This window comes from Zophobas morio, unplaced genomic scaffold, assembly GCF_036711695.1.
Source record: "Zophobas morio isolate AGI-343-1 ecotype UQ-CSIRO unplaced genomic scaffold, CSIRO_AGI_Zmor_V1 ptg000504l, whole genome shotgun sequence".
Lineage (NCBI taxonomy): Eukaryota > Metazoa > Arthropoda > Insecta > Coleoptera > Tenebrionidae > Zophobas > Zophobas morio.
Window position 1 is genome coordinate 4,165 of NW_026972607.1, and position 72,089 is coordinate 76,253.

The window sequence follows — 72,089 nt, forward strand, 5'->3', positions numbered from 1 at the left end:
AATATTCCTAAATAAAGAAAGGCCCAATGGCGAGACGGTACTTAACGCGAGGTTAATATGAAAGTACCTTTATATAATTAATACCTTCCCGACTAAGGATCTTTAAACTTAAAAAATATTTTTATGATCTAAAAAAAATTTGTTTCCCCTTTTAACAAATACATGCTTATAACCAAAGAAGGGAATATTCATACCTATTCTTAATCCTAGATAAAAAAAAGTAGTGAAGATAATATATATACTCCCCGTTAATTAATTTTCCCATTAAGTTATTTTATGTGTTTTAACGCTACTTTGCGTAACAATTGCGCATATTAAATATAATTATCATTATTTAAATTTAATGTAAATTTATTAATTTTTAATTTACTTTAGATATAGTTAAGCAATTTGTTTTTTTAAATGTTTAAAACTGTTATTTAAAATTAAATTTAAGCTTGTTTCTAATTTTAAAGTTAAATACTTACAAAAAAGTTTTATTAACAAAGTAAAAAATTATATAATTTTAGTACAATATCAATTTTTAGACAATAGCCATGGATAAAGAAGATGTTTGGGCGCCATTATTTAATAAGCTTGAGTGTGATACCACAATTGAATGCTCTTCTGACGTTATCGTTAATAATCAAGAATATTTAAGTTTACAAAACAACTCTTCTTTTAACATAAAAACTAATAGAAAGTCACAATTAATGAATGCTTTTCACGTTCCTAAAGTTGACTTCACATCAAATTTCACGCCAAGTCCGTCTTTGCATAAAACAATAGAACGGTTTAATGAATTAAAGCTGAGTAGTTCTCATGAGATCCTTACAGTGTTTAAACCTGATTATACGAAAGGACAAATTTGTGTTTCCGAGAAAAACTCTGCAAGAAAAGTGAATAGTATGAGAAAAGGATGCTTTCAGACTGCATACACCAGGACTTTTTCAAACGACGGTTTCAATTTTAATATAGATTACCCTGAAGATAGCTTCAGACCTTATTTTAAATATGAAAAGGCTCATGATTATTTTTGCTGTCCAACTGGCCATGATAACGGATTATATACCGATGATAGCAACTTAGAGGTTATCACAGGTCTTAAATCAGAGTCTCACTTCATCGATAAAGAAACCTCAGAAACATTAACTAAGCGATTCATTGATGAAACAAAAAGCTACCAGCCTTCTAGATTAGAGATCGGAAGTTTTAATTTTGATATTAACTTGCACAACTTGCATACATTGTATAAGTATACTATCTTCTTCCGTACTAAACTATGTAGTAACCCTATTTGTTTAGGTATAAAATTAATATTAATTTACAGAGCTAGAGTGATAACTTCACTCAATTATAGGCAGTGACCCTCAATGCTTAGGTGCACATGAGTTAAAAAATGTTCGGCGCACTCTCGATGTTCACCTAGAAAATGGGAAGATCAGCTTTGGCTACTATCCCCACAAGTGCGCAGATTACTTTTTTAACGGCTTTTGCATTCAGAGTAACAAGTGTCCTTTTTCACACAATTTTAACGAGGTTTATCTGTTAGCATACGCAGGGAGCGCATTATCAGAATTAACACATCATCTGTAGGTCAATTACCACCCTTTGAGGTTCAAAACCATGACTTGCCCGCAGAAAACCTTAAAACCTGAGGAGCGAAATTGTGGCCCACACTGCTATAAAGGTTTCAAGTTACAATACACGTGTGCCGATTTCATTCTTTTATTAAATGTTAAAAATGGTAACAGCACACTCCTCCGAGGAATTAAGGACCCAGGAGCTGGTATTAAAGCAACAAACAATGTATCTCTCAGAAAAGTTTGAGAACCGGAGCGACGACGCAGCATTTTACAAGCCCTTTGACAGCCTTAGTCCTTTGAAGACCCAACCTGTATTTGATGTGCGTCTTTATAAAACATTGGCCTGCTATAAAACCAGAGAACTTACTGGAAACAGAATTGGTACCGAAAGAAATATTTTTTATTTTATACTTAATGTACTGTTACATCCTCATATTTTATCTTTTCTCAATAGATAGTCTATTCTGTCTTAAAAAAGCCTCAGTTAAACTTCTTAAAGGTTACCTCGGTTGCTCCCTTACAAAAGTGGCCTATTTACTTTGGTGTATTAGTTTCTTGTCCTTTTAAGACCAACTGTGATGGTTACCACGATGCAAAGGAAAGAAGACGTCATCCAGGTGAGACACAGTTCATATAAAAGTTTTCAAAGCAGTGAGCCCACCTTAAAATGTTAGACATATACGATTACACACCGGAGCCATGTCCCAACGTCTATTGTAAAAAACTAGCGAATTGGGGGCAACCTTCCGGTAGAAAAGTTCTTAAGAATTTAACTAAATATTTTACAGTTCCATGCGAAAAAGCATGCCCCAAAGGGGACGCGTGCCGCATGTCTCACACTCTTATGGAAGTGATGTACCATCGAGAAAAATATAAAACTAGGTACTTTTACGTGTTAGGAAAAAACTTCGAAATAATAGTCGCACCACCTTTATAGGGTTTGCGAGCGCTGGGCAAAACCCCCGCTCAGGTGCAACTGGAGCGAGCGGTGCGCCTATAAGCACGGTGACGAGAAGCTTGATGAAAGGTACCAGTAAAATATTATTGCTCCCGTTTAGTAAAAACCCTTACGAGTTTTTATTTATTAGTGCGTATAACTTTCACCGTAAGTATTACTAATGTTCTGTTATGTACTCAGCTACACGTCTAAACCTTTAAGTTTGCTGGAAAAACGGATTTTAATAGAAGGTGCTCCCCGTTATCTCTTTGGTCATAGTATTATTAAAGCTTACCTTTATAAAAAAGAGAAGAAAATAAGAAAAAAACTGTTTAACAAAGAGAAATACAGAAATGACGACACCCAAAACATGACTACTTTGAACGCCGCACAAATTTGTAGCAGCTGCAACGTGCATCTGCGCAACCGAGCTTTGCCATGTGGCCACGTGAGTTTATGTGTTGTTATAGTATGAAACAGAAAGTTATTTGCTTTAGATTTTTTGTGAGTTTTGCGTGAATCCGGAAGACCGGCCGAACGACTCATACTGCCCTCAGTGTGAGCGGGTGTATATTACAACTTTTCCTGCTTGTTTACAAGTAATAAGCAATTTTCTTTTTTAGTTTTTTCCAAGAACTTCGGCTTATCTCGTGGATATTTAATTTAAATATACTTTAAAATTTTATTGGAAAATTAATTATTATAATAAAGAATAAATTTTTTATTTGTATTCTCATTATGCCTCTATTAAAAGATATTTAACTTTTCTCGACTTTTTTTTAAACTTTTTTTATTTCTTTCTGGTAAAAGTTTTTTACTGACTACTATTTTCTTAATTTGAAAAAAAAAATTATCGTAAAGTCTGTGGAGCCGCTTAAGTTTTTGTACATTTAAAAAAAAAAATAAGTAAAGTGATCTCGAATTTTATTATACAACTATATAATAAAAATTCAAGGAAAAGTTATAGAGTTCGAGTATTTATTAATTGTAATAAACTTAAAATAAGGGCAGCTTGGCGAATATACGAGATGAATTAAAAGAGGCCATCTTATAAGCTTTTAGCGTAAACTCTGTAAAGTTAGCCATGTTTGCGGGCCCACAGTTTATGTTATAGTAGAAATAAGGAATTCAATCTAAATATAATTGTAAAACGTTATAGCTCCTAAACTTTGTATTATTTACTTTAATTTCTTTACTCATATCTTTTAAAAGAAACTTCCATTTTTATTACAAAGAAAAATAATAAAAAGATCTATATAAAGACTATTAAAAAGGATATTATACAATTAAATCTAAAAATTAAATTAAGATGACTAAATAAGCAACCGACGATTTCATAAAAATAGTTACTCGCTGTATATATAAAAAATGCACAAAAAAAATTATTCAAACTCTTTTACTATTTTCAAAATTAGTAGTGTATTTATAAAAGAATTATTACTATGCTATGTATAAAAGCTACTAATAACTAATTTCGTAATCAAAGTGTCTAAAACGTCGAAAAGAATCTTTCTCTTGACTTTATAAGTTGCTTTATAACTGAAGTAAACATGCATTAAATTACTGTATAGCTGGTACGTAAAAATTGATTGTAGCCTCCATAAATCTTTAGTTTTAATAGCAGGTTGCGACTGACTTCACTTGTGCATTTATCGCTATACTTGTACGCAAGTTGTCAAAGAACAACTTCGGGTCTTCCACGCTGTAGAAGTCTAATATTTATCTGAAAAATTCATCCACTGGTCCCTAAGAGCAATTTTAAATTTAGGAGAAAGCAAGCTACACCTCTAAAGGGATACAAAAGCAAGGTTATAACCTAGTTTGATTTTTAGTAGAGCAAAGAATAAAAAGGGAAAAGATATGAGAAAACAACAACCACGCACGTTTTTTTTTTACTAGTCTAAATCTCTATTTTTCCTTTGGTTAGTTTACTTCTTCTACCGTGTAGATCGTAATCTATAGCGCTAAATTAATAAAAGTAAAAAAAGTAGAACAAGCTCATTAGACTGTCCCGCACCCTCTCCTAAATTTGAAGCTGCCTTTGGAGGGCGCATAATAGACGTGTATATACTGGCCTTAGAAAGACTTTTAATCTCTCACACTCCTTTGTATGGTAGCCTTTAATGATCTCACCAAACCATTGATAGGAGATGAATTCTTTAGATTTATTCCCGGTTACTCATTGAGGAATTTAATGAACCCCGTTGTTCCGGAGAATTCGGTTTTTAAAAATATTGTTAACATCTAACCTATCTCTCTATTAGTAACTATATTTGCCCATCTTCTATTACAGAGCTATAAAAATGGCGTTATAAACATTTGTAAAAATTATTATATTTCCCTACTTATCACTTGATCACGTGGATTTACTTATTAGATTCCCTGGTCCGCAAGCTTAACTTTTTACGTACTAACAGCAACAGCTTTATACGAATGAGGTGGTTTATTATTACTACCAGCTCTTCAAGATATTGACGCAAAATGAGTTTTTCTTGGCCAATGCAAAATTTTAGTTCGATAGCAAACTACTTTTTTTGCTTACAGATGTTCACCCCTTAGCAAATGGTGCCCCATCCTCCCCTGGGAGAAGTCCAGTAGCAAGGAATGACAGCATTTCTTTATGCTAGCATCATGAAATATAGTTGAAGGCGGAAAAAAAAAGGCGACACCCCTCCTCACTATACCGCTGACCATTCCTCGTTAATTTACGTAAACTTTCACTAATGTTCTCCACCAGCCGACTTTCCTTTAAACAAAGTTGGGTGAACCCCTCGCGCCGGCCTCTACAAGCGATAATAAGGCGATCATCAAGGCGGTGGCTAAGGGGAAAGGCATAGACCCGATAAACTTACCAACGAGATCCTAAATTGTATCATGATGACTATAGATACCTATGCAGCTTAGTTAATTCAGTTCAGTATCTTCTCAACGCATTGGGAAACGTGAGATCTGGAACACCACGATCCGCTTCTGCATCTAGATAATTGCGTCCCATCAAACTTTTATAAGCTGTTGGATGCCCTGCTAAAGGCCGTCTTTAAGGCACGCTATTGCATTACCCGAAGTTCCAGTTTATATTTCAGTTAAGGTCTCGAACGCAAATCTCTGCCATCCTAAAAAGAAGTAGCGAAATTTGACTTGCGTCAAGAAGGCGTTTAGTCAAGTGTGGCACTTGATACTGCTCCGCTGGCCGCGCGCCCTAAAACTATACCATCTGGCTTGGCTGAACCGCGTTTTAGCGAGGCAAAAGGCCATTGCTTCCGTGAAGCGGTTTGAGCGAAGTTTGTTGAAGGTGGAACATTAATTAATATATAAAATAAATGAAAAGCCTAAACTTTTGTTGACTTTAACTACAAACCCTAACTTCATAGTAATTATAATTAATATATCATAATAATACTTTGTAAAATATTAATAGCTTAAGAAATTTTTTTTGAGGTTTAAATAAATAAGCAAAAGCTTACCTTGAGGAAACAAGCCCCTTTTACCCTAACAAGTAGTAATAAATATACTTATTGTTTTCTTTTTAATAGTGAGGCTAATCTCCTTAAATCTACTTTAATAAATGGTCCCGTCACCTTTTTTTAAGAGAAGTAAAATGTTATTTTTTATTTCAGATAACTGAAGTGTAAGTATTTGTTATATTTATATCAATTAAATTAAGGAACTAAGAACCGCATCCTACTTTATTTTAATTAAATAACTTTGTATAAAATTGAATTTACTTATAAACTTTACTGCTGGTATATGCAGTTGTACTAACTTATATCTTCCACTACCTATTCCCCTTCAAGTGCTCTTAATAAAACATGTATGCATTTACAGACTAAAAGCATTATAAGTGACGAGCTCACAGCTTTTATTTAAACTAATTGGTAGTTCCTGTAAATTAGATTAATAAAAATTTAATTTTAATTTTTTATTAATAATTATAATATTCTACTATGCTACTTTATTCAGTCTATAAACTTGAAGGAGGCTTATTAAATTGCATCAGCTGAAAATAATTTTGTTTCAAAGTTATTATGGTCAAAACTAATAAAAGCCACTCCAGAGCTGGTTTAAAATTAGTTGCATAATTTTTGTTAACATTTTGAATAGAAAATATTAAGCAAATAAACAACTGTAGTTAACCAAAATACAAGAACAGAAGTAAGAAGACACAAGAAGTTCTGTTATAAAAATATTGGATGAATGCTCCGCAAGCTAACTTTTTTCCTGCAAACAGGACAAATCTGCTTTGCACGGATTGCAGCAACAATGCAGTTCTTGCAAAAAACATGGCCACATTTGGTGCTAGTCATTTGAACCATAACATCTAAGCAAACCTAAAAAATATCTTAAAAATTTTACCATTTCTAAAAAAAAAAATTAGGTACAGGGCAAATTTTACAATGTTCCTTGTTACATGACGAAAGTCCGAAAGAATTATTTCTGCGACAGCCAGTTTTATAAAGCTTGGGAGTAGCAATAACTTGAACTTCTACATCATCCGAGCTTTGGACTCCTTCTTTAATGCTACTACAATCAATGCTTCCTTCTAAAATACCAAAAAAAGGGTCGGAAAAAGTCGTTACTAAACTTATCTTAAGGTGATTTGCTAAAACTTATAATTGAGTACCCTCATCTCCCACATCTTTTGTCAAATCGACAACTATAAATATATAAAATATAAACTAAAAAGTATGAAAAAAATAATAACAAAAAAAATTGAAATAAAAAAACATAAAGGGTGCTCATATATATATATATATATGCCTTCATAGGAGTATTTTTTTTCAACTTTCTGGTTGGCTACGTATTTCCAGTAATCAATTAATAAGTTAAAAATATGTCGTCAATCATAAAAAAAAAATTTACTTTAAGTTAACCTGTCTTATAAAAATTCGAAAAGAACGGTAGCTGTTCGAAATTTGCGTTAACCGATAAGGAAAAGTTTAGAGACTCATCATCCTCAATGTTAATAATATTATCTTGGCCGGAAAAACAAGTATCAAACTCTCCAAAACTATGTTCTGAAATAGAACGAGCAACGCTATATTGTATACTGGAGTCAATAATAAAACAATCGTCAATTTCTTCTGTAATCAAAGTTATATCTTCAGAATCAGTTATAAGAGCTTCTTCTATTTGTAGCGACTGAGTTCTACTTATATTATTCATTTGATATTACATTATATAAGAGAACTTAAAAAATTATCATTCGAGTTGTAATGCCTGCCTTAACTAGGACTACCGGAAAGGTGCTAACGCTATAGATAACAAGTCAGGTGTATATCTAACAAAGACTAATCCTTTGCTTTTTAAATTATTAACGCATTTGTAGCAACCGGTTAGTAAAGGCTAAGGGAGCTGTAACATAGGTGTACTGGCTAGGCTATTCCTGGGAATAGTGGTAGGTATAGTTTAAAATAAATATATTTCTATGTTGAATAATTTACATTATACTTTAAATTAAACACTTGCTGGCTAGTCTTACCACTAAGAACTAACACATTTTCAATCTTGCCTTTCATATGGTAATCCTACGCGAACCCTAAGAACGTAAAAGGAGCTTTATACTGGGGTTTAGAGTTATCGTCGTAGCTCAGCAGTGTTAAGAAAATTGGTGCACATACTCAAGATCATGGGTTCGATTGGCACCAACGCTATTCTCAATTTCGGTTTTTGATGATTGCGCATTTAACCAATCCGTCATAAATTCTATTATGTTATAAGCGCAATGTTACAACCTACGGGGCTACGGGGGGCAGCTTTACCTCTTGATTTTTACGAATAGGATTGACTTTTAAAAACATTGCCATTTTTATTGTCCTTTGGAAATTTTAAAGCTAGAAATCGATTCAATGCTAAATACAGTTTTTTTAAATTGAACCAATGCACACAGCCCTAAAAAGATTTTATGATCAATATTCAATAAGTCGAAGTAAGTCTTAAGCTGCCAACTCTTAACTGCAGTTTTTAGAGCCTTCTATCTAGCGGTTATTAAATACTATTGGCATGGAGAGTACGATTGCGCAGTTTGCATAAATCTCTTAGTAAAAGCTCATATTTATTAACCTATGGCCTTTTCGAATAACCACCATCATGGGGGAGAGCTGTACAGTTTTTTTTATATTTATGAAAAGTGAACTTGTATAACTTCTTTTGTCAGTTCCTTGTACTGATTTTAGCTTCTATAATATATTCTGCCCGAGAATAACTTAAACTTCCGCCTGTTACCGTTTTATATTATAAATTGTTGAAATATGTTCTTTTAATGGAATCTTGTTACAGATTTATGTTTCTTCCCATACATTTACATACAATATAGATTATTATCCTTACGCGCATTTAAATTGTTCATAAAAACTTTATGACTTTCTGATTTTAACGAATTTCCTTACAGACCATACTTTTGAATGAATATTTTGTCAAGTACACTTCGGTAAGTATAGATTGCTAAAGCCCCGAATAAAATGGTTAACATTACAAAGAAAAACGCTTCTGCCTTTTTTCCCGTTTTGATAATCGTAAAATTTAAACTTACGCTGCCCATTCTTCTAAGTGAGAGCTCAATTTTATAAAAGGAAAGTTATTTTCTTTATTTGCTTAAAGCAAGTGCGGATTTCATAAGATAAACCAGAAGTATAAAGTTTTCAAGTTCCTTGTACTAAAGAGTTTTTTTTTTGTTTATGGTAGATTTAATTTCATTTTTTGGGAATTTTAAAATCTATATAAAAGGTATCAAAGGCGTTTTTAAGGTATATCCTCGGTATGGGCCTTCCCTATCAGTTGTGACCTAGTATTGCTATTACATTCGATTAACGATATATATATATTGTTTTGAACCATGTAGTGCTTTAAAGTGTGCAATTCAGAAAGCTATTTGAGCTTCCAATATATACCTGTTTCTGTTACTATATTATTAGTTTTAATTATATAATATTGTCGAATGTACTTCTAAATTTGCTGAGTGAAACTAACATATATAAACCAGTAGCTTTCTAGATGTATTCTTTTAGAATTGCGTTAGCTAAAATGTTTGAGGTTATGAAAAGAAAATTAGTTTTCACTATTACTAGCTCGTAACAGAGCTTAATTTTACTATTTTAAAAAAAAATTTATACTATTAACCAACTATTTAAATAATTACTTGCTTCTATGACTTTATAAACTCAGCCACGCAAATTTTCTCGGCAAATATAATTTTTTTATTTTAAAGATTGCGGAGTAATAAAGGTAAATCGCTTTGATAACTTTATTAATAGTTCCACAATCGTACCAGTAGAAATCCATATATTGTTTACAATGCTGTTTTTGATATATTTATTATAATTATTTATCGTGACAAAAATAGTACTTTTCACTCATCTTTACTAAGATTATCGATTATATGCGTCTTTTAAAAAATGCAGTCTTAACTTTTTTGAGCTTAGGTTTCCTCGCGAAAAAACTGAATCTAACCTAGAAAGACTGTTAGTAATTATTAAACGTACAAATGAAAAGTAATTAAAAATTATAGCTAACTGGTATTTAAAATTATACTTTATTTACAGGTTTATTTTACTCTCCTTATAGTTCAATTAAATTAGAGTTGTATTGTTAAGCGAATCTACTACAAAAATTTTGATCAACAGATCTTTTACGCTGGTAGATGGTATATAAAAAATTATATGTAAAGTTAGCTAGTACATAAATACCCACTAAACAAGCCAGTATTATAGTAGCAATAAAACCACTGAGTAGATATTAACCTGATTCGGTCCATATAATAATTATTGTCATACATAAGAAACAAATAGTCCATCAGAGGTGTTAGCAATTAGGATCGACGCGTCCCGTAAAAGTGATACACACTGGTTTGTGTTTAAATTAGTATATAAGCTGGCTCCCGCCTAGAAGAGAAAGTTCCGACGTTTCTCTTATTCGTGCCGTCTCGAGTTTGGCTTGGTGTGTGTCACGAAAGCCCGGTTCTCCTGGCGGCAGGTGTTGAAACGAAGATCTGAGGGAGTCGTTGGGTGTAGCGCGGGAGGCCCTCTGTTCTCATGGCTGGTGATCATTGCTACAATAACGGCTCGTATATTTTTTTGTAAAGGCAGCGGAGTCTGCAATATGTTTTATAATGAAAAACAGTAGAGGGGGGGGGGGTGATACGCAGGCCTTAAAACTTATTAATCGTAATCTGTTCTAAGTCAAGTTTTATTAAATACATTAAAACTTTTGGTTGTGGCTCTTACTAAAAAGTGCTATTAAATTTGACCCCATAAGGGTTCCTGCCAAGTTTCACTTTTTAGCATAGAAGAATAAAAAAAAACGGCAAAAATTGAGTTGAATTTTAGAATGAAAATTATTGGATAATGATAAGAACTTGAGACGCTAAGCAAAACAATAAAATTTTTAGAGTATAAAATTTTTTTCTTCAAGAAATTTGGACAAATTAATAATGAAAAGTGTTAATTTATTATCGGAAGTAATAGCAAGACGATTGCCGGTATATACACTGTGTGAATGCCGTATTATTACCACTTTAGATATCTATTTAAATAATCAATATAAAAATACAATTTTTTTAGAAAAACCTATTTTAAGCTAAATCAACTTCATTCTGATAAAGATGAATCAACTATGCGTGATAAGCAAAGCCATACTTTAAAAATTTTAAATTTTTTTTAAAAAAATTGTTAGTAAATATACTGCGTTCGCTTTATATTATAAAGGAAATGTTAAGACTCTACAAAAACTTAAAAGAAAAATTTAAAAATTAAACGCAATACTCGTTCAATTATAAAAAAAGATTTCATACTATTCAAAATTTACCACTGATATTTTTATATATTTACTTGAGCTATTAAAATGTAGAATGATACGGGACAAAAACTTTTTTAAATAAGGCTTGGGAAAAAAAAGAAAATAACATCTACGCCTGAGTTTAAAGTTAATGTGAGAAAACAAGAATAAGCAAAAGAAACTAACAACAAAAACTAGAAAAAAGGGGACCAAAACTAAAATTGAATTTATAAATAGAGAGGCGCAGGCGGCGCTTTACTATAGATATAACAAGAGTTGAGAAGCTTCTTAACACAGTAGCATAAAACAACAGCACAACAGAATGACAGAACAGAAAACATAATAACACAAAATACGAAATAATGATATAATAACAGCAAAAATATGTTAAACCAAATTTTCTAACTAAGAAAATATCCGTGGGTATATCAATCATATATAAATATCTTAACCAATGCGCAAAAATTATAATGATTTTACTTTAACAGGAAAAACCATATAATTATTTTACACCTACAGTAAATGGATACAAATCTGTTAGATTAAGAATATTTATTTGTAATTTGAGGTCAACATATATAAAATAATTTTCTCTTTTTTTTTATGTAAATACTAATTAATACAGGTCAGCAAATATGTCTCGTAAGACATATAAGTACATACTTCACTATTCATATATTTTTTACTCTATACTTATACATATGTTTCACATTAACTCTGAATCGATATTACTAATACTTTTACTTCACATTTATTCATTCTATACATTAACACCCTCAACGTATATAAATTTTGATATTCTTTACTAGGAACAAATCTTCTAAAACTTGACCAAGTATAAGTGAAAATTAGGCTCTCGAGGTACTAACATGTGCACAAACCTAACTACAACTGCATTCTATATAATAAAAATTACCAGCTAAACTGTGCTCTTTAACCCTTTCAAACAGTAAAATAATTAACTGCTCGAGCTACCTGTATTCAATATAAAGAGGACAGTGGCTTGCCGTTAAAACTGAAAGTAGTGAATATAATAGTATTCAACAAGGTAACGATGGTAATAGAACACAATAACAGCGAAATAAGAAAAAGTAATTACTATAGTAATAAATTTAATGGTAACATTGTATAGTAATAATAGTCAAATTTTTAGCAACCATATTTTGCTTTCCCCCAAAGCTACCAAAAATATAAACATGGACAAGGAATTACTGAACTACGCTGTTGGTGCTGCTGTGAATTAACTGATATTGACGAACGTGTACACGTAACCTCATAACGAATTAATCGCGTCCAACTGTGGGGCGTTTCTTTTGGGGTTGCGGTAAATTTAGAGAGGTATTATTAAAAAAAAAGAAAAAACGAATAAAGCTGAGCAATCAGTTTAGATACATACAGAATTGCGTGTATTAACAACTAAAAATTATTTACAGTGCTTCTTAGCTTTAACTAACTATTTATTATATTTCTCTATAATTTTTTTCTATTTTAAATAACTTTCTTTAAAATACACTAGTTCTCTTTAAGCCTGAAATTAACATTAAAAGTTTTTAAATTTATTTATCACAGTATTATCGCTTTGTTATTAATTTGCATCTTTTAGCAAACGAAGGGTTTAGTTAATTTATCCCATATTTAAACAAGCACTTGTATTCAATATGGTTAGTTTCATTTAAACAGAAATTCTATTTTTTTTTTAAAGAATCACTTTTTGGATGACTATTTATAATTTTTTCTATTAGTCGTCAATTTCTTTTTTAACTTTGCTTATTATTTTTTTAAGCATATATATTGATTAAGCTCGTTTACTTGCGCATTCTCTTTATTGTTGATATATGAATGGTAATGTATTAAATTTTTTTTTTATAATTGTGGTTTAACTTTATGTTGTGTGTTTAGTGTTACCTTTTGCTACAAGAGTCTCATCAGGCCTGCTTTAGTTAGAAATTCTCTCAGTCATTTCTGTGTGAATAACAGAAGTAGGCCTTCTTTAAAAACGCCGTCTAACAAATGACGTAAGCTTTTCAATCTTTTAAGACGTGCTGAAGAAATAATATACTATTTTTAGCAACCGCTATAGTATAACTCGTCGACAGGACGCTTATGAGTGATAAAGCATTGCAAAAACACCTTATTTTAAATTAGTGATGAGAAGTTTTCGAAATAAGTAATACGTCAATCTATTGCAATATTGATATTAAACGATCTGAACTGAGGAAGGGCACACGCGTAGGGCGATGCAACTGCTGTTAGATAATTAACTACAGTGCAAAGCTCAGCACTGCAATTTTTAGCTGCGAGCCACCTTAGGGTTCACATACCGCTATACTACTGATTGCACGACCAACGACACTCTTACTGGAACTCCGACGATATCGTACACCGCTATATACCCTTATCTTATTTTAGAGCGCAGTCCATGTTCAATCCATGAAAAAAGAGCTTCAGAAGGTGTATTATCAGCAAGTCCCTGTTTTTTGTGAGAACCTTCACGGTAAGTGTCTCTCTTAAAACAGCCCAGTAGCAGTCACCGCTAACTAGCTTCCTTGGGACACGTGGTACAGACCCACACTTGAGATGTTCTAAATTTCGTCGGCTTAACAAAAATTGTTTTTTGACGCCAATGAAACGCTTTATGGGGCGTCGTAAAGTTACCTGCCTGTCTGCCTTAAATGAGTGACAAAAAATTTCACAAACTTCATAGGAAGTTTCTTTACATGCTAATAACTTGTACCCAACATTCGAGTAAAAAGAGGAAAATAATATATAATTTACAATAAAGTACTGTCTGTGATACAAATTAATAGCACGTGAGCTAAGTTATATAAATATTTATATAAAAAATCACTAATTCTTAAGCATAAAAATATATAGTGAAAAAAAATATACAAAATAATTAATAATCTATTTAATTTAAATATAACCGCAAAATATATTTACTGGCTGCCCCCAGTGGATAATATATATATGCTCACTACTACTTTTCCTATATCTCTTAAAACCGAAAAACTCATACAACTAATTATATTAAAGAAATTACGAATAATAACTAGTTTTCCCGAAGTAAAGCAAAACTCGATCCCTAACAAAAAATATAAATTTCCAGTAAAAACTCCATAACGCTAATACTTAAGAATAAAGAAAAGTGGACGTGAAACAAAGCATTCCTCAACGCTAAAAAAGCCTAAAAAGTAAGAATTTGCAAGTAAAAAAAAGAGAATCGGCCTCAACTTCATTAAAAAAAAATTAACACAAATAATTTTGTAACTCATAATTTTTACTAAACTATTGAAATTTTCTTTATTAAAAACTTCCCTTCTCACACGTTAATTTGGCGTCTTTACTACAAAGTCCGCGTCGACTGGACCAACGTCAGTGATAACCTCGCGATGACCGCTCCAGCAAAGCTTGATGGCCTCCGCCGTGTGGATTCCAGCAGCACGCGGGTCACCACATGGCCCAAACCAGTGCTGCTGAGGAGCGCCTGTTGTTTGTGATTCAGTAAAAAAAGGCGCAGTGCGGGGTACCGCTAAGCAAGGGCTACCCGTCGTTCTAGCGCGTCTGCCGACATAAATCGTGCCATTGGTAGTGCGTGCCAGAATTTTGTTAATAAAAAGAATATCATTGGATACAACAGCAGCCGTCAGTCTGTATATGTATTGAAACAGCTGCACTTGAACAATAATATAGAGAAGCGCGCTAACCGTGCCTTCATACTCTCCAATACGTCAAGCATGACTCCTTCGGTGGCGTCTTCATAAGTCACCAGCACTTGAAAGGGCCCGAACAGCTCCGTAGTGAGAATATCTTAATAATAATAATAAGTATAATAATATAAGTAATAATGATTATAATAAGAAGAAAAATAAATAAAGAATAGTAAGAGTGCCGGCACCAAAGTTCTTTGGGTCCTCCAGCACACGAATGGGAACCTGAACTGCCGTAGGCTGAAACGCGCCATAGCATTCAGGAATGGAATGACCTATTGCGGTGTAGACATACCTGATTGGTGGAAAATAAAAAAGGGCGCGGAAAACATGGGCCAACCAGTAAGCGGCTTCCCGCCGAAAGCAAGGGTGCAACCCTCAACGGCTAAACAAGCGTCCAAGTGGCGCTGAATGCTAGCATGACGCAGTCAATTAAAGTTAGAATAAAGCAGAAATTATAAAGAAGAGATCCGGACCGATCGTTGTTCCACGTGAGCACCGGACAAAGAGAGAAGTCTTTGAGAGTGCGCCGGGCGGCTTGTTTTCCGAGGCGATTCACCAGTCCCGTTTTCAACTGCAATATATATTAAGAGGGGAGTTTTATTTTTTAGAAGTAATAGATTTTATTAATATTTTTTTATTAATATTGTATTATAAAATTTTTATTTTTTAAAAATTTTACTTTTATTATAAATAACAACTTTTTTGTAACATATAAAAACTATTTTCTATATTATTTATATTTTATTAACTTTTCATATATTTTTAATAAAAATTATACCCAGTTTTCATGAATAAACAGCATCGACTGTGCAGAGCACTTTTGGCCTAAGTAAAAAATAATTTAATTCAATCTTCATTTCACTTGCGAACCAAAAAAATAACTCAATTTTATATATAAAAATGCAATATATATATATACCAGAAAATCCATAAGCATCTTGATCAGATTGCCAAACGATAAACTCGAATTCCTCCTTCTTAGTAGGAACGTCAGGGCCTAAATATATATATTTATTAAATCTCAAACTAAATATTTACTAGTAATTAATAACTGCATTAAAATAAAGTAAACATAACGAATTTTAGAAAAATTTATATATAAAATTCAAAGGAACCAAGAACTTTCCAATCGAAACCAGCATCTTCAATTCTTACTTTTCCTAGTAAATCTTGGCTGAGTTTTTCAGCAATAGACTGCGAACCGGTAAAAAGAGTCATGCGCGGCTGAAATTCAGACAACACTAAAGATTTTTAATTAAAAAAATATAATTAATCAATTCTATAAATAAATATTAACGGCATTTAAATAACAATTACTAATGTAAATTATATAATATTTACAGCGCTAATAAAAAATAGTGAAATAGTTAATACTTATGCATAAGTTATAAAAATATTAAAAAATATAGAAAGCTATATAAAGAGACCATAAGAATTAAAGAAGAATAAAAAACATGAAAATTCCAAAAGGAATTTAATAAAGAAAAACAGAAAAATAAAAAAATAAAAAAACAATAATTTGAACTAAAATATGATAAATAATAAAAAATTTACTTTACTTGCTTAACTAAAAAAATTTTTATTGATTAAAAATAAAAAAAAAACACTTATTGAAAATAACTATTAATTTTTATTACTTTTTATTATTTGAATTTTTTCATTATAACGTTTATTTGCTTGTTATTTTTACAAGCTTTCAAATATATTTTTAATATTTCTTTTAATGAAAGTTATCGAAATATAATTTAAAATATTATATGTATGTTATATATAAAAAATGTGATATAAAAGCTTATAAATAGATACGATGTTTTTTATTATTTATGCATAAAATTATAAAAAAAAAGTACTCTATATTAAAAAGTTTATTAAAGAAATCTTGTAAAGTTACGATTATTAAGAACGGGGCCGGCGCAATTAATAAAATCAATATTCGATTTGGGCAATCCACATAAGTGAGCGAGCCGCAACTATATAAAAAAAAAGATTACAATATTAATAAATTATTATATTAAAGTTGAGAAAACTCAAAATAGAACTTAATTAGAAAAAAATAATTTATTATCTTTATGTTAAGATAATCCTAAAAATAGTAAATAATAAAATATAAAAAAGACTAAAAAGCATTACAAACGTAAAAAAAATTAAAAACGAAAAAATTTAGTCTAAAAATGTTCAAAATATTAATAAAATCAATTTTTATAATAATAAATAAACGATATAAGAACTTAATAAAATAAATTAATCTGATACTAAAAGAAACTATAAAAAACCAAAATAAGGAAAAAAAAAGAATTTTGATTTAAAAGAGGTTCAAAACTTGTCATCATTTTTACTGTTATTATTATATTAATATTATTGTAAACATTATTATTTACTATTAAATATCTCTTATTAATATGATAAACACTATAATAATTAAAGGAAAATTTTTTTACTATATTCAATAAAAACAACTCGAAATATAATAAGTTACAAAGAAAAAACAATACCCTAAATTTTAATAGTATTAAGTTTATAATAATTAAGTTTAAAACTAAAATTATTGCTATTCTATTTAAATTAGGTCAGTTCTTAAAATAAAAAAAATAAATTAAAAAAAATGTAAAAACATATAATGTTCAAGTGTAAAACCTATAAAACTAACCAACTTTTTAAACATAATATATAATAATTCAAATGAAAAAATTTGAAAAAAAAATATAAAACTTTAATTAAAGTAATTTAAACGCTCAAAAAAAGATCAATAAGTTATAAAAATATAAATTCCCTATAAGAAAGTAGCAATGAAAAATTAAAAAAAAAATATTAAAAAATAAATTATAATCTTAAAAAATTCAAAAAATTGTGAAAATTTGTAAAAGATTCACGTTTTTTCGGAGATCAAAAATTATGTATAAATTACAAAAACATGTAAAAATGGAATAAAGATTTTAAATCCTACCAATTCTAATTATATAATATAAATAAAATTCCCCAAAAAGAAAAACTATTAATGGAAAATATAAAAAATAGTTATAAACTTCTGTACTTTTAGATTAAATTTAAAAAATGTTACAGAAAGTCTGAAGAAAAATACAGATCAATCAATTAGAATTGAATTTTAATAAACTTCCTTCATATTTCGTTACAGAATTGAGAGCATAGAAAAAAATCTTCATAATTTATTAGAGTAGATTACAGGAAAAAAAATTAACTTATAATAATTTAATTCACCCCACACCCATAAAATAATCAAAAATACATATTTGAATATAAATAACTTACAGTTTTGGGTTATTTAAAAAAATAAAACCCAAAAATATCAACTACTAAAATTAAATCATTAAGGAAAAGAATTTGCAAATAAAATTAACTTTTCATCACTTTTACGTAAAAATGAATTATTATCATAAGAAACATTAACTTTTTAAACTTTTTCGTACACATCAAATAAAGATCAAATCTGAAAACTAATAATTTCATAGAGTAAAAACTTAAAAACTAATATAATTTAATTTCATAAAACTAAAGAAAAGCAAAAAAATATTTAAACACAATTTATAATAATAAAAATTAATAAAAAGAATAAACATAACTACTATTATTAAAAAAATTTAACAATCTTTTATGAATTAAGAATAAAATCTAAAAAATATCAACTACTAAAATTAAACTATTAATAAAAAAATTGCAAAAAAATTTTAACTTTATACTTTTACGTACAAATAAATTATAAATTAAATCCGGAAATTTATAATTTCTTATTAAAAATCTAAAGACTAAATATTAATAATTTTTTTCCCTTAAAACTACAAGATTTCTAAAAAATAATTAAATTTAAAGTAAAGAAAAAAAGATCAAAACAAAGATATTAAACAATAAGTTTGATTCGTAAAAATAATATTATATATATATAACTGTAACTGATTAAACTAATACTAAAATCTACAGGCCAAAAAAATTTTATAAGAATTATTAATAAAAAGTATTATCAACGTCTAATAAAATCGTTAATAATCTAAAAAACAGAAAAATTTAGACTACTAAGAAAATTAGAGAAGTTTATACAATTTAATTTAAATAATTTCTAAGATCAAAAAATAATTCTTTAAAAACTGTATACGCATATAAATGATTATAAACTTTAAAGAAAAGTGCCAAAACAGTCGCAAATAGTCATTATTTTATAATGAAGACGTAGAAAATTAAACAATCCCATAAAAAATACGAAAATTCTTTAGCGAGAAAATTAAATGATAGAAATTATGGGAGTTTAATAAAAAATGAATTATAAAAAAATTCATTATAAAAAATTTAATTTCTTAAGTAAAATGCTACATATAATATGTAATAGTAAAGTTTTATAAAAATAAATATAAATAGATTAGTTTTAGAATAATCAATAAAAAAAATAGAAAAATTTAGTGTAATTCAAGAAATTAAATCAATATTTAATTATAAAATCGAATCCAAAGTAGATTTTACTATAAAATTCCGTACCAACTGTTCCATAACAACAGAGACCTTCTCATCTACTTTAAGTAAAACTTTATTGCCTGCCAAAAATTAGTTAGTAAAAATAAACTTTTTAAAAAAATCTAAAATTTACCCATAAGTAGTGAAGAAATCGATTGAATTAAAGGAATCTCCATAGGAAAATTAAAAGGAGTAATAACGCACGTAGGTCCGAAGGGAAAACTGTAGCCTTGCGACGACTGCCCGTTGTGATCCCCTTTTGATCATAACAAAATTAAATTAAATTTAATCATTTTCAAAATGAATAAAACATTAAAAATTTGAATTTTAAAAATGGGAATTCGTTATTATAAAAAAATTTAAGGATCAAAATCATTCAAACAACAGAATAATTTAAGCAAGTAAGAAAGTTTATTTAATTTATATTTATACCAAAAATTAAAACAATACCGATTTACCTATAAAAAAACTAAAAATTTAAAAGTTAATTAAAAGATCTTAAATAATAAAATAGATTCTTACACAAGTAACATTTTATTTAAATTTACAAAAATTAAAAATTTATTTTTAACCAAATCTATTTTCCTATAAAAAAGTATGATTCCAAGTAAAGTTTTAAATAACCCAAAAATATCAAATTAATTTAATCAACAAAATATTATTCGCAAGTAAGAAATACATTAAATAATAAAATTATAAACAAATCAATTTTTTTCTATAAAAAAGTATCATAAAAGTAAGTTACAAAATAACTCAAATACAACAAATTAATTTAATTAAATAAATAAATTTCGCAAGTTAGAAAATATAAATAAACATAACTTATAAAAATCCATATAAACCAATTTTCCTATAAAAATATTACAATTTATAAAAGTTACCTGGAAGACCGAAAGATTTGGCTAAATTTCGAACTTGATCGCCGCTAAAACTTTGAAGCCATTTACGGCAAGTAGTGATTTCTCCAATACACTTAATATAATTAAATTAAAAAAAAATATCTTTTTTTAGAAAAAAATTAAAAATAAAATTTAATACTTGTTCTTTGCTCTTCGGGGTCACTCGCTGAATTAATTTTGCAAAAAAGCTATAGAAAAAAAAATATAAATAATAAAATATTACTTATTCACATTTTTATTAAACGCGGAAAAAATAAATTATAAAAATAAAAAAAAATATTAGTAATTGTAATATAAAAATTAAAAATTAATTATAATTAAAAAAAATAATAGCAAATATAATTTAAAAAATTATATTATATTAAATTTATAATACTAAAAATAAATAAATCATGTGTCAACAACATAAAAAGATTATATACCATTATAAATATAAACAGTAATAATTAATTTATATTAATAAAAAATAAAAATTTAAAAATATAATTATAATTTTTAAATTTAATTTTCTACAAAAAATTGCTGAGATTTATATAAAAATCTTTTACTTTATTACATCCGGATCCGAAAGAGCGACAGCCAACTGGAAATTTACTTGGCCCAACTCGGCGTAGCGGTGGACGTTGTAAAAGGGATTATGAAGTCCGTAAGAAGGACAGCTAAGCAATGAGCGGCCAAACTCCTTCAGTTCTTCTCCTTTAGTATCGGGAAGTCGAAGCATTGGCTTACCGCTGAAAATAAAAATAAAAAAAACTCATCAGTATATAAAAAAATTAAATATTAAATAGTAAATAAAAACTTCATGGGATCTTGTAAAGTCTTATAATCTGAAGATCGCTTCCAAGTACCGTTAACGAGATTTTCAACACACTTGTTCCCATCTAAATCTGAAGGATCCACGGTTGCCCATTCTTTAATCTTAAAACTAAATAAATAAAAGTATTATTCTTATCTAGAAAAGCAGTTACCGAGTAGAAAAACTGTCCGCAAACTGAACGGGAAAGTCTATGAACACTTAAGTTCGTCCGCGGAAGAGTTGCTTTTAAAAGTGACATGGAAAGTAGGATTTGGCAAAGCACTAACGCACACAGATTTAGCTTTTATATAAAAGTTTTAAGCTTTTTCACGCCTTCAGAAATTTAGTGAGGGCTTGTACCTTTTCTTAACTTATTGGTTGTTAATAACAAACTAGTTGCAGTTCTTTTATTAGTTAGTTTTAATTTTTACACACCCACATTCTTTTTTAATTAGGAAATTAATTATTATTTTAATAACAATTTAATTATTTTTTATTAATTATCGGAGTTGAATTAAGTAATTTTGAAAAGCAAACAATATACTATTGTTGGTCGTTTCTGGTCTTTGCGAGAGAAAACTGGCTTAACTAAGAAAATAATATAAGCCCACAATGAATGAGTATTATATTTATTAGTTATGAGTTATAAAAATTTAAAGATGAAAACTTAAAAATTTACTCTTAAAATGTTATTCCTAGTAATTATAGGTATATGCAGCGATTTCCTAAGGTTTAAGCTATATTTTCATATTAGTAACATGGCACTTACCGTGGTAGTTGACCTTAATATTTAATGAAAATCGTAAGAAAGCTGATGTTCGATGGTTTGTGTAACTCAAGTACGGCTCATAATGCATTAATATGCAAAATGAGAAATACATAAATAAACGTTATTTGTTTTAATAGTCTACGCTCTACTAAAGACCTCTTTCGTAACGCTACGGACTCCATCATTTCTAGTTATAGCAGAAGTAAATGAAGTATAAAACAATTTATTTCTTAGGTTTTTAGTTATATTATAACCGTATTAATTTTTTTTTGAATTTTATAAATTAATTAGTTTTACCTTGAAATTTTTTTTTGCAGCATAGACTAGTCACATTACTTAAAGGTTAGGATTTCTAAATTAGTATATTTATATGTATAAAAGACCATGCATTGGGTAACTTCTCGTTTGCATACAAGAGGACACCGCTGACAGGTCAACACATCATGTTAATAATGAGAAATTAAGTTTTCTTGACGATGTTATCGAAATTGAACAATTCTATTAACGAAACAATTTCTTTGTCAGAACAAAGACAAAGTTAAAAACTTGAAAAACATGCAAAATTTAACCGGTTTTCAAATTTAAGCAACGGTAGAAGAAACAAAATAACATACTTTCTAAATTAGTGCTTTTATCAAAAAAGAGAAACCTTTATGCTCTCCCATCGATTAATCTTTAGCTAAAATCTCTTTTCTGAATCTGACTTGGGAAGTTTCACAAGATTTTGAGGCAACGGGATTCACTTATTACGAATTAATTTCTACTAGTTACTTCGCGTGATTGACATCCTTGAAGTTCAAGTTCTGTTTTAATGACTTTTTTCCTTTTTAGTAAAGATACCCGATTAACAACTATGATCTTTTTAAAAGGGCAGGAGGTAGGGGTAGTATTTTAGCCTTCTATGGGAAAGCAACCTTACCAACAATCTAAATTTATATTCAAAAAGACGACCAACTCTACCTCAAAAAACGCGGAAAACACACAAAGTTTTAACACAAAAATTATAAACAGCAAGCAATTATATTATATTTTATCGATTACTTATTTTGATAACTCCGTTATAGAATTGTTGATGGTTTATTTCATGGTTAGATAAAGCAAAATCTTTGAGGTAGCTTTTTAATTAAAAAGTCGTCCGTGATTAGGGGTACTTTCCGAGGTCAAGCTATGAATAGTAAAATAAAACTCGATTCTATGTAATCAAGTTTTCAACCAACCTATGATAATTTTTAAAGATACTTAGACTAGTTGAAGGATTCAAAGATTAGCCAAGTATACGTTTACGATGCATAACTGAGTTTAAATTGTAAACTTTCAATTCAAAGCAAGGAAGTTAACCTTTACTTAGCTGCACTTAATAATTAATGAACTTCATAGACAAATTGTAGTATTTCTAATTTGTAAATAAATAGATGTGGTTATGCAAAATTACGTTATTACGAATGCTAAAACACAGGAGCTTTACATTATTTACTTCACAAATTTTTTGACTAGAAATAAAACACTTCATTGAGTATGCTTAACATAATACTGTCTTATAACGCAAAAAGACTACGGAAATTATAGAAATAACTTTTTTTTTTCAATTATTGCTAAAAGAAACATTTTTTTATTTGAAATATAAATTTATCGTTTGTTATAAAACCGCATGTGGATGAACAAGGTCGAAATATATATATAGGGCCTAATTTTATATTAGTACGGTCTACTTATCACAGTGCTAGTAGTAACAAGTTTAGCTTAAAAGAACTAACATTCTCCTAGTTATATTTGTTTTAACTAGTAAATTTATTAAAGTCACAGAGCGTTGCGTTTTTGTAAGGAAACAAGAAGTTTTCTTACCGTAATAAAATTGTTTTCAATATTAGTGGGACATAGAAAACCATATTTAGAAAGGTACTTTTAAGCTATCCGTTTTCTACTAGTTTGTATATCTCCGCTGCACCCGGATTTTTAAATAAAATAAAGATCTAAAAAAAGAATTTATATCTTTCCCAGCTGAAACTAGTGACACAAATGGGTGACAAAACTAACTGCTGGCCAGAGCTGGTGGGACTTACTGGCGACGAAGCTAAAAAAAACTTGAGAAAGTAGAGAATATTTCTGAAGTCCGCATTATTCCTCAGAATTCTATTATTACGCTCGAGTATAGAGAGAACAGAGTTCGGATTGTGGTAGACGAAAATAATAAAGTCGTATCTGCCCCTCGTCGCGGATAATAACAAAATACTTGATAGATTGTACAACGGACATGCTTTGTATGTATAAATAATATTCTTTTGATAATAATAAAGGAAATTTCTGCATAATTTGGTTTAAAAAAATTGTTACACAGGAATTTTTTTTTTCATCAACTGAGTAAACTTTTTTCAAAAGGTCGTTTTTTGATAAAATACTATTATTGCCCCTCGCGGCGGGTATAAACAAAATATTTAACAGTTTGTATATTGCAAGTGTCCGTGTATACGAATAAAAACTTAATTACAAAAAAAAAATGAACTTTCTTTGTAATTATATTACAAAAGTATATTTTCATGGAGAAAAGGATTCTCAATAAAGTGCGGGTAAATTTTTGAAGGGCATCATCCTAAGGACAGGATTACTTTTATACTTAAAATTACCGCCCCTCATCATGGATAAAACAAAATACTTTTAATAGTTTTTTATAAGACAGGCGCTCTGTATACAAAATATTAAAAACTTCTTAATACAAAATAAAGGCTTTATTAATAATAAAGCAGATGTTAGGTTACAAAGAAATAAATTTTACAAATCCCGAGTAGACTTTTTTAAGGGCATTTTCTTAGAAGAAAAACTTTCAACTAATTTTTTTTGTCGTAAATAATAAAAAATACTTGTTTAAATATTATAAAGTTAAGCGTGCAAAAATAAGAACTTTATTATATATATTACAGGAATTTATAATAAAGGAATTTTCTTTATAAAATTTAGAAAAATTTTTACTTAAAATTGATTATAATATTCCGAGTAAACTTTTCAAAAGGACCCACCTTTATAAATAACAAACTTTTATATTAAAATTTTCACCTATTTACTAGAAAGGCTACGTAAATGTTTCCATATACCATTCGAAAGTTCGTCAGGTTTGAGTTTATACTTTAACAATTTTTTAAAGTAATACTTCGTTTTTAGTAAATCTGTAGCTTGAAAACTTACTTGAATTAATAAATTAAGCACCCTTTGCTTATCCTTATCAGCTACTTTCTCAGAAATTTTAAGCAATTCCTTAACATCATAAAACAATTGATCCATTTGATAATAAAAGGCGCTTATCGAGCACCTTTTTATAAATTTTTTGTATAGTTTAATAGAAAAATAATCGTTCGGAAACAATTCTCGTGCGTACTTGTATATACTCACACTGCTTAAAAAATTTTGATTAGCAAAACTTTTTTTGTTTACCGGAATTTGCTTCTCTGGCTCTGCTAAGAAAATTGCAATAATCTCCTCAAAACAAGCTAAAGAGAGCTCAACAGAATTATAACTATTTATATTTCCTTCACTGTTTAGTATATTATTTTTTTCATCTCGTTGAAAATTAGTAACCAGAAATTCATAAAATTTTTTTAGCTCATCCAAATCTTTTCTAACTTTTCCAATGATTTTAAATAACATGCAGATCACTTTTGAACTTAGAACCAAACTTGTTTCAGAAAACAACTTTCTTATAAAAAAATACAGCTTAGGATAGTTTCCGTCCAAAGCGGCCGCACAAAAGGCAACTTCGTAAACAAACAAACTTCTATATCTCCCTACAAAGATGGGGACCTTGATTAACAAAATCTAAAAAATTTAAAAATGTAATGATTTGATTAACTGTTCAAAATAAAAATTTAAACCGTTAATTAAACTTAACTTAAAGTTAAAATTCAAATATATATTAAAAAAAAAAAAAGAAAAGAAAAGAAATCTAAATCACCATGAATATAAGAAGAAGCTTGGGAAAAATAATGATAAACTAAAGAATATTTTTGAAGCCTGTAAAGTGTAAAGAAAAACTCTTCATAAATTCTTTGCGAAATTAAATTTTTAGGAAAATGGGAACTTTTAAAGCCATCAACTTCTATAGAAACTTTTTTGCTGGAAATAAAAAAACTTTGTATAATTTTCAAGGCAGAGTTGAGATCATCTTGGCAGCAGGCCGACAGAAGAAGCAATCTTCATAAAATTAATTTAATGATAAATTTGCTATTTTTTAAAAATTTCAGTAAATAAGTTACTAAATTTACACCAAAAGTAGTTTAATTAAAAAATTAATATATAGTTTATATAAATTTATAAAAACTTTTCATAGTATACGCCAAATGTAGAATCTTTTTTTTTATAAGAAATTATATAAAAATACCTGGTTTTAAAAACTTCAGGAAGTATGTGTTTAATTTCATTAAGTAAATCATTCGAAACACGATGAAGAAAATTTAACTGAGACTCCCCTACGAAGCAAATTATTCTAATTAGTATTATTATAATTATAATTTTTAAAATATAATAATTATTATAAATAAAACAAACAAAATAAATTAATAATTATAATTTATAGAAAATAATTTTCGAACTAATTTTTTTTAATAGCAAAAAATTAAACAAATTTTAAAATAAATTAAGAAATCCATTTTTAAGTATAAATTTAATTAACAAGTTTATTGTAAAAAATTAAAAAACCTAAATTTAATTAAATTCTTAAAGTAAATAGTTTATTCTACAAAATTATAAAATCTTTATAATTTCAATTTTGTCATAAAATTTTTAAAAGTTATGAAGTAAACTTTAAATTTTAACATTAAAAAAAAATTGGAATTATGATTTTTTAAAACTTTTAAAATTTTTTAAAAATAAAGTGTTAACGCGAAAAAAGTTAATTCAAAATGTTAATTCATTAAATTCTTGAATAATTTGTTCTATAAAATCATTAAATCATTATAATTTCAATTTTTTTTATCAAATTTTTATTTTGAAAAAAATAAAAAAATTTTTTTTTTAAAAACTTTTAAAATTTTTAAAATATAAATTGTTAACGCGAAAATTGTTTTAATTAAATTCTAAAAGTAAATAATGTGTACTACAAAATTATTAAATCATTATAACTTTAAATTTTCAATAGGATTTGAAAAAATTGAAAATTATTATTTAAAACGTTAATAATGTTTAAAACAAATTGTTAAACAACAAAAAATTTAAATTAAAAAGTTTTTTTTAAAAAATTTTTTTTTCCTACAAAATATTTAAATCATTTTGATCTCAAAATTTAAATAGGTTTAAATTTTTTTAAAAAAACGGAAATTTCTATGCGAAATTTGTTACACACGTAAAATCTAATTTTTAAAAAAATTAATATCACAAAAAGATTTTTACAAATAAAATTAAAAAAATAATTGACTTTGTAACTTTAAATTTTATTAAGTTTTAAACGTAAAATTAAATAACTATTTAAATTATAAAATTTAAAAATTATAGAAATGATTAATAAATTATTCTAAAAAAAGTTTATTTTAATAATATAAAAATTATATTTTCCCTTTTAATATTAAAAATTTTTATACTTTAACTGAAGTGGAAAATCACTTTTTCAGTTTTCTAAAATTCAAAAAGTACAATACTGCTTAAAAATTAATTACAATTAACATAATTTCTTATATTTTATTGAAAAAAAAATTATCTTCTATTCATAATAGGAAAATAATAATTCTTTTTTTACTTTGACTGAAATGGAAAATCACATTTTCAAAAGTAAAGCAGAAATCTTCCACTTCCTCTTGCATCACGTGGTCTCCCATTTTCACCAACTGGTTCGGATTATTATTATTACCTATAACGGATGTGCTAAACACCTCCTTCACGCCGAGTTTGTCTTTCATAATATTATGCAGATCTGAAAATAACTTAAAAATATCCTCATCTTTTTCGCTAGAAAAAGTCTCCAAGCTCGAGTCTGAGTTTCGAGATTTCGTAAGATTTCTAAAAACTAAAGCGTCGTGTAAAAAGGTAAACTTGAGTGTTCGTAGTCGCAAATTGAGTAGTAAAAAATAATAATGAATGGAAGCCGGTTTATCTGGATTGTGATTGGCTAATAAAGCCTTTTTTTTTTGCTCTAAAAATGTTACCGACGCGCCATCGTTGTGATGCTTATAAGTTTGTATTAAATATTCGTACATTTCCACGTCTAATGGGTTTCCCGTTTTAAGAAACTCAGCATAAGTGTGAATAACACCTATTCCGTTAAGTTTTTTTAATAAAAATAGTAATAAAAATATATAAAAGTAAAAGTGTTATAGTAAATAAAATTAATAAATTATATTAATAGAAAAGTTTTTTCTTCAAATGAAAAAGTAATATATCTTTAATAGTTAATAATAGACAATAAATTAAAAAAAAGATAATATAAATATTAAGAAAAGTAAAAAGTATATTAAAATAGTAATAAAATATATAAAAGTAAAATAATAGTCATTGAAGTATATAAAAAATATATATTGAAAAATAGTTTTAATAATAAGAAGTAAAAAATTAGAAATTAAAAAAAATATTTTAAATAAAATAAAAATTAGTTAAAAAAATAGAAATGATAGTATAATATTTATAAAGTTAATAAAAATATAATATATAAAAAATTTTTTATTTATTATAAAATAAGTTAATATTTTTTTAATAATTGTACAATAATTATAAATATTCAAGTAAAAAAGTTAAAGTTAATAATATATATATTAAATTGAATAAAGGAAAGCATATTAATAGTATTAAAATATTAAAAAAAAAGTTAAATTTTATTAAAAAATATAAATATTATAATAATAAAAAAACGTAGATTAAAAAGTAATAATAATAATAAAGTAAAATAATAACTTTAGTAAAAAAAATTATTAATTTAGTAATGAATATACCCTATATAATGCCGAAATTTATAAATTTGTTTAAAAAATTATATATAAAAAATAAAATAAAAAATAAAAAGAAAATTTAAAATATTATAATTCACTCAAAAAAGTTAAAAATAGAAATAAATATAATAAAAAGTGTATTAAATTTTTTATTATAAATTTTTTGGTAATATAAAAAAATATAATTATTATTCTATTATTTAATAATTTAGCGATAAAAATTATATAAATATAACACTTTTCCCTTACAAAATTATAAAAAGTAATAAAAAAATAATAAACAATAAAAAGAAAAATATTAACTTAAAAAATAAATAAATTGCAATAAAATGATAAAACAAAAATTTATTTTAATTTTTTATTTTATTATTACTAATAATTTTAATAATTTTTTTTTTAATTTTCTTATATATTTTTATACTATTTTTTTATAAATTTAATATTATTATAATTATAAGTAATTATTAATATATAAAAATTATTTTTATATAATAACATATAATAATATAAATGTTTGAAATTATTAAAAGTTATATTAAAAATATATATATTTGTATTATTATAATTATTGCTATAATTATAAGTAAATGTTATAAATAATAGAAAGTTAGAGTAAAATTATTTAAAAGTTTATAGTTATTATCGACTTATTATCATAATTATAGGTAAATTTAATAATAAAAATAGAAATATTATGTTTAATAAAAAAAATTCTAAAATTTATTACTAATAATAATAATTAAAAAGAATAAAATATAGAAAAAATAAAAAGACCTATATTCTATTTATATAAAATTTAACTTTATAAAAGTTATTCATAATTATAAAATTATACGGCGTTGAAAACACTTTAAATTTATTATTATTTAGTTGTAAGTAAATAAAAATTATGAAAAGAAGCATAATGAAACTTAAAATTTATATATAAATATAATAAAAATTTCACTACTTACAAAATTATAATATTTATAAAAAAATACTTATTGTACAATAAAAATAATAATAAAAATAATATCAGCCTTTAAATTATTATTTAAATAACGCTACTATTATAATAAAAAATTAATAAAATATTTAAATAATTATAATAATTCGAGAAAGAAATAGTATTATATAAGATTAATTTAGCACTTAATTAAAAGTAAAATTGATAAACAACAATATAAAATAAAAATTTTTTATGATAAATAATTTATTTTATATAATAAAATTTTTTTCTTGTTATTTTGTCAAAGTTGATGTAAATTGTATATATTTTTGTATGAGCAGCTTAGTAGATTTAAAATTAAATTACATAGAAAAACTTTAACTTTTTATTTAATAATATTAAAGCAATCCTCAATACTTCAATCTTAACTTGTTTATAGCAGTAATTTAATAGCTAAAAAACTAAAATATTTATAATGAATTTAAATAATCTTTGTAAACATACATTTTAGAGTAGAAAAAATAATAGAGTAGTATTGAAAAACATAAAAGTTTTTTAAAAAAAATTTTCTATAAATTTTAAATGCAAAACAGTAATAAAGAAGTTTAAAGTGAGTATATATAAAAGAACCGGTAAAATTTTCGCTATAGAAATGAAGCCTCATCATCTTTTTAAACATATTCAGTACTATATTTGATATTTGCTGGTTTTTTTGTGGATCCAAACAATCGAGCGAAGTTAGTTGAGTTGTACAAGTAGTGAAAGAATAATTGGAATTAATTTTTGGACTCGCGAGTAAAGAAAAACGAGGAGGAAAAGTCCCTCTAATAAAAAAAAAAATTAATTTAAAGTTTCTTTAAAATTTACTTAATAAATAAACAACCCTAAAAAATACTTTTGAGTCCTTTTCAATAACTCCCCCATTTCACTGTAGATATACGCACAACAGCGGTTTATAGTTATAGTTACAATAACAGTAATAGAAACTTTCTAAGCAAAGCGTGGGCAGTTAGGTGGCCCGCAGGGTTAATGCTGATAATAAAGTAAAAACCTTAAAAGAACCTAAAATTTCTCTTTTCTTAAAAATTTACTAAAATTCTTGTAATGCTTAATACTTATTATTAAATATTATTAAAAAAAATTGTACATAGCGTTTAACTATTGAAGAAGGTAATAACCTAACTCTAGTTTTTTTCTGATAAAAAAAATTCGAGTCTTTCCAATTTTTTTTTTTTTTTTTGCTACTTTAAAATTGTTTCTAATAAGAAAAGTCCACTTATAAAAAACCTAATATTTTTAATAATTGAAGATTATTTATGTATATATTATATTTTGTAATCCTTTTTTTTAAATCAAGTATATACTTAGGGTTACTTTTTTTTAATATCTTCATGAAGCTTAATAAAGCTTTATTAATAAACTTCAGTTATGTTGTATAATTTTTCTTATGATTAAAATATTAAGGACTCTTAATTGCAACTTTTCGAAGCCGTCTTATAAGCTTAACACATACGTAGAAGGCTTCCAATAATTATAGAATATATTTAAGAAAGCTTATTTTACTTTTTATTTATATGCGTTCAATTTTTAGTGTTAAGAAATTTTTTTTTTTAGAAATAGCTTTAAGAGTTTTCTTTTTTACTTCAAGTCATACTTTTAAAATCAGAATTTAATAAAACAATAAAATTAATTTTAAACACAAGTAGGACATAACTTTTCTTCTAAAATACATATATATTTTTACTTTATTATAAGGTTACATTTACTTTCCCAACTTCAAACAAAGTCTTTATAGTTTATACTATTTAAAAAGATTTTAAAAATGTACAACATTGGAGCTCACTGTTACAACTCTCCAAAGTCCTTTACAATTTATGTGTAGAAATATTATTCTGCCGTACCAAAGTAGAGCAGTAGTATTGAACCTTGGGTATTTGTCGATGTACATCCCCCTTGTAATTTATGTTACCTCTTAACTAACTATTATCTTAACTATAAAACTTTTACTGTAGACAATACAATTTAATTTTCTTTTTAGTTTTATTATTATATTTATTAAATACATAATACAGTAGTATAATGCGAAAAAAATTTTAAATATAAAATAAACAACCAATAAACGTAAAAATAGTGTTCTATAAAAACTGACTTCTTTAAAAGTTAAGAAAAATTTTGTTAACCAATTCCGGTGCAGTTATGGATTTTTACATAACTCATTCTGTTTAATAATGATTCAGTCCAAATTAAATCTTGTCTACTTTTTTTACTTAATATTGTTTGATTACAAACATACTTTTAGCTACAAAGTTAGAAAAATACTGTATCAAGTTTACTTTTAAAAGAACTTTTAAATGGAAGTTTCGAAATTTATTTAAGACCCCAAAATAATTGATATAATTTTTATACTATAAATTTTTAATAAAAGTTTTTTTTATATCCTTTGATTTTTTAATCCAACTTTTAACCCTCAGTTTAGAAAATTACTGTATCATTTTTTCAAGGGCACTGGCACACTTCGGCTAGCCTTCTGCAGACCTTAAGCCGCTTAACCTGAATCCCCCTCTTCTGCTGAACATGCTAAACTAATAGACACACACATGGCTACTTTTGCGAGCCGCGTCTCTACCTCTTCCTGAAGTATAATTAATGGCTCTTCTTTCACTTAAAGATAATTGTTCCGATTTAAAAACTAGGGAAACAAATACTTTGTCTCCTACTCTACCCAAGTTTCATATTTATGAAGTTAATTTTTTAATGATACACTTTGTCCTTTCGTACGATCCCCTATACAGCACGCAGAATAGGCCAATACTGGAGCACGTCCGGGACCATAAGCTTCCTCAAAAGCTATGTCTAATTTTTGTTTCGGGCATCATTATTTAAGATCCAGCTAGATTAAAATAAAAGGCACAAGATTTTTCTCGAACAATATCATATTCATACTATATATATGTCTGTATAGCTAGGTTTTTGCATTGCTTTTTTGTCATTGTTAATAGTTTTTGAAGATCCCAGTGTATAGAGCTGCAAAAGTCATAGAGTTAGAATATCAGTCACTTTGATCAATAGGACTATAGCTTAATGGAGTTACAATATATATTAACAGTCTGAATCATCGTATCTTACTACATACTTGCTATTCCCTATCACCTGAGATTATGCGGGCCATGCCAATTTTCAATATTTGATTTCAGGAATTTTTTTGTTTCTACATATACGAGGTCCTTCCTTTAATCCTTCTCCAACATTCGTCCTTCTATCCTAATAAGACTCAATTTTTTTCTTTAACTGTTGTTGTTTAACCCTTACAATACTTTCTGAGGTAGTAAGTTCTTCAGGATCTGTTTCTATTTTCAAATCGTTTTTAGTACTGTCCTCTAACTCCGTTTTACGCATAGAGTTTATTTTTATCAGTTTCTTACAGGCTGGCAGGCGCTTTAAACATTTATTTAAGTGTCTCACACCCAAAACATTCATAAGTCTATTATAGCAGTAAATATAACCCTCTACAACTCAGTCCATTTGAACCCTTTCTATAAGCTCCTTTGATTAACCCTTTACTGTGTTCTGCATAGCTCTTAAGCAATCCGTCCAAAATGATGGTTGGCGGTTATAATATTTACACAGGTATTACATCCCTCCAAGAATTTTGTGAAGATCACTCCTTGGACATTATTATATATTCTGTTTCCTCCTGCGAGAAATTTCTTCAAACACCCTTTTCACCATCTCAGTATTTATCATTTTTAAAAATTGAGGCCAAGTATTTTGAGTAAGAAATTATAACTATAAGTACGCTTTTGTACCCATCTTTTGTTTTGGGCATCATAACGTCTACAGCTAATAGTCCAACGGTATCTCCGGAAGATATCTAAGGTTTAACTTTTCTCTGGGTTTGTACCGCCTATTTTCGTATTTTATACATACAACCCTTTCTTGCGATACTTTATCGATAAGGCCAGCTTTTGCATGTAGTATTTTCATAATGTCATCATGTAGCTGACTGGAATTATTAAATTACAGAGCTATACCAGTATGTACCTTAACTCCCATTTAATTGTTCATTACTTGTTGCACCCTACTCACACGCTCCCCTCTGACACTTTCACTATCAGACTGGTTTTTATATAATTCTAAGAGACTTTGTAAATAGTTTCTACAACTGAACAGGAAACAGCCAGATCTTCTCTATCTGTTATGCTGTATCGTTTTTAGGCTCCTTTAAGTTTTGCGCTCACAAATGCGACGTAATGGACTAGGGCAACCCCCTAATCCAACTTCGCTTGCACGCATCGTAATGTTAAGGGGCAAGCAGTAAATACAAACTCAACTCATAGATCCTCCTTTAAAAGCTGAAAAATTCTTGCTTAAGATGCCTTTTATCCTTCTTCCCACTCAAGCTATCTACCTGTTTTTAACAAACTACTTTAAGACTCGACGATACTCACTTTAATAGGGATGTAGGCTCTCCAGTAGTTCAAAGCCTGTAAGAAACGTTAATTCATCTTTGTTTCTTAATCTTTTCCTTTTCGCAAACGCACAATGCGTTGTCCCCTGACAAACCACCTTGCAGTACTTTTTACTAATTTATTTTCTGCTCAAAATTTAACATCATACCTCACATACCTTTCTACTATAGCTAACAAAACTTTATAGTAATCCTCTTCATCTTTACTGCTGGCTAGACAATCGTCTACAAACATAAAAGTTTCTATATTTTAGATATCACTTTACCCATACCTTTTAGTACTTAAGAGGTGCATCTACGTTTCAACAAGGTAATATACAGTCTATTGAACCCTACTCCCATGGGGCAATGTAACAACGAAATATTTTCGAGAATTTTTGTGAAAGCTTTGCAAAATCAAGAGTAGTAAAAATTTTAAACCTTCTCGCCTTAAAGTTAAAAATCTTTCTTTGCAAACACCAGACCTTTTCACGGTGGAATGCCTATTTCAGTTTTGTACAGCTTCACTCAACCGTATGAACTTTTCGGGTTCCTTCTTTATCTTTCTCTTAGTCGCCGTCTTTAATTCAGGTTTTACCACCACAACTAAGCAACGATTCTAATCATATAATAAAGAAGGTTCAAGTAGACCAATTATATGTTGTTCGCATTCTTTGATGAAGGCTTTCCTCTTAAATCTATCCTTTGTATAATGTTTACAGCAAACCGGCACTTCTATATCATAAATAGTAACTTCTATGGGCATTAAATTCATAGTTCTTTTTTATGTTGCCTCCTTCATAGTCTATAAATTCTTGATGCCAATCTTCAAACCATTTCGTTACCTTAACCAAATAAATCGTAAAACTTTTCTCTATATATCTGATAAAATTCTTATCGCCCTTTTCATTTTAATTATTTCCGTGATAATGGGTTCTTTTTTTTCGGCCAAATATTAGGGTACAAAAACATAGTCTTCCTTTTCGTTATCTGCAAAGTTAACAAGTTTCTTCTCGCGCGTTTCCGAGTTTCCTGTTACTCGTAGTTGGATCAATAAAGTATTACTCTCTAAGTATCATATAGAAGCGGTCTGGTAGTTTGTGGTTTACAACATAAACTTTTTCTCTATTTATAATTAAGGGTTTCCAAAAACCAACGATAACTCATGCAGAGCCTCAATAGCCGTTGGAAGGTATATATTTATAATACGGCTATATCTAGCACGTCCATTGCGCCCATCTTCCTCGCTCTAGGTCTCTCAACCCGCGTTCCTCTGCTTAAGTATCTAGACCTAGCCGTTCCAATTTGCAATCCGGTTGTTCTACGCAGAACGTTTATAGCAAAGACCCCAGCGTGAAATGGCTGGAAAGTCAGCACAAAAAGAGCGGTAATATCGAACAACGTGAGTGGTTGACTGAGCGGTTGACGGATTGCAATCACAATTATGGACCCCGGTCTAGCCAGGTTGAGAATAATCCCTACTGCCTCGATTACTTGCAGCGCTGGTAATGCAATTAAATTTTGTTAGATGTTTCGTTTGATCAGGATAGCTACTCCTCCGCCACTGGGGTACGACCGAACCTGGCGGTTCATCGCAAAGTTTCAGATTAAATTGTACATTTGAGGAGAGCTGTATTTCGCTGAAAACACAAACATCCATTCTTTCGCATTGCGTTTTTTCTTCTGGACGGTCTCCCCGCTCCAAAAAGTGGCCAGATTTTAAATTATAAAGCCATTGCAAGCAAATTATAATCTTTTCGCAGTCCTGAGCAGAGTCGAGAAATTTGTCGTCATAATGGTTAAAAGTTGCCCTACAGTCGGTTGCGATCGCTGTTCTATTTGTTTGAGTAGCTGGGTCTGCATTATCAATGTGAGTAAAATTATTAGCAGGGGCGCTTGGTGCGGTCTCGCCCTAATTCGCACATCTAGCGGGTGAGTCTCATGTTTGAGTGCGTTCCACGGTCAAATGACCCAAACCGCTTTTGACGCACCGAGGTACCGCAGCGAAAAAGCTTGCAGCATAGTCAAAGATCTGGTGACGGTGGCACTGGCCGGTGGATTGCTTTTTTGAAGTTCTTTACTTTAATTTGAAAATGAAAAATATTTTTCAGTTTTAATAGCTTTTGTTGTTCGTTTCTGGGTATGTGCACAGCACTAATGTTAACGTGCTACTCCTTTTACCATTAACAGTGTCCTCCGTGTCCACCCGTGCCACTCGGAGTAATGTGATGCTTTGACTGCCCAAGTTCACCTCGCCAGTGGAAATGTCGAGGGCACTATTCATTCCATAGGTAGCAAATTTAATGGTTTTCCGCTAGTAGTTAACAAGTAGAACTTTGTACTTATTGATTACGAAACACCGCTGTGATAGCGCGGTATTTTTCAGCCCGAAATCATTGTACTGTTGGATTGCAAACTTGTACAAGAAGGAGCCACTTTATTCACAAAGGGTTATAGGTGAGATTTCCTCCCAGTGGATGGTTATTCATTTATAATAGGGGCAGTGTCAGAAGCGCCTCCCATCTCTATGGCAACGGTGTCGTGTAAAGCTCATAAAGGTTCTCTGAATCTCTAACGCTTTTAAAATTGTCGTTACCCTCATTAGAGCTAGTATTATATTTACTATGAGGATTATACTCATTGCTATTACTAATACAACTAATATTTCTATTTTTATTACTTGATATATTATTTTTACTATTACCGTTGTTGCTAACAGTTATCTTATTATTAATGATGCTATTATGGGGACTATTAGTAAAAGATTAAAGCTACTACTACTATCATTATTAATTTTATCTATTTACCGTGATTAGACTCGTATTTAGTAACCTTTAAAATCTCGCTATCATAAAGTATCACTTCGGAAACATTTGCTTGATCTAGAATTTGTATGGCCAAATATACATTATTACTATTAGCTATTCTATCAAAAAGCTTCGTTGACCTTTTAGAATAATTTTTACCCTGAGTGGCTTTGGTAACTTCAAAAAATTTTGCCTTTTGTAGATTTTTACAAGCTTAATGTGTCCAAAAACTATATGCTCATAGATAACCAAAAAAGTATAATATAGATTTATAGTAAATACAAAAAGATCTGTAAACTTTATTTGATAACTTTAAAGCTGCCTGGGGGCACAACAAAAACGCCTATAATAAACAAACAAGAAGAAAAAAAATTGCGTGTATGCCACACCTTTTATAAAATCAATTAGTGATGTGCCCTTCAGCGCACTACCCTTACGTTATATACTACAGCCCCCCCTTTTCAACAATATTGTATATATTGTTGAAATATTACTGGGACTTAAGTTTAAATGGGATACTGTCCCACAAGCTTTAACATTTAAAAACTTTAAAAGCAGTAATCATATTACAATTATAGGGTTTAAAAGTCTTATTCGTGTCTGTAAGTAGTATCTGATGACTTAATAGCTTACTTTCATCCGGCATTTTAAGAAGATTCCTACAAATCGGTGCCAACGTTTTCAACCAGTCATAGAGGCAGGTACTCTTCCTAAACAGAGGCGGTACTACTTGGATGTAAATACTCGGAGCATTCCACCTTAAGCAGCGAAATTAATTTTAGGTTATTAAATTATTCGCTAACATAATTTTTATTTCCCCATTTTCCTTAATTTTCATAGCTCGTCTTAGAATCATTACTTGGAGACTTTTTGATCTGGTCTCGGTGTCGCTTTAATAGCTTTCCATTGTATTTAAAATCCCAAGTTCCTGTATCAGTAAAAACTTTTTCAATCATTGTTGGCCCCTAACCAATTTTCTCAAAAGCTTATTATTTTCAGGATATTTAATGTCTCCCACCTTAAGTTTCTTTGTGCCCTTTAAATCTTACCATACACTTTTTTCACATACTCTTCTACAACTCTTGCTTCCTCTCATAGACTTTCATATTACTTTGACATTTAGTGTAGTCTATATTAAGCTAAGACAGCTCCAATGTAACAACTTCGATTAGTTTTTCAATTGAAGCATTCTCCTTAATAAAATCAGAATAATTTACTTGTGTTTTAAATAGCATTACCATATTCGGCACTTCAAAGCGTTAGTCTATTATATTTAAAACGCCATCCCACTCAACGTACCTTTCATAACAACTTTTTGCCAGTGCCATTCTACAATTTCATTACTTTAATGTCTATTAACGGTAACCACATGATGTCCAATATTAATCGGATTAAAATTTTTTTATTTGAGCTAATAAAAACTGTGCTTATCTGATAAAATTTACATTGGTTATTACATACTACAAATTGTTTTTGATAATTCCAACACCTCATAGGAAGAAACTTTACTTAAATTTTTTATCCATCCATACCTTGAAAACCTATATACGACTGCCAAGGCGCGATCATAGCTTGCCTTGGTTGTGAGCATTTTCATAACCTCCCTTGATAAGCTATAAAAAGGTAATTCGGGGGATTAATTATGAATTTAGGCCCTCGTCTAATTTTTAATAAATTACTAGATCTCTGGCAAACTACACAACCGTTTACTACTCGCTAATTATCGGTTTTAATTCTTTATTAAGTATCCTAAAGATATCACGGTTCACTGCACTCTGCTCCATCCGGTATTATTAAAGCAAAATATCTTCTATCCTCTTGGTTCAACTCACGTTGATAAAAACCTTTAGAGTTACCTGGTGTAGTAAAACATCGGCTATTTCTAGCCTTCGTGTTAATCAATTTTTCATTGGGAATGGGATATTGTTTAACAACACACTGTATGTCCAAACCTTTCAAGACACCGCACATTCGCATATAAGTTTCGGGTTCTAGTTATATCTCCTCTTCTATAGCTCTGAACATTTTCAGGTTTCGTAACTTAAATTTCCACCACGCCAAAAATTGTCCTAACCCTAATCATAATCTGCCCATGTTTTATACTCATAGGCAGTCGACAATTCTAATAGCCCTTCATTTATTAATTTTTCGCATTCCCCTTGTACCACTCTGCTTTTTAACTATTTTTTTTAATAAAAAAAAAGCAGCACATAGGGCTAAAATTATCTTTTAACTTTTAGAAAAACTAATATTAAGTGATTTATTTTCCAAAATTCCATTTAAGTATATAATTAGTTCCTCAACTTTCAATCATTGTCCCCGTCACATCACCTTTTAACTAATTTTTTACATCTTTTACTTAAAAAAAAAATCAGCCATTTTTTTCTTAATATTATCAGATTCCTTTAAGTTCATGTTACAATTTTCTGTTCTTGTTTTTGTTAATAGATTACATTTGAACTACATCTTTTTCAATTTGAGTGAATGTTTATTATATAATTTGTTAGTTCTCATTGGTGTTTAAGTTATTGTTTTACAGTGTAAATAAATTTTGTTTTGCATAAGTTTTTATACTCTTGTATTTCTTAATTATTAGTTTTTTTAATTACTTAAAGAAGAGTGGTTTTAGTTCCACAACAATGAAATGGATAATAATTGCTTATGCTTACTTTGATATATGCGAACACGCGCCCTATAATTTGTAGATCGGTTTTATGCTTAACTAGTGTTATTAATATTTCACATAAAACTCAGAGCAGAATAGATAAATTTAGAAACTTCTGTCCGTCAGACACAATTATAGGTATAGATATCGAAAAGAGAATCACATAGGCTATATAACCAAAAACAAAAAATTAAAAATTTATTAATTTAAAACAGGATAAGAAATGTAAGCTCTGTTATGAATCACTTAAATTAAAATTGTACGCAGGTAGCTTTAATAAGTTTTTAAAAATTATTTTTTGTGAATGAGTAACCACCGGCGAGTTAAGGTCAGTTAGGATTAACAATTAGTAAATATATTAATAGGCTATCCGTTTAGTTTAAATATGATTTATTATACTTTCACCAGTAACTTGGTTTTGACCGATATTTAACAATAACTAATTTAACTAGAGAGCTACACAATAAAATAACAGTTTATTACTATTCACGGTAAGATTCAAACGCTTTGGACAGTAAAGGGAGAAAAAAAAAAAAGGTTTGTGACCTTCATATGACCATTGCATAGATCTCTGGGAGTTACACTAGCCTTGATTCACCACTCACCTACGCCTAAAAACACAAAAAGCACATACCAATTTTTAGGTGTTACGGCAAACAAAAAAATTATTGATCAAAAGGGCATGAAACTATTAAATTATCTTAAATTAGGCATTTTTAAACACACATAATAACACGCGGTTTCTAGATTTAAAATGTTTAAGTCTTATGTCAGTAAAGGGTCGCTTCCTTGGTTTTGGCTCTCAGGGTAGGCGAGTGAACTGCAGTCAAGCCCTTATATCTTGTATTTTTCACTAAAGTTTAGTTTATACCACCTGTGGGTTACACAACGATTAAGGCATACGCTCTAATGATACTATGTACAAATGCTAAATGACAAGCATTTAAGTTAACATGACTAATTTATGTAGATATAACGCAGGTATCGTTAGTAAATCATTGTTTACTACCTATATTGTGAAAACTTTCTATAAAACTATATAGTTCCCCAAAAGTTGAACTTTATTAATATTAATCATAATTTAAGAACTGAAAAAAGAGTTATACAAAGCCAGTAAAGTAGTAGTGTCGCGCAAAATGCGACCGCTATATACAATTTAGGCCTAGAAAGCTCAGTTTCACTGGTGTTCATAACAGTTGCTTCTCTATTTTTTTTGGCAACCAGCCAAGCAACTAACAGCCACAGAGTGGCCGATAGGAGGTACGCCGTAGATATAGCAATTGTAAGAAGAAGTCTAAGTTTGTAAAGATAAGCAAAACTTGAATCCTAAAAATGGCGTGCTAGAACAATTACCGTGAGGGGATCATGTACTCCTTATCACCTATAGTTTCATTTTTGTATAAAGGAAACTTGGAGACAAGTTCGGGCCCGCTTTAGAGAAAAGATATATATGTCAGAAAAAATACATTTATGTATATACGCCCGGTAACCTCGCCCCTATGAGGGTCATAAAAGAAAAGTAAAGCGAAAAGGACATCCCGCTAAATTGCCTGTCGATGATATTATTGTAGAAGACGCTACAAACCCCTGATAAAAATCTTTAAGAAGCACTTATATATTAAACAAAAAAAAAAATTTAAAAAACCTCCCCAAACTTCAGCGAACAAATAAGAGAGCCCCAAACAAATCATGCTAATCGAAAAAGCAACCTTGTAAATGCCAGATCAGCGAAACAGCTAAAAAAAATATAATTACAGCACGTACATCTCTGCTGATACCGGGAATAGTGCTCGTGTATACAAGCCCGCATATAAATGGAATAGAAAAGAGAACACCTAATAAAAAGTAACTGCATAAAGATTAAGGCAGCGATGTAGAATTTATATACCTGCGCTGGAAACGTACAATGCAGCGTTACCGTAGCTAACGCGCAATTTCTAAATAACGAGAAATAAACCACTACAAGGATACAACTCTGCAAGCCGTATATATAAGCACTCTGGTGACAAGGGCGCCTAACGTGACCGATGAGAGACCGCACGTGGTCACCAGGGTTCCAAAAAGCCAGGGGTAGTACGGTCGTTGGTTGTGCCTGTTGAACTCGTAATCCAAGTAACTGTATATGTATGACCCGCAGACGTATCCCCCTGGAAGGGGTGGAAGCCATTATTAGCGGGAGCTTAATTCCAAAATTCAAGCACCTCCGCAGCAGAAAAAATCAACTCACCAAGTTCCCGAAGACCACCTGCAATTGGCATGATCCTGAGAAGAGAGCATAAAGGATAGACGCAGTAGTGAAGGCCAATATAAAAAGACGTACCAGCGGGGGGGAAAACTAAAGAGAAGTACGAACACGCGCCGAAAGTTAGCACCCAGGCCCATTGCTTCTGTACACTGAAAGTGAGGAAGTTCCTTAGCTGACGAAATTATGTAAAAAGGTGGTTAACTAACGGATTACAAAGATAGTCACGCCAGAATACCAGCCAGGAAGAAACTGAGGGGAAACGCAAACACCATTCCGGCGACTCCAAAACCCTTAAAAACGCTTCTCCAGCCGACCTATAAATAAACAGAACATAATAATTGGCTACAGGTGTCAATAAGAGGCTAAAAACCTTTGCTGCAAGGCCTCCTCCAATGGCTGCCGAGAGACCGTACCCTTGTTAAAAGGCAAGTATAAATTATTAGTAAACATTAAAAGGTTTTTAACTAGAAAGTGAACGTTAAAATAATAATCAGTCAGAAAAATATAAATAAGTCACCGCCCCTCCCACAAGAACTAAGAAATTTAAATAACTATGACGATATTAAGAATTCCTAACTGACAAGGAAGCGCACGATATACATAACTCGGTCTTATAAAAAAAATGAATATACAAAAGAACTCCACCAAGGTAAGGCCCGGCACTATAAATGGAGTGCGCCTGGCTTAAAAGATTCCCTGAAAGCCCTATTGAAAATGATTAAAATAGTATTCTTGTTAGCCTTATTTCTATTTAAAAAAATATAGATTTAACCTGAGTGACTAAATAAAGCTAAAGAAGCAGGGTCACAAAAACTTTGGGCGATTCCAAGAAGAATTCGACACGTCTTAATAGAATAAAATAATAGGTTTTTATTAAAAAATTTATATAAATTTTCTGCATAAAATTTTTGAAGTTGTCCAATAACTTTTTAAAGGCATTATAACGTACATAACTTACAAGCAGTAAGTAAAAATTAGAGCAAAAACCTGTACCAAAAGTAATAAGGGACCAAGACACTAAACTAGGAAGAAAAGAAATTAATAGTCACCAAGTGCCAAATAATTAATTTTTTTCTTAGAACAAAATAAGTACTGAACATTTTCTTATTATTAAGTAAACATATAGTACTATTGTTTCTTTAATACCTTAAAATTAGTATTAGAGAGGCTTTATAACGATCGACGGCCACACCAGCGGGAATACCTTGTGCAAAAGTGGGTGCCAAAGATGGGAAGCAAAGACCAGGAGATAAATAATAATACCGACTATCAAAAAGACTATACTAAAACCGTAACCAGCTGCGAATCCAAATTGCTCTTTAGTTACGTTTAACTCTTTCTGAAGCTATTACAAAATATTTTAATTTCAAAACAAAGAGGCGCATAAGTTAATTACTTGAGAGGCTAGGTGGACTAAAAGCCATCTAGATATTTGGTTGCTAACGTTAACTCCCAATATTGAAAAAGAGAAAAGGTAAAAAATATGCTTTCTAAATGAGAAAATCCAGGTCGATCCTCTAGACTCCTTTTCTTCTCTACACTCTTGGGCAGTCGTATTACTCTCTTTAACTTCAACTTTGATATCGCTCGCACTCATAACAACCCTGTGGCTTCATTCGCAAGTTAAAATGGTCAGCATCAACAGTGTCAAGTATTTAAAAAAGTCTTGGCCACAATACAACACGGTTAAAAAAGCGTAAAAATACTTTGGATTATCAAGGCCACCATCTAGCCTTTGAGTTTTTAATTAATCCCGAACATTTTAGACTTTCGCACATGTATAATATTGAGCCCTACCCTTTGCATATTATTTTTTACCCTTATCTAATGTACTTCTGAGGAGGCTTTTAGCTACAACTATTATGCGCTATCAAGTTGCCAGCAGCTCTCAGTAACGCATCAGCCACGCTCTTTATAGTTCTCGGAGTTCCGAACCCGAAAAGTAAACCGCATAAGTAAAGCTCTAAGGATAAATACAATGACAGTTAAAGCTTCTAATATAAAAACTGTTTGCAGCCAAAATGCTGGAAAATTAAAAAGTTGCCTCCTTTAAGTCACAACTTACGTTGCTCGCATTATTTCTATAACGAAAGGTAATTGATTATTAACTGAAATTGGTGATTTAAAAAAATATCAATTTAACATAATAAGGGTTTAAAACAATATACACGTTAAAATGTAACAAAAGATGTATAAGTAATATAATAGCCAGGATTGGAATTGTAATTATACCTGAGTGGTTGAATGATTGTCGCATATATATAATGTGGTGAAAACTGAATCTCCTAGGTAAAACTCACAATTTCTGGGGTAGGTATTTACGGGTACGTCTTTTTTAAACAACTTCATTAAAAAAGTAATTTGAATTTTTTATTTAACAGTTTAAACATATAATATTTGAGCTTAGCCTGAAAAAAGGATAATAATTTAAGTTGGATTCCGAAACAATTTTGGTATACAGTCAAAAGTACTAGGGTACCGCATGGTGCCCGTTAAAAGTAGCTTACTCTGTACTGACTCAACATTTGTGGTGGAGTATTGTCTACATGTGAGCGGTAATAGCTTATTAATGAAGTAGGTTTGGCCATTATTTATATTGCTTTACTTAAGTTGACTTTAATAACTATAAATATGAAAATATGCGACCTGGGACTACAGCAACTAACAAGACCTTGGGTCTAGCGCCTGGGGCCCCTTCTCCAGCTGAAAGTTTTTCAGCAGAATTGGGCAAAATTAGGCTTAACGGTAAGATTCAATATTATTTTGCTATCTATCAAAATTTCGGGACAGCCTTTGGGAGAATACACTGGGGGCAATACCGTCCTAACCTTCTGAAATAGAAGAATAGAGATTATGAGATTTAGGATATTTTACTAGTAGACCCAAGTATGTTGGTGTTAACTATAAGCCGGGTAAAAACAAAAATTAGGCTGGTAACGATATGCATTCCGAAAGCAGCATGTCAGTAATTAAAAATTTAAAGTTGTTCTCATGCTCCTGTTTCTTGCCTACTGTTTTCTTTCTAGTTTACTACATTTTCATACTCTATATTCAATTAATATCCTATGCTATAAACCTTTTTATGTCTTTACGGAGTTTTTGTTTAAACAATTTTTATGTTTCCTTCTACTTATTCTACTTTTTTATACACCCCTTATTTATAATTATTTTAGTTTTTTTCCCACCCTAGTTTTTTTTTAACCTCCTTTATATACCTTTTGCATTATCTACTTATCCAGTTAATTTACTTTTCACTAACAAGCAAGATTTATTTAGCCCTACAAATAAACCTTTTGTTTTCAATAAATAAATTAAAGGAAGGTTCATTTTGCACACAATGTCCAGCAATGGTGCATATCAAGATTTATATAAAAATGTATATAAAAAAGTATATTAAAGCATGTAATCTATTGACCAGTTTCGGTCGGTATTTACACCTTTACAAAAGGTCCAAATATCTTTCCATAGGTGTACAGTAAATTTAATTGAATCAGATGAAATTTTTTACTGTTTAGTTTGTATCCAATTAATAAGGCAGGTCAAATTATATTTTTATTGGTTGCTTCTAGGTTTCTGAGTGAATTAAACACAGATCATTTTACCTGCGAAAATTGAGGGTCAGTTTTGTGTTTTTTTTTTCTTGATTGTGTCTGTGTTTATATTTTTGAGTTTATATATGTGTTTTATGGTTGTGTACTTTGTACTTAATATATTACAGGATATGTGTTTGTAATGTTTATTTTAGTTTTCCTATTTGTGTTTTGTGTTTTCCGTATATTGTGTTTTAAATTGTGTCTTAGGTGATGTGTGTACTTTGCTATTGTGTTAGTGCTCGTGGGAAACCGTTAGGGTATTTAAACCTTTACTGACTGGTATCTAAACCTTTAAGCCCTTTAAAATTAATTTTAAACTAATGTATATATATAGAGAGAGAAGTACAGGTGTGACTAAAACAAAAAATCACTGAAAAAAAATTAACACAACAGCCGGTTTATCTTTCGTGGACCTTCATTATACACTAACAACTAAGCAATGAAAATCTATATAATATACCTAAAAAATTGCCTAAAAAGGGTATTTTGCGTCAAAACTTATGAACTGGATCTTTTCCTCAAAAGAAGCCAAGTAGACGCATATTACCAAATTTAGTTAATTATTTTTATAAACGAACTGCATCTCTCTTGTCTTTTTCTTTTAGATGCATTTGCGTTATAGTTTAATAGACACTACCTCTCTTCATATCAATTTCATTTTTTTAATCGCTACGTTTCACTCGAAAGACTGACGCGAGTGGGGGTCTGGACTTATAACAGGCAGTATATAGAAAGCACTTACCAAATTTAGAAATTTTGTTGTAAGCAAAATTTTGGCTCAAGTATCAAAACTTTTATTTAATTTAATTCTGCATGTCGTGTAATTCTTAAGACTAAACTCTAGCAGCTGCAATATAAATAATAAAAATGGTAGAATTAAAACTTTTTTTTTTTTAAGTTACATCACTCTACATTGGAAGAGCTTAATCCACAAGCGAGTACGCAATTTCTTTTTTAACACACTATAACTGATCAATTTGACTCTTACACGCGATGTTAAGCAATTTTTATATCTACCTTTTTTTTTTGATGTACGTGTATCCTTAAATAATACTATAGCTCATTTTACTAAAATAAATTTAGTTAACCGAAAGGGGTTCTAGCACTTAATAAAATCTAGTTCACGATTTATTTCGGTTTCTAAATCAATGAGCACCGGCTTCTTAACCCCATCCGCGGCAGTGTCTCACAGAGCTCGAACCTGGCCTCCAAATGCTCAAAAGATTTATTATTTCTTTCCTACTAAAATAAAATCGAAGAATTTAAAAAGGCAGCTATTAAAATCAAGTTTTTGTAATGTACAGTCTCCGCGTAGAAATTAAAGCTAAAATTTTAAAAGTCGAGGTCATGAGCAAAATTCACAAGCTTTTAATTTTATTTAAGAAACAATGAACTTGATCAGCAAAATCTGAAGATATATTATTAACCAAATCTAAAACAATGTTACGAAATTACGTCAGTAAAGAAATCTGAAGCGCAAGAGCTACCACGAGGAACACCCTAAGGCCATATTTTGATATCTGAGGCATATCTTCTAAAACCTGCTAACCATTAGGATCTTCTCTAAACAATTGGCTAACGAAATTCATTGAACGAGAAAGAGAAATAAATAATGATTGCTTTTTCACATAAATACCTTCTTTTATTCCATTAAATCATAGAATTAATACTGGATATAGAGTATGACAATAAGGTGACTGTTTATACGGTGATACCTGTACATTGGAACCACGCGCTGCGTAGTAGCTTAAAAAAAACTAGTCGTATATTGCGAAAAACATATTGATCATTCTCAAGATTGCAAAGTAGCTATCTTTGAAAGCAGCTTTAAAAATAATTTTACTTTCATAGGCAGGCTTAAGGATAAAATTTAGTGGTTATATTTAAAACGGCGAACTATATATCAAAAAAGAAGGAAATATTAGGAACAGAAAGGAAGAAATACACAGGGTTTATATACTATAAAAAAACAATACCACCATGATTAGTTCCTCTTTTATCTGCCACCATTAGTTATTCAAATCTCAAAAAAGTTCTAAAGAAACATTTATATGAACATACTATTTACTGTTGTTCTTCAGATGATACTAATTCGTGTATTAAAAGCTTTAAATATTTTTTTTTTTTAAAGAGTAAGATAAAAATAAGAATTTTTTTTATAATATTGTAAATCCCATAATAATAGTGTTATCGGCTTACTAGTATGCCCTAAGACGTTCCCTTTTATGATGGTATAAAGATTCTTAGTAGCTGATAATGAAAATTTAAGCGCCGTTACCACGATTTTTGCAAGAAACAATTAAAAGTTTGGTTTTCCGTGGTTAAATAAGCACATTAACTATATTAGAATATTTGAATTTAATGGAAGAACCTACATGGCCACAAGGGAGGAACTTAGAATAGACAAATTTAGTGACTTTGAAATTGAAAAGCTAATTAAAGATCTTAAAATGGGAGAGGTGTACTACTACTCCATTTACCTTTATGACACGCTATATATTTTAACAGTATGTCCACTCACAAAACCACCTGAACTAAGTTTTCAGGAGTGGAGTTATTTAAATACAATATAATTAAGCAAAATGAGTCATATTACTGATAAGTTGCAAGTTCCTTATCCTACAACTTTTACTATATGAGAAAATAAAAAGGTAGGATCTTAAAGGGTATTCTTTTATTAAAAAAGAATTGGGGCGTCGAATAAAATAGATACTAAAAATAAAATTGTTCTATATGTGTAGTTAATATAATTCACCACTATTATAGGCTGGACATCAATAGAAGTCCCATGCTAGCAACGTCAACTCTCAAGAGCCTTTAGTTTTTCTGCCCACTAAAGAATCCTAACCATTTGAGACCTTGGTAGGAGCCCGGACACTATAGCAGATTTTGAAAAAGTGGTATTTATTAAGATTGCGTAGAGCTTCCGATATAATTGTACATTTATTATTAAAGATTCAATAAGGAGGTAACTGTTCCAGAACTACTTGCAAATGGGTTTTAGCAGAAGTAGACCTAGAAACTCTTGAATGATTGGCGTAGACATAATTATGCTAGTCCAGTATATGCAATCGAACAAAATGGTAAGCCCACGAGGCCTATGTCGACTCCAGAATTTACGGACCTTTATAAAGTACTTTTGATACCCGTTTATTATTTTTCTAATGCAGTTTTATCGAACCATGAGTACAGCAGCTTGCAACTTGTCATTTCGCCCCGAGACTATAAGTAGTATTATGAGAGCGACTGGTGATAGGTCATAAGTAGGTTTCGGAATTAGTGAGTTTTTTTAGCCCACCGAAATAAAGAAAGAAAAAAAATGCAGTAATATAAAACCTGTTTTCTCCGAGATGCTAGCTCACGGGTAGCCGTAGAATGCATACGACCACCACACATCCCTGAAGCACTCGTCGTTGGTTATAAAATTTTGGCCATGTGGACTGTTAGTCAGCTAGGGGCTGTCGATGGAAACGTTACGGTAGTAGCCTCGGAACAAAATTTTTTCTTATCCATACTCCATTAAAGCATAAGGTGTTAGTTTAAGGACAGATTGATATAGCAACTTCACACACATATATATACCGCTGATTTCCTGGCGCGTTTTAAATGATGTTCGTCGAAAGCAAGCTCATACTACGGTGGTCAGTTTAACAAAGGGCATTTTAGGACATGTAAGCTAAAGACGATAACCTGGGGAGTATCTAATATTTTTAGGTTGGGCACGAGTGCCCACCAGTGTAGGCTCTTGCGAGAGTCATAGTAACCATCCTGAAGGAGTGAAAAAGCGGAAAATATCGGACCCGGAACCCGCCATTCTGCCTGGTGTGATGGAAAACCGCTAAAAACTACCACCAGGAGGGGCGACCTTAGGATTAAGACCCGAGACAGCCTAAAGACACCGGCTAGCACTACCGCCCGCCCGTTCACCCGATTACGGACTCTACACCCAGGGGGAGGGCCCTTTAATGTATTATTTTGATTTTTTCTTTTTTTTACTAACTTTTATAGAAGTTTAGAAGTAGTTAAAACTCAAAAGAAGATTTTGGTATAATTTTTCTATATCCACCAATGAGTAACCGGGAACACATCTACAACGCTATCTTCGAAGCGCGCATTACAGATATATATTGACCTTAAAAAGATTTTCTTATATCTACCATTCCTATAGGTGGGAGCTTGTATTGACCCCTCATAAGTATTGATAGGTCAAAAGTTCTTTACTTTTTAATAGAGGGTGCGGAACAGTCTAATAAACCTGTTATGTCAACTAAATGTTTTTCTTACAATTTGGATTCACACCGAATCTTATTAATAGATTTCAGTTGAATTATTTTTTATTTGCCGCAATGAATTTCGTGTCTCTAATTCATTATTTTTGGTGTAAATATATACATAAAATTTTTTCTTTAGCTCTATTTTTTTGCCCGTATTTGCTCGCTGGGCGTTTTACTTTTTGCTCGTTTATCGTCTACCGTCTGGCAACTTAAAGGAGACTCGCAAAAGTTCCGTTAAAATAAAAACCTTGTAGAAAGATTTTAGTTAAAGAACCTACAAAAATCTCAACACGTTTTACTTCCTTTACTGTTATATGCAGCACTATAAAATAATTGCAAGAGCTACGAGATATGAGGTCAAACTACCAAATTACTACAGAATTTACACAAAAATGTACCATAACGTCCATTTTGATAACATATCTGTATATTTTCATTGAGTTTTGCATAGTAAAAAATTATAGTAATTTTTAAAACGAAAAAAAAAAAATCAAAACACATGAAATCATTAAAACTTACAAACAAACAATTTTTTTAATTATTAATATTTAATAAAAAAATTACCAACAAAATTTACTATAATTTCAATCTAATACTTTTTGGTAAAATAGAATTTTATAAAAATAATTAGAGAAACTTAAAAAAATTAATTTAAAAATTTATTAAAAATCTAAAAAAAATTAACGTTAAAATTTATAACTTCAAATAAAGTTGACCTTAATAAAAAAATTAGAGTGTATTTAGTAAACTTAAAAAAAAATTTAAAATTAATTAATCCTTAAATTTTATATAACTTTTTTAAAAGTAACCAAGTTTAGCCGAAATACCTGTTGATAATAAATAAATTTCTTCTGAATTAATTATAAGTTTATAAATGAATTTAAAATTAATTTAGTTACTACAAAAATAATTAAAATTCAGTTGAAAATTTTATTAAATAAAAAAAAATAAAAAATAAAAAAAATTTTTTTAACCGTTATCAACTCTAAACAACTTTTGCTAAAATATAAATTTCTTAATACTACAAAAATTGATTAATTAATAATTATATAAAAAATATAAATATTTCTTGAACTTTTAAGGAAAAAACTTAACGTTTGGCCGAATTAAAAAAAAATTAAAAATTAAAAAACTCAAATTTTAGCTATTATCATAATTTAACAACTTCAAACTTTATTAAAATTTCAAAATTAATTTAATGTAAATCGTCGTCGTCTCCAGTTCCATAATATTTTTCGCCAAAATTTCCAACACCAGGAACCGTAAACTTTAAAAAAAAGCAAGAAAAAATTTATAAATAATTTAAAAATATTAAACAATGAAACGTAAAAAGTGCTACTACTGAATCAATGAAAAATATATATATAAAAAATTAAACAATAAAACTATAAAAAGTACTTCATCCAAACCTAAAAAAAGTGAAAAATGAAATATATATTTTAACAGTGGAAGTTATATAAAAAATATTCCATTCATATTAATAAAAAATAATTATTAAATTAAAATTTAAATAGAATAACTTTAAAAAAAGTACTCGAAGCGATTAAGAAAAATAATAAATTAAAATTAAAATTAAATCATGAACTACAAGAAAAAGTAATTCATTTTAATTAAAATAAATTAAAAATTAAATTAAATATTAAGCGATAAAACTTTAAGGAATGTACTCCAACCAAATCAAAAAAAAATAAAAAAAAATAAAAAAAAATAAAAAAAAATATAAATTAATAAAAAATGTAAACATGTACTCCATTCGATTCTAAAATTTTAAAAATTAAACAAAAAAAAATATAAAAAAGTATTTCATTGAAAAAGAAAAAATAAAAAGTAAATTATAAATTAAAAAAAAATTATTACTATTTTTCATATATTATTATTACTATTATTATTTTTATCTATTATTTATTATTGATTATTAGTTAATTAGTTTTTTTCTTTAGATTTTAATTTAAACGAAGTGAACTTTAAGAAAAGTACTCCAACCGAATCAGAAAAAAAAATATAAAATAAATTAAAAAATTAAACTCAAAAAATAATAAAAATACAGTAAAAATATAAAAAGTTACAATAATAAAAAAGTAAAAATAATAATAATAAACTTTAAAAAGTTAATATAATATATTAAATAATTATAGAAAGTTATAATAATAATAATAATAATAAAGTTAAAGAAAATTATAATAAAATTCAAAAAAGTTATACTAATAAAAGAAAATACAATATTTATAATTTAACAAAAAATATAAAAAACGAACCCCTTCTGCATCTATCCCTTCATCAATACTACAAGTGACTATATAAACCTCGGGATGGCTATCAAGTAGTTTTTTAATTCCCTTATTAAATAACGATTATTATAGTAATAAACTTTTAAAATCTTAATTATAAGTAAAAATTATTATATATAATATAAAAGTTAAATTTTATAAATATTATTAAAAAAATTCCAAAAAATATATAATTTAATATATAAAAAATTAGAAAACTAATTTAGTTATAAACTAGTTGAAAGTTTAAAAATAATTAAAATTTAATAAAAAGGATACAAACTTCAACTTTTTAAAATTTGGAAAAAATTTTTATTTTAAGGAAATACTTTTAATGTTATTCGTAAATACAATATTTAGTTTGATGGTGTAAATAAACTTAATAATAAATAGAGCAAAAATAAATTACAAAAAGAGCAATAAATATTAAAAAAAAAGTTATTTAAATTAAATAAATATAAATAATTCAAAGAAGTTTAAATATTTAATATAAAATAAATAAAAACTTTATAAAAACCATAAGTTTATTAATAAATCAAAATTGTTATAATTATAATAAATAACAAAAAGTATAAAATAGTAAACTTCAGTAGCAACGAAAATGCCGAGCACGAATTCAAAAGTATGCAAATTTACATTAAAAAAAATTAAAAAGCCCATTATTTACAATAAAAATAAATATATAATCAGATTTATAAGAATATAAGAAAATATGTAATAAAAGTTAAATAAAATTCAGAAATATTTAAAATGTAGTAATTATAATGTAAAACTATAATCTTCAAAAGTTAACTCGATTAATAAAACTTTAATCAAATCTATATAATAAAAATAATTCCAAATAAGCAAAAAAATATATATATAAAAAATTAAAATTAAATTTTAATTATAAGAGTTAAAAAAATTTATATCTATAAAATATAAATTTTGTAATATTAATTTTTTTTAAATAAATAATCAAAGTAAAATCTATAGTTTAATAAAAATTGTATTTCAAAAAAAATTTGTAAAATTTATTACAATAAAAGTTTTAAAAAATTTTTAAATATATAAAAACTAATATTAATATTGGTTTGCTATATAGTTTTTTATATCAATTTATTACTAGTAATATATCTGAGTTTGGTTAATATATTTATTAAATAATAAATAAATTTGAAAAATTGTTAAAATTATAAATATTTTTATTTAATATAGAAATTATATGAAATTTATTACCAAAAAAAAGTTGTATAAAATTCTACATATATAAAAAATAAAAATATAATTAAAATTTAACTCAAAATTAAATATTTACTTATTATTAGTAAATATTTATTAAAAGTTTATTAACTGTATTTGTATTTTCAAATAAATTTTTATCATAAACAAATTAAATTCAAACGAACATAAAAATTTTCAAACCCAATTTTTAATAAATTTATATTAAAAATTTACCTCTGGCGTGGCTATAAGATTTAAAAATATAATCTGATTTTCAGGAACACCACTTTCTAGAAGAACTTCTACAGCGCGGCAAACCGAGCCTCCAGTAGCTAAATTTAAAAAATATATATTTTTTATCTTGATTTCTTTATCTTTTATTTTTTAATTTAATTATTTTTAATGAAAAAAATAAATTTATTAAAATTTTCAAAAAGCTAGACTTTGAAAGGTTTTTCAATATATAAGTTAATCCAAGTTTTTTATATATTAATGAATAGATAAAAATATTAATATAAAAAATTTTATAAATCATAAAACAAAGTTTTAATACTAAGTATTTGTTAATAATAATATTATTGGTTATAACAATTCTTTAAAAAGTTTTTAATAATAATAATTATGAAATGAATATAAAAAACGCACCAAGCAAAATAATTATATATAAAAAGAACCAATCATTGGATCCATTAAAAATACATGACGTTGAGCAATATCGCGAGGAAATTTGCAATAATACAACTATTATAATTATAATTATAATTATTACTATTATTACCAATATTATTATTAATATCAATATTACTATTATAATTACTATCAAGTCTTATTAATAATGTTATTAATAATAATTATAGTAATAAACCTGATGTTTCATAGTATTGCTTTGTTTCTTAATTATAATTTTTCCTATAATTTATAAATTATTAAACATAAAAAAATGGTTTAATACGAAAATACTCAAAAATAATTATAGTTATATAAAATGTAAAGCGACAGTGCACGTGAATAGTCAAAGAATTAAGTATTATAAGTTATATAAAAATGTTATTATAATAAAATAAACAATATTACACGTGGATAACCCTCAAGGGTTAGAAATTAAAATATATTGTTATTTCTATAAACAACAGCGCACGTGATTAACCCTCGAGGGTTTAACATCCTTCCAGGAAATTTACTGTTATAAGTTTTATAAATATTATTCAAAATTTTTATAGTATTAAAATTCGGAATGTCTCGTCAAAACTTTATAATTTTGTAAAATTTAAATTTAAAGATTTCTAGGTCAATATAAGAAATTTAAAATTATAAAATAATCAATAAATATTTTAAAAGAATTGGTTTAAAAATAAAAGTTAACAAATAAATTCTTCATATATATTATCCTTTTTAAATAAAGTAAAATAGATAACAACGAGAAAAACATTATTAATAGTTATTTATAACTTATTTTCTATAAATACCTTTATATGACAAACTTTTAATTAAAATATAAATTTAAGTTAACTAAAAATAATATAACAATTTTTATATTTATTATTATATAAATTTATTTTACGTAATATCTAAAAAAAGTTATTAACCTGATTTATATTGTTAAGCCAAACTTTTTAAAAATAAAAAGAATGAAAGAAAAAATAATTACAAACTTCAAGATAATATTTTATTAATTAATTTAATTAAATAATTAATAAGTTTGAAGTTTAGTAAATATTAAAAATTTTTAATAAATAGTATACTAGTAAAGATAGAAACAATTATGTATCCAAGATAAGAAAAAAAAATTTTAAACTTTCCATTATTACTAAAAATTCAAATAAATTTAACAACATATATATTTCAACAATAACAAATAACAATCTATTAAAAAAAACAAATTATTAATAAAAGTTCTTTTAAACTCATTAAAATAAAAAGTAAATTAACCTATTCGAATATTGCGACAACAATCTCTTAACGCTCTCTCCTATTAATTTTAATTCTATTAAGAATAATAATAACGTGAAGACTTATACTAAAATCTGCTTACCATCGATTCTCCCGAACACATAATGCTTACACCACAGATACGGCCCTTAAAACCGACTCCCTCATACAATGCTCCTAAAAAATACAACAAAAAAAGTTATATTTAAAAAAAAAGAATTTATAATTATAATTTTAAATTTAAAAAAAAACCTGTAGGAGTTTCTACTACTTTATCCTCGTAAGGAAGAAGATTGAGGCCTTTCAAAAAATTGTAAAAATGTTTTATATAGTAACCAAATAAAAAGTAACCTTCCTCGACTAAAAGACGAATTAAGCGATCAGAATAAAAAATAAAGTCGCTCCTCGAAGTTTCTTTAGATCTATAATACACGTTGAATTATTTAATAAAAATATAAAAAAAAAGAGGAATGCCTAACAACGTGATATGATAATAAATAAATAAAAGTTTAATAAGCCTTATAATAGTTTGTATTTCTACAATTTGCTTAGTTTGCTTGAGAACTCGTACATGAGAGTTGTACGTTTCCTCATTCATTAGGTTCGCTGGCTAAAATATAAGAGAAAATTAACAAAAATAATAATACTCAAAAAAATTATAATAATAATACTCCCGATACATCGTGAACAGTCATGTCATGTAACTTGTAGTAACTGCAGAAAACTTGCCTTCGGGTGCATTTTAAAAACGAACCATTTAATTGATGCAAAATAACTTAACGGTAGCCAATTGATAGAGACCGTCAACATTTTACTCAATTTTCAAGTTTAACTGTAACGAGCAAACATTACTGTAAAAAAGTAATTTTTTCAAAAAATAACTTAACTGAAACAGAAAATTTTTATTTGCAGTACAAGGTTTAATTTACTTTTTAAGTCTGCTCACCTCTCTACTTTTTTATTTTAAATTTAATTATCATTATACATTTGTATCTACTCTAAATTTTTTTAATATTATTACATATATTAAAAACTAATTTTAACTGAGTACTGGTTAACTATACAAGTTTTTAGATTTAAATTCTAACCAATGTTTTGTTAGAATTTTATACTTATGAAGCTAATCACCAATCAACTGTTTTAATAATCCTTGGAAGCACACAGTAATAGTTTTTTGTGTTTTTAGATATTAACCTTAAACTCTCACTGAGTGGTGAAAGTTCAATAAACCATTTTTACTATTATTTTTATAACGTCTTAACTATAGTCGCTTCAGCAAAATTTTAACAATCCGGAAGCTGCTTTACAGATTTAAAATAATTTTTTAACTAAGTTATAATAATTTATTTTTATAGGCTTATATGGAAACTTCTTGTGAGGCACAGGGTATTTTGATTATAAAAAAAAATTTACGGTTAGAAGATATTACTTATTTTTTAGTGTGCCTTATTAATTTTATTAATTTATTAAATATAATAAAGCCCACTAGGAGTTTAACTGCTTATTTCTTTTGTTGCTGCCGATGCAGTTGAAATTTTATTGATTTCAAACTAACACGAAATAATCTAGTTTTTAAGTGAACAAATTGTAGTTAAAACATAGAAAGAGCCTGAACAAAGTATATATGTTTTGACCAAGATGTTAAAGTATTTATATCATCAAGTGGTTTTTTGCTTAAACTTAAACATCTTCAACCTTAAGTGATTTCGGTCTTTTTGGAAAACTATACATCAATCTACCATTGGGCATTTGTGATAACCTTTGGTTTTAAAAAAATGTTTAGGGGTTTCCGATTGTTACTTAAAGGAATTGCACTATTTGGATAAAGCTTATTTGGTGAGTTAGTTAGAGATGTATAATAGATAGTAAAGAGACCTGTTGGATAAGCACTATTCTAAAATAAAAGATTCTAGTAAAGCACTAATCTTTAGTTTTAATTTAAGTGTAGTTACGGTTTAACACAAGATAGTTATGAGTCATGTAACCCTCGATTCGCCAATATTTAAGGTAGGCTTCGCTTCGAAGATGAGAGAAATAAAGCACTAATACTTTAGCAAAAAACCTAGCGGGTTACCTTCATGGTAGTCAAGACTAAAGGCAAGAGGGCCAAAGCAAAGGCATTGATAGCCAAAAAATCTACACCTATAAATGATGCTCGCAGTAAAGTTTAGTTTCACCCATGAGTATTAACGTTAACCTTAAATGCCTTACGTCTTATAATAACTTATTCAACTTTACTTATGGTCAATTAGCTCCAAAGGTTCCACCTTCTCACTTCTAAGAATAAAATAAATACAGTAGGTGATTTCAGTTAGTATATCTACAACGCCGAGAAAAAAAGAAACCAACTCAGACAAACCGTAATCTTGGATGATTGTGGACAAGCGACTTTGTGAGCCTGAAATGATGAAACCTGTATAACTGAAAGATGTTCTAGAACCTACCACAATTCTATAAACAAATAAACAAGTAAATTAAAAATGAAACTTCCAAAGCGTGGCAAACTGGTTTGAAAATTTTGCAGTTCAATACTTGGAAACTTTATTTTTCTCAAAGTGGATCTTTTCAAAGCACACTTCGTTTAGCAAAATGGTGATAAGAAAATAATATAAAAAGTAGTGGGAGATAATGCTTATTATTTCTCTTTTACTTAAATAATTTGTTACAGCTAGCCATTTCAGTAAAAAGTCGGTGTATATAATAAGAAGCTTAAATATTGTTAACCTATTAATATATATATTTTTCTCACTTTTAGTATTTTTTTCCCCTAAAGGTACCCTGCTGTAGTGTTTTTTCTCTATTGTTTGTTTAGAGCAAAGTTTTTTCAAAAATATTTTTAGTGAGATTTGTTATTAAACTACTTTAAAATAAAAAGACATTCTAATAAGAGATAAAATAGTGGAATTACGTAATTTAAATATATAACAGTCGTCAAGAGATCCTCTTCCGCGTAATCGCCTTTTATTTATTAAAACTTTCCTTCGATTTTTAAGGGGTTCTATCAAGACTTCTAAAGATGTTTTATTGCTTGTTATAAGAAAAGTAAAAATTTATTAAAAACTTTTTTTAAGTGAGTGTTTTTTGTATATATCTATCAAAAATAATTTTTTTTTCAATCACTTATAATTTCTATTTTCATTTTCATCCCAAAGTTAAACTTTTTAATTATACAAGCTAAACTTTTGAACCACTCTTTCGTTTTTATCTTTGCGCTCTTCCCATTAATTTATTTTTTATATTTTTTTCAAAGTTGAAGTTAATTTTTAACAGACTCAGTATCGTTATAATTTTCTTATGATACTTTTTTAGCTAAAGAATTATAAAAATTTAATCATAAAATTGAATTAATTCATTAAATTAGATAAACGAACTTTTTTCCCTACTAGTTAATATTTTATTTTAATTGCAAGTTTTTTTTTCCCCATTAATATATAATTTTATACTTTTACTGACTTTAGCTAATTTTTATCCTTTACTGACTTTATATAATTTTATTAAAAATCGAAGCTTATTATAATACCATAAATTCATTATTTTCTTATATGCGCAAAAGATAAATTTGTCAATTTTTGATGCCCAATTTTATTTTTAATATTTTCTTATGCGCGTTTTAAATTAAGAAACTATTAGTAAAGTCCAGTCATTTCTAACCCTTTTAAAATATTTTAAAACATTGATTCGAAATCGATTAAAATTTTTAATAATATAGATGAGATTGTATATTTTATTAAATCTACCACCTTTATTTACACAAGTCAAGTGAGGATCTGCATTATAAATGCGCTTTGTGAAAAATAAGTTTTATTGGACTACTAACGGAGAGCGCCAAAAGAAATCTATTGATAAAAAAATATATAAAATTAGTAAAAAAAATTTACAATAAATTAAAAATAAATTTTATTTTATCCATTAATAATAATAATTTCCTGTAACATATGTAGCCAAAAGGGAGTTTTATTTGTATCGAAAAGTTTTTTGATAGGTCCTCATTATCGCCAACGAGCCAATAGATTTTATGAGTAGAGTAAAAAAATTTTGTATCAGTCAATAGGTTCCATGCAAGCTGTAAACTATTGACTTTGCAATGTTCTTGAATAATTTATTAATTACAATATATTTCAAAATATAAAAAGTAAAAAAGTGGAAAATTATATTTTTATAATTATTTCTAATTATTATTATAAAAATATTAAAATCTATAATAATAATAATAATTTCTTTCAAGTAATTATTAAATTCAATAAATTTAGATAAACTCTTTTCTTTTAAAAAGTTTTATACAATAATTTTTTTAGTTTAGTAATTTTTTTTACTTGCTATTAGTTTATTAGTCCGTGTTACTTATACAGTTATAGAAGATTTTTTTACTTATTGTTATCAATAACGTAATTGCTATTAGTTTATATTTTTACTAAAAAAATAATACTGTAGTTTTTACTATATATTTTCTTAATTAGTTTATATATATATATTAAAAGTTTATTTACTTTTTATTAATATTTATTGTTTATTTTTATATAATAAAAAAGTATTTTCACTTATAATTAGTACCATTATTAATTTTTATTTATAGTTATTATATTTTTATAATAGAAAATATATATACTAAGGCAAATAAAGAAACCTTGATAATACTTTAGAGGAACTGGAAAAGCAATAAATACAAAACGAAAGTTTGTTAAGTACACAACGCCTTTTCTTCGATACTTCACTCCTCTCGTCATTAATAATATTGTAACTTTTGGGATAACACGTGTCACCTTTTCTCTCAAAAAAAGTCGAAGCCCTCCACCGCGTGTGAGCTGAAGAGAAGAGTAACACGTGTATATAAAAAATTATTAATAGTTGAACACATTAATAATAAGTACATCTACTGAATTCATTCCGAATAATTGGCACAGTCTATGTTTACTTTGGCAGGTTTTAGTATGGAGGACAGGGCTTCCTATATTGCCTTCAAAGTCACGAGGGCAGCAGCAGTCTCGTAGGCATTGAAATTCTGAATCTAAAAAGTTTTTATTATTCGATGCAACGAAAGCAGAACTCTTTTTTGTAAACTTTTATACAAAAAATTTGTACAGAAAGCAGTCAACTTATTATTGGCTTAAAAGTTGAGCGCTATTCATTTTCCGCCAAAATAGGAAAAAATGATTGGCTCTTTTTAACTACGAAAAGAGTTTGAAGGACAGCAAGAATTATAATAGTAATAATAATAATAATAAAATATAAAGTTTAGTAAATATTTATGTAAAGAACAATTGTAAATCAACTTTAATAAAAAAGTAAATAAATATCATATATAAAAGTTTTCTAAAAATATATGAAAATGAGTAATAATAAAATATAAACTTTAAAAAAAAAAAAGAAATAGAAAATATAATAAAATTTATCAATATTTATAAAGAAAACTAAATAAATACCAACAGTAAATGTTTTATATAAACATATAAAAATAAATATTATATAAACGTTAATAACAAAAATAAAAAAATATAACTGAAAAAAAAGTTTAAAATATTTTTTTTAAAAAAATGCAATGGCACTTTTATAATATATATGACAAAATGAAAAGTTTTTATTATATAATATTATATTTAAATAAAATATTTTTAATATCTTTATGTAAATTTTTGTAATAACAATAATAATAAATTAATAATCATAATAATAATAATAATAATAATAATAATAATAATAATAATAATAATAATAATAATAATAATAATATTTACGCGGATTAAAAGGCTCAACGGGAGTCAAGGGTTCGCAAAATTGATACAAATTATTTTCTTTAAGCAAATGCTTCCTGTTTATGTGTTCAAGGTACCCGCTTGCAATGAGAATATTTAACAGTAGAATTGAAGTAGTTCTATCAAAACTAATCTTTTTAGATATTATTTTTATATAAAAGTAATAATGATAATGATAAAAAGTCGAATGATAGTATGAAAAGTTTATTACTAGTAGTTATAAAGAGCTTTAGTAATAAAATAAAAAATTATAAATACAAAAATTATTAAAAAAAAATAAAATTTATAGATAAAGTTATAAATTTTCTAAAATATAAAAATAATAATAAAATAATAATAAAAATAAAAACCTTGTATTAATAATTTTGATAAAAAAATATAAACCTTTATTATTGTAAAAGTTTAGGAAAAAATTATAATAAAAATTATTAAAATTAGAATAAAAGACGAATAAATACTAAAAAGTCATAAAGTTTGTATAAAATATTAAATTTTAAATATTAATAATAAAATTTATTAAAAAGTAAATATAATTTTAATTATAAAAATAGTTTATTAAATTTTTACTTTTAGTGAAATTTTAAAAATTTTAAAAAAATATTAATAAACTTTTAATAAAATAGTAGAAAAAAATTTATAAAAACCAAATAAAAGTATATTATTAATTATTATTAGTGATAAATTTAAATTTGTGTGGTGTAAAATATTTTATAAAACTTCACTAAAATATAAGAATTTTATAATAATAATAAAAACATCAAAAATTTATATAATAAATAATAATTTATAGATATTTTAATAAAGCATAAGACATTCATGATAATAATTTATTATAATTAAAAACTAACTAATTAATAATAATATAAGAGAAATTCATAATAAAATTATCATTATTATTAAGAAATATATGAAATAATAAAGTTTAATATATACTATAAAATATTTATAAACATTTTAATTAAAATATTGTTATGAAAAATTATATTTTATAATATTTTTATATGTATAGCAGAGTAAAAAAATTACAATATTAAAATTAATATTAATAAATAAATATGAAAGAAACTATAATTATTATATATAAAATATTAAACATTTAATAAATAAAAGAAAAAATGGTTATATAAAATAATATGTATAAAAATATATTTATAAATAAATCAAATTATAAAAAATACAATTTTTCTTATAAAAAAATCAAATAAAAAAATTAAAAAATTTGTTGTAATAATTTATAATTAAAGAAAAAAGTATAATTATTATTATATAAACAAATCAAATTAAATAAATTACAATTATTCTTATATTAAAAATTACTATAAAATTTATATTTATAAACAAATTATTATATGATATATAAAATATTTACAAATAAATCAATTATAAAAAAGTACATTTATTACTTTATAAAAAATTTTAATAAAAATTATATTTTTGAAGAAAATATATCTGTTAACAAATCAAATTATATAAAGTGCAATTATTTTTTATTAAAAAATTGTCATAAAATGTTGTATTAAAAAAATACTTATAAACAAACCAAATTAAAATTACGATTATCGTTATTATAAAAATAGTCAAAAAAAATTATATTAATAAAAATTACAATTATTATATTGATAATTGTCCTAAAAAATTATATTTTTTTAAAAAAAATATTCTGAACTTTTATTGATTAAAAAATTGTCATTAAAAATATATTTACAAAAAAAGTATTTATAAACGAATCAAATTAAAAAATTACAATTATTATAATAAAAAATGGTTAAAATTTTTTTTATAAACCAATCAACTTAAAAAAAAGTACATTCGATTTTATTAGGCAATCTATAAGCTCGTGGCCAGAAAAGCATTTCTTATAAGTAATGAAGTGAAAGCGGTGGCTGCGTTGCCTCGTATTATTTTTTAACTTTCTGGCTATTTCTAAAGTTATTTTAAGAAAATATATTATAAAATTTAAATAAAATATTAAGAAAGGTAATATTGACTTAAAAAATTGTTAAAATATATAGAAAAAATATTATAAAAATATAATTCAAAATTTTAAAGATAGATAAAATAGGTATAAAGGAAGTTAAAACTGATTTATAGAAATTATAAAGATTATCAAAAAATATAAGTTCAAGGGTATTTTCTACTTTTACGTAATATATTTTTTTCTATATAATTCTTTAATAAAAATTATAAAAATTATAAATTGGATATAATTTTTAAGAGTATTTCATACTTGTCTGTAAGAATAATTTTTTATTATATAATTCTTTTATAATAATTATTTTTTATTAAAATTTAAAAAACTTAATAAAAATATAAAAAATAAATACAACTTTTTAGAGTTTTACTAATTAAAATTTTCGAATGTTTTTCATAAATTCAAAAATATTATTATTAATATTAATTTCAAGTAAAGTAATAAAAAAAATTCCAAAAAATTTCGGTAAATTAAATAAAAATATGCGATTTAGATATAAATAATTTAATTAATTTAACAAAATTTATATTTCCTAATAAATTTTACTTAATTTTCTTAAAATATATTTTTTTTAATCCTTAAAAACTTTGAAAATTTGATGCACCACAAATTATTACAAAAATTCAATTTTATTAATGACTACTAAAAAAAATTTGTATAAAATTTTTTAAAATTTAAATTATTATTAAAAATTAAATATTGAATTATAAAATATTTTCTAATAATAATTAATAATAATAAGTATATTTTAATAAAAATAAATAATAATAAAATAAATATAATTTATTTTCAAATAAATATTAAATATTAAATAAAACAGTTTTTAATAATAATTATTAATAATAAATACTTTTAAATAATAATATATAAGAATACTATACATTAAATAAAATTCTTATTAATACTATTTTATATTTTTTAATATTTCTTTTACTATTATAACTCTTTTTTTAGCAATAACCTTAATATTATATATATTTTTTTATATTCTTAATATTACTTTGTTTATTTTTAAAAATATGTCTTTATATCATTTTTATTTAGTATTTCGTGATAAAAAAAAATTTGTAAATCATTTAAAATTATTAAAAAAATTCGTTAAAAATTAAATATTGCTAATTTCTCATTAATTATTAAGAATTAATATTTATGAATGCCTAAATATTTCCCTTCAATGTTGTGAGTACTAATAAGCTATAGATCTTCGGTACTAAAAAAGATTAAAATGTTAATAATTTCCTAAAAAATCAACTCAAATTTAATAAAAAATTCATATATAATTAAGAATTCTACAAAATTTACAAAAGCTATTTATAATTCACTTTAATATCAATGTAAAAAAAAATTCATAAATTATTAGGATTCTGTAATATTTATTTATTCCTAAAATTTTCAAATAATTATTGTGATCACTAATAACTTAAGAAATATTTCATAAATATTAAAGAAATTTATAATAATTAATAGATTCCTAATTTTTTAAATATTGTGATTTACTTTAAAAAATTTTATAAATTATAATGAATTTTAAAGATGTATAAATTTTTTAAATTTAAAAAAAAAATTGTGACTCACTATAACAATTGAAAAATTATTTTAAAACAATTCATTAATAGTTATGGCTTCTTTTATATTTATAAATTCTTTAAGTTAATATATTGTAATTTACTTTAACAATTTATCAATAAACTATATATTATTTACGAATTTCTAAAGTTTTCAATAAAAATTATGATCACTAACTAATTAATAAAAATTTCATTAATAATAGAGAATCTCAAGAAGTTTCAATATTGTGATTCACTTTAATAACAATTAAAAAAAAATTAATAATTAAGAAGTTTATAATGTCTATATATTTTTATAAAGTTTGAATATTGTAGTTCTCTAAATTTATAATATTAATAAATTCTGTAAGTCTAAAAAAATATTGTAACTCACTACAACAAATGAAAATTTATTATAAAAAAATTTATAAATAATTGAGAATTTTAAATATTAATAAATTATTCAAGTTGAAATTTGGTAATTCACTTTAATATAAATTTAAAAAAAATCATAATTACTAAGAATTCTATAACATTTTTAAATTCATAAAATTTTCAACAAATATTGTGATCACTAATAAATTAATAAAATTATATAAATTATCTTAAAAATAATATTTTTAAATTTCTAGAAAATGTAATATCACGATTCATTTCTATAATAATAATTTACTTTATAATAATTATGAATAATTAAGAATTTTTAGTTTTGATTCACTATTATAATAATAATTTACTTTAATATAATTATTAAAAATTTCATAATAGTTTTAAATTCATTGAAACTTAGAGATTGTGATTCACTTTTATAATAATAAAAAATTTACATTAATATATTTATAAAATTTATAAATTCATAAAAATTTTAAAATTATAATTTATTTTTATAACAAAAAATTTTACATCAGAAAATTCAAACATAATAAAGAATGTTATATAATCAATAGATTCATAATAATTTATATATTGCGATTCATTTTAATATAATAATAAAGTTACCTTCAATTATTAATAAATAATTAAGGATTTTACAATATTTTTGAATTCATAAAAATTTAAAATATTGTAATTCACTTTTATAGTAATAATTAATTTACTTTAAAATATTTATAAATTTATAAAAATATTATAATATTAATAGATTTATTATTAATTTAAATAGTGTAATTCGCTTTAACTGCAAATAAAAAATTTCTTTAAAAAATTCAATAATAATAAAGTTACTTCATGAAAATATAAATATTATAATTCACTTTTATAAAATAGAAATTTACTTTAAAATATTTATAAGTAATTAAAAATCTTAAAATTGTAATTCATGTTATAATAAAAAATTTAGATCAAAAAATTCAAAAATAATAATGAATTTCGTAATATTAAGGGATTCATAAAAACTTTAAAATAGTAATTTAATTTTATTAATGATTATTGGTTGCTATTACAATTCTAATTTATTATGTCTATAATATTTATATCTATTAATCTAAAATTTGATAATAATTCATTAAAAAAATTTTAAAAAATCCCAAAAATATTAAGATAAATTTATAAAAACGATTAAAATAACAAAAAATCATTTATAATTCAATTCATCTAGAAAACTTTAATAAAAATTAAAAATTTTTATTTAGATTTTTTTTACTAAAAATGTAATAAAATTTTCCAAACAAAATAAAAATTAAGAATGAATAAAAATAATAGTAAAACTCTTAAGAAAATTAAAAAATAAATAAATTTTCTCAAATTTTATATAGAATTTTCTTTTAAAATTTTGTATTTTTCTAAAATGTTATAATAATTTTTCTAAACAATAAATAAAATAAAAAGGACTTAAAAAAAAGCTGTTGTAAAATTACAGTTTTCTATAATGTTATATAAATTTTTCTCATTATAATGGAGTCAAGTTATAAAAATTTTCTAAAGAAATGTAAAAAAAAAATATAAATTTCATTATAATTCGAAAACTTTTTATATTATAATCAAAACTTAACAATAGAAAAAGTAGAATCTAAACTTTTTAATAATTAAAAAAAAAAAATAAATTCATAAAAATAATTTGAAATTTTTATACATTTTTAAGGGTATATACTAAAAGATTATTATATAATTGCGAAGAAAAAAATTATATAATTTTTTATACAAATTTAAAATCTTTTAATAAAAGAACTTTTTATTCATAAAAATATTAATGAAATTTTATTATACATTTATAAAAGTTTAACTGACAATAAATTTATTAAATAAAAAATAATAAATATTTTTAAAACGTTTAGAAATTTATAACAACAAATTCTATAATAAATTTTAAAAAAATTTAAAGTTTTTAATTTCTTTTTATAAATTTTATTAAATTTTATAAAGAAAAATTAAAAAACTTTTTTTTATAAATTGTAAAAAGTAGATTATGCATTCAAAAAAAATTATTAATAAAATTTTAATACAATTTTAGAAGTTTATAAATCTATAAAATTTAAAAAAAAAAATTGGGAAACTGAATAAACTTTTCCCAAAGATTTCTGTAAATTAAAAGAAAATATGTGTAAAAACTATTTTTATTACATTAAAGTTTAGTATAAAAATTTTTAAGAGAAATTTTATAAAAATTATTTTATACATTTTCAAAGTTTATAATAAAAGAATTCAATAAAGTTTTAATGTATGCAGAAAAAAACGTTTCTATATACATTTCTATAAGTTTACTAGATTATATTTTTAACAAAAATTTAATTAGTTATTAATACAACTTTAGAAGATAACATTAAAAAATATCTATAAAAATTAAATCAAAAATTTAAAAATTATTGAGAACAAAAACTTTTTATTAAAGAAATCTATAAAATTTTTTTAATTACTTTTAAATGTTTAATAGACTTTATAACAAAAAATAATTAATTTTTTTATCCATTTTTATAAGTTTATATATAAAAGGAATCTATAAAATTTTATGTGCAAATTTGAAAATTAAGAATTTTTTAAAAAAATTTTTGTAAATAAAATTTAAAAAACTCTTTTTATTACATCTATAAAAGTTTGTAATAAAAGTTTTTTTAATAAATTTATCAAGGAAAAAACCTTTTTGTCATGTATAATTAAAAGTTTATAATAAACGAATTCTATAAAACTTGAGTGAAAAATTAAAAAACCTTTTAATAATTTTCAAAAGTTTATAATAAAAGATTTCTAAAAAAAAGGTAAATGAGAAATTTTAAATAACTTTCTTTTACAGTTTCAAAATAAAATTTTATTATAAAGTTTAAAAAAGAATTTTAGAATTTTTCCTACACAATATTAAAAGTTTGTAACTATTGATTTCTACAAAGTTTAAATAGAAATTTAAAAACTTTTTGCATTTTATAAAAGTTTTAAAGAAAAATTTAATTTTTTTATATATTTTCAAAAGATTCTCAAAATTACAAGAAAAATAAATAAATATATAATTATAAATTAATAATATAAAATCTTCATTAGAAAATTTAAATATAACTTTTATTAGATTTTATATAGTTTAAGAAGTTTTTAATAATTCTAAAAGAAAATAATATTCCAGGGAAAAAAATAAAATAAGCATAAAAAAGTAAAACTTTTGTTAAAATTTATTTTTTTAATTAAAATTAAAAAACTTATAATTTTAAAACCTTCAATTTCAAAATTTTGAGGAGGTTCGGGATTTTTTGGCTAAACAAAGTTTTAAAATTTTATTAATTAGTTAAAAAAATTAGTTAATTTTTATTTTAATAAATTGTTAGAAGTAAAAAGAATAATAATAAAAGTACTAGAAAAACTAATTTTACTAATACTGAAATAAATTACTAACTAAAAAAAATTGTTACAATTTATTTTACAAAATTATTAAATTAAAAAAGGAAAAATGAATAGCTTTTAACGTAATTCTTAAAAAAAATATTTTTATTTCAATTATAAAATATAAAAAAATTTTATATAAAAATATTAATATGTATAAAAAGTAAAATAAAAATTTTATACAATTAAAATTTATTAAAAAATAAAATAAAGATAAAAAGCCTTTATAAAGTAACTTTGAAAATCCATTAATAAAGTTTAATAAAAAATAACCATTATAATAGAAAATAAACAAAAACTTCAAACAGAAAATCTTAAAAATACGTATAAAAGTTATAAAAAAAAATAAAAATTATAAAAATTATTTTATTAATAAATGATTTAAAAAGTAGAGTTAATAAAATTTAATAAAATTATATATTTTCTAATAATACTTAAAACTTAAGTAAATGTGAATTAAAATTTAATTAAATTAGATTAATCAAAAATAAAACTTAAAAAATGAAACAGTTTTTTAGAAAATTTATAAATACATTCAAACTTTTATAAAAAAATTTATAAAAATAAAAAATTTCTCTAAAAAATCAAAATTAATCTTGAATTCAATTTACTTTCTCATTAATGCAGTAAAGATAATTTTTATTTTCAAAAAGACGATTAGCTTCCACGTGCTCGATAAAACCTAAAAATTTTCAAAATAAATAAAAAAATTTAAACATCTTATGATCACCTTCTTCTATAAGAATATTTCCCAGCGCTACAGCCTCCGATACGTCTAAATAATAATATCAATATTATTTATAATATATATTTTGATAAAAGTTAATGATTCTAATAAAAATTAAAAAAGTATGCAATTTCTTATAAAAAATGTATATTTTCTGCTTTCATTAATTTAAATATTATATAAACTATTTTTTGCTTTCCTAAAAGTATTATAGCTGGAACAATTTTTTAAATTTTAAAATTTATTTTTTTAAATTTTATAAAAAATAATTAAATTTATATTACAATTTATTAACTATGAAAATTCTTGTGAATACATGATTTTTATAAATTTTTATTCCAAATTATAACAAAATTTACTAATTAAAACTTTGTAAAAGTTAATAAATAAAAAAAATTATAACTCATATAAATAACTAATTTGTTTTTACAATTTTTAAACGTTAAACAAATTTTTTGGAAAATTTATATTTGTAAAACTTTCTGAAAATTAATAAAATTAATAAAATTAAAAATCATGCAAATTTTTTTAAAATAAAATTATTTTTCTATATAAAGTAAAAAAAAAAAAAAATAATGAAAATCATTTATAAATTTTATTTATAAAATTTTTAAATTCAAGGAATAATTAATAAATAATGAAATTTTTGTGGAATAAACGAAAATTTTTTATTTCATACATTTTAAATTATACATATCATTTACAAAATTTATTCTAAAACTTTGTAAAAGTTAATAAATGTAAAAAAAACTTAGAAAATTTGCAATTTTTTATATAAAATGCATATTTTCTGCTTTTATAAATTTGAAATAATATAAATTATATTTTAGTTTTGTATAAGTTTCATAGCTGAAACAATTTCTAAATGAAACTATTAAAAGTAAATAGATTTAAAGAATAAATAATATAATATGGAAAATTTTGTAGATTACTGATTCTTTCTTTATAAATTTAGAATTAAACAAATCATTTTATATAATTTATTTATGTAAAATTTTATAAAAGTTAATAAATTATGCAATTTCGTGTGGATAAAGGTATTTCTTGTTTTCTTAAAAATTAAAAGTTATATAAATCATTTTTCAATTTTTATTAGTTTTATGGCTGAAACAAAAAAAATTAATTTAAAAACTAATATTTTAATTTCACCAATTCGATTTTTATAAAACTTTATTTAATAAAAAATAATAAATTATGCGATTTCTTGTATATATTCTTTTTTTGATTTTATAAACTGAGAAATATCAGTTTTCTTAAAGTTATAAGTTTTATAGTTAAACATATTTTTTTTAAATAAATAACTAAAATACTAAATTTTTCTGATTTTACCTTAATAAATTTATTATTAATTAAAAAATTAATTAAAATTATAAATAATACAATTTCGTGTCGTGAAACGTATATTTTTTGATTTATAATAATAAAAAATATAAAAAAGATTATTTCTTTTTTTTTTTAATTTTAGTGCTAGAACAAATTTTAGTAACTAAACTTTCAAGTTTTCTATATATTGAAACCTTTTAAACCCAAATTAAAAAAAATAAACAAACCTGAACAAAAGTTGTCCAGAAACAGTTTAACAGCATCTTTACCGCGAAAACATTGTTTATACACTTGCAATCCTCTCTGACGATTTTTTATAGGAACATTTAGAGAAAGTAATCTGTTATAGAGAAAATCTTACTGTTATAAATATATATATATATATATATATATATATATGCATAAATGTATATAATATTGCGATCAACCTTGTAATTTGCTTTAAAATTTCAGACTTTTCTATATTATTATTATTATAAGTTGAGAAATTGCATTTTCTCAAGTACGTTGAAATTAAGTTTGAATTACGTAAACCACAGTTCATTCGTTTTTCCAATTAGCCATAATCTACTATTTACTTTTTATTTAATATTTATTTTTTTTTTACAATAGGAATTACTAGATTAATCACGGCTTGGTAGTAAAACTTATTTGTTAAAGGTATGTTAATATATTTGCGATACCTTAATAATAGTAAAACTATCTCATAAACTTTCAGAAAATTTTTTTATTATTTTTAAATGAAATAAAAAATACTAGAAATAAAAAAAGTTGAATTAAAAAACAAAAGAAACAAGTAAAATTTCTTATTAACAAAAAATACTTTTCTCTAGTATTTTCGCTCTTACAAATCCCTTTTCGGTGGGTCAATAGGGAGCTCTAATGAGTCGTTTAGTAAATTATATAAAACTAAAGTAATACCTCTTTCTACAAAAAAAAATTTAACGTTTCTCTTATAAATGCATATAAAAAGTTTTTTTTATAAATATTTTTTAGTTATACGTTATAAATTATTGACCATTTATAATTATATTTACAAGTAAATATATATATCATCTTTTGGACTTGCTTAATATCTTTGAGTACTTTTATAAGGAAAACCTCACTTGTGACATATATAAAGTGCTTCAAGGATGTCTTGAAAAATTGCTTTAACAACTGTTAAAAGCCATAAAGTCTTACCATATTTTATAGGTCTTTTAGCCTGAAAGCAGGCAGTAATTAACAAATAGCAACGTCAGGATTTTTTAAAGTAATAGTTATTTAAGTATTGATAATTTAAATTAACAAATAAAGAATTGTATTGCTTGAAAGAATCAAACAAGCTAGAGCTTAAAAAAGTTCATATTAAGCTAATTAATATCTAAAAGTATAAAATATGTTACAAATTTTGTTTATAATATAATAAAATATAATATATTAGCAGGCTAAAAATAATATATTAAATTGCGTGTTACCGTTTGCCTGCAGCAAGTTGATCAGAACCATTAAAAGTATCATATTAGTTTAAGTGAAAAAAAAGTAATTGGCACTAAATTTGGTTGAATGACGTCATTAATTATACATTTTTGGGCAAAAAATATTTGGTAGAACAACTATATTAATCTTATAATTATATTAGGAAAAATAGACAGAAAATTTATAAATTATTGAAAAAAGCTAGTAATGTTAAGTTTAAAGATGATACAGAGCCTGACTTTATTTATAACTTGATTAAAAGGTGAGATTTAAGAAAGTAAAGCAACTTAGATATAGTATAAAAAGAGAGTATGAAAGTTAAAAAAAAAAAAAGAGAACTTTAAGAAAAGT

General features: G+C 25.9%; 3 protein-coding genes and 1 long non-coding RNA gene across 4 annotated transcripts; all 4 read right to left on the reverse strand.

Annotated features, from left to right (window-relative positions):
• Nucleotides 1-6,623: 6,623 nt before the first annotated feature.
• LOC135121134 (uncharacterized) lies at nucleotides 6,624-7,296 on the reverse strand. Its single transcript, XR_010278862.1, has 4 exons — nucleotides 7,261-7,296; nucleotides 7,124-7,156; nucleotides 6,882-7,042; nucleotides 6,624-6,830 (listed from the first exon to the last, which is right to left on the reverse strand). It is a non-coding gene; the product is annotated as an uncharacterized LOC135121134 (long non-coding RNA).
• Nucleotides 7,297-14,589: 7,293 nt separating this feature from the next.
• On the reverse strand, nucleotides 14,590-21,396 carry LOC135121131 (uncharacterized). Its single transcript, XM_064045442.1, has 17 exons — nucleotides 21,307-21,396; nucleotides 21,138-21,256; nucleotides 20,887-21,069; nucleotides 20,478-20,526; nucleotides 20,321-20,411; nucleotides 19,573-19,695; nucleotides 19,464-19,519; nucleotides 16,873-16,951; nucleotides 16,097-16,222; nucleotides 15,901-15,978; nucleotides 15,760-15,806; nucleotides 15,455-15,552; nucleotides 15,319-15,392; nucleotides 15,167-15,253; nucleotides 14,976-15,078; nucleotides 14,816-14,919; nucleotides 14,590-14,755 (listed from the first exon to the last, which is right to left on the reverse strand). Exons 1-17 carry the CDS (start codon nucleotides 21,391-21,393, stop codon nucleotides 14,598-14,600), a joined length of 1,662 nt encoding a protein of 553 aa, XP_063901512.1. The 5' UTR covers nucleotides 21,394-21,396; the 3' UTR covers nucleotides 14,590-14,597.
• A 19,370-nt stretch (nucleotides 21,397-40,766) lies between these two features.
• On the reverse strand, nucleotides 40,767-43,551 carry LOC135121132 (hexuronate transporter-like). Its single transcript, XM_064045443.1, has 17 exons — nucleotides 43,291-43,551; nucleotides 43,158-43,239; nucleotides 43,041-43,098; nucleotides 42,853-42,916; nucleotides 42,667-42,739; nucleotides 42,540-42,599; nucleotides 42,265-42,308; nucleotides 42,130-42,208; nucleotides 41,970-42,066; nucleotides 41,851-41,911; nucleotides 41,648-41,796; nucleotides 41,538-41,586; nucleotides 41,414-41,484; nucleotides 41,295-41,358; nucleotides 41,140-41,247; nucleotides 41,003-41,080; nucleotides 40,767-40,943 (listed from the first exon to the last, which is right to left on the reverse strand). The coding sequence occupies exons 1-11, from the start codon at nucleotides 43,489-43,491 to the stop codon at nucleotides 41,695-41,697; spliced, it is 921 nt and encodes a 306-aa protein (XP_063901513.1). The 5' UTR covers nucleotides 43,492-43,551; the 3' UTR covers nucleotides 40,767-40,943; nucleotides 41,003-41,080; nucleotides 41,140-41,247; nucleotides 41,295-41,358; nucleotides 41,414-41,484; nucleotides 41,538-41,586; nucleotides 41,648-41,694.
• A 7,405-nt stretch (nucleotides 43,552-50,956) lies between these two features.
• LOC135121135 (uncharacterized) lies at nucleotides 50,957-55,853 on the reverse strand. The gene is made up of 11 exons (XM_064045446.1): nucleotides 55,832-55,853; nucleotides 55,679-55,770; nucleotides 55,512-55,582; nucleotides 55,413-55,460; nucleotides 55,264-55,337; nucleotides 55,161-55,200; nucleotides 54,097-54,140; nucleotides 53,906-53,972; nucleotides 53,466-53,563; nucleotides 52,017-52,097; nucleotides 50,957-51,028 (listed from the first exon to the last, which is right to left on the reverse strand). The coding sequence occupies exons 2-11, from the start codon at nucleotides 55,756-55,758 to the stop codon at nucleotides 50,957-50,959; spliced, it is 675 nt and encodes a 224-aa protein (XP_063901516.1). The 5' UTR covers nucleotides 55,759-55,770; nucleotides 55,832-55,853.
• Nucleotides 55,854-72,089: the final 16,236 nt, after the last annotated feature.

Excerpts from the sequence above, each read along its gene's own strand:
- LOC135121131 (XM_064045442.1), bottom strand. The coding sequence starts at position 21,393 with ATGTCACTTTTAAAAGCAACTCTTCCGCGGACGAACTTAAGTGTTCAT. Across the intron at positions 20,527-20,886 it reads TCGGATCCGGATGTAATAAA|CTTTTTTGCAAAATTAATTC; the intron begins GTAAAAGATTTT and ends TTTTTTCTATAG. Across the intron at positions 15,979-16,096 it reads TTTCGATTGGAAAGTTCTTG|GCCCTGACGTTCCTACTAAG; the intron begins GTTCCTTTGAAT and ends ATATATATTTAG.
- LOC135121132 (XM_064045443.1), bottom strand. The coding sequence starts at position 43,491 with ATGAGTGCGAGCGATATCAAAGTTGAAGTTAAAGAGAGTAATACGACT. Across the intron at positions 43,099-43,157 it reads TATAGTCTTTTTGATAGTCG|GTATTCCCGCTGGTGTGGCC; the intron begins GTATTATTATTT and ends CTTTTGCACAAG. Across the intron at positions 42,600-42,666 it reads AGCTTTATTTAGTCACTCAG|GGCTTTCAGGGAATCTTTTA; the intron begins GTTAAATCTATA and ends CATTTTCAATAG.
- LOC135121135 (XM_064045446.1), bottom strand. The coding sequence starts at position 55,758 with ATGAATGAGGAAACGTACAACTCTCATGTACGAGTTCTCAAGCAAACT. Across the intron at positions 55,338-55,412 it reads AGTAGTAGAAACTCCTACAG|GAGCATTGTATGAGGGAGTC; the intron begins GTTTTTTTTTAA and ends TGTATTTTTTAG. Across the intron at positions 54,141-55,160 it reads TTGTCGCAATATTCGAATAG|GAAAAATTATAATTAAGAAA; the intron begins GTTAATTTACTT and ends TATAAATTATAG.